General features: G+C 40.1%; 1 protein-coding gene across 1 annotated transcript; it reads right to left on the minus strand.

Annotated features, from left to right (window-relative positions):
- Positions 1-20,337: 20,337 nt before the first annotated feature.
- LOC122649000 (quinone oxidoreductase PIG3-like) lies at positions 20,338-52,218 on the minus strand. Its single transcript, XM_043842342.1, has 6 exons — positions 51,867-52,218; positions 51,159-51,338; positions 21,538-21,619; positions 21,343-21,450; positions 21,015-21,173; positions 20,338-20,742 (listed from the first exon to the last, which is right to left on the minus strand). Exons 1-6 carry the CDS (start codon positions 52,116-52,118, stop codon positions 20,546-20,548), a joined length of 978 nt encoding a protein of 325 aa, XP_043698277.1. The 5' UTR covers positions 52,119-52,218; the 3' UTR covers positions 20,338-20,545.
- Between the last annotated feature and the right edge of the window lie 19,871 nt (positions 52,219-72,089).

Raw genomic sequence — 72,089 nt, forward strand, 5'->3', positions numbered from 1 at the left:
TCTAGAAAAATCTATTTTCTGGTTTTGCAAGTTATGATTTCAACCAATCAATTCGATAAAGATTTTTCTATTTAGGAGAGAGAAGTTCTGGCGATTTTGAGAGGGGGATTTTTTGTGTTTACTTGTGGGAATGGCCGGCTGGCCATTAGCTCCGGCTAATGGTCTCCCTCCTGATCTCAGTCCGGGAAGGGGTGGAGAGGGAGTTTTTGTTTGTTGGAATGGGGGTGATGCACGTGGAGATGGGAGTACTGGTAAGGAATCTCCAAGTGGTGGTGCTGCATGTGCTACAACTTCTCCTTTGGAGGCTTCGGTTGTAGTGGGATCCCTTTTGGGGGATGGAGTTCAAGGCTTGGATGGATCTGCTGTAGGAGACCGTCCACAACCTACTGGTGGGGTTGTGAATGATGCTGGAGGAACGACTAAGAAGGGTCTTGGGGTGCCTTAGTCAGCCTTATTTTCATCTTCTTCTTCGTTGGTTAGTGATGGATTGCAACTCACTTTTGTTGAACCTGTGAAGATTGATGGGGCATTGGCTGCTAAGTGCCCATCTTCCATGATTAAGAATGGTCTGGAAAAATGGAAGAATACCCTTATGGGTCATTTTATTGGGGGCAGGCCCAGCTTCAACTTTGCTCGAGAAATGTTAGTGAAGCAATGGAAGATTTTGGGTCATGTTGATGTGAATTTGCTTGACAGTGGGATTTTCATTTTCAGGTTTAATCTTGAAGATGATAAGATTAAAGTTCTTGAAGGGGGGCCATGGTATGTCCAAAGAAGGCCGTTGATTCTTCATCCTTGGAGCCCGGGAGCATGCATGGAAAGGGTCAATTTATGTTCCGTACCAGTTTGGGTTTCTTTGCCCAATCTTCCTTTTCACTTTTGGTCGGCTGAAGCTCTTAGTTCGATCGGGAGTGTGATTGGAAAGCCGACTGTCACTGATAAGATGACAAGGTCTATGGAGCGATTGTCCTATGCTCGGATGTGTGTGGAGGTGTCTGCATTTTCTGACCTTCCATCCTCTATTCCTGTCTATGGAGATGATGGTCTTTCTTTTCACCAAAGGGTAGTCTATGATTGGAAACCACCATCTTGTAAACACTGTAGGGTATTCAGGCATTCAGATGCGACTTGCAATTTTGGTATTCGTAGTTCCAACAAAAATTCAGGTCCGAAAAAAGAATGGAGAGTGAAGGATCCGGCTGCAGGTGTAACTCGGCAGGGTTCGACCGGGAATGGTGGTGAAGATTTGGCCGGAGACGAAGGTGGTGCTTCGGCCGTAGCTGGAGGACGAGAGCTGGTGATTTCAAATTCGAATTCAAATTCTATTTCCTTTAATTCTCGCATGAATAAAGGGAAAGAAGTTAGTCGGCCCTTGAGGCAAGGCGCCAGGTTGGGTAAGAAGATATTGAGTATGGGATCTTCTTTTGAAGAAGGAAATAAAGATTTAGAAGTGACCCACTCTAATGCTTTTGCTTTGCTGGAGAATCTAACGGAGGAGGTGAGGTATGACCCACAAGAAATGATGTTGGACCTGGGTTCTTGTGCATTACTCTTAGGGAATGAGCTATTTGATGAGGTGGACAAAGAGGAGGGAGAAATTAGTGCTCAACCATTGAAGATTCTTCCATGCTTAGGGGAGGAAAGGGTGGATTTAATTGGCCAGGAAATCTGGAAGGAGGGCAGATTCGGTGGTGAGAATATTGAAGGCAATCCAAATTCATATTCTGTCCAAATGGAGCAGCCGATGGAGACTTCTTCTAATCTTGGAAAGGTAAATTTACCTTCTACTAAAGATGGTCTAGAGGAGGAAAGCAGATTTGGTGGGGAGCAGTTGGGAGAGATTCCTTCCAATTTAAATGATCTCTCAAATCCCGGTCATAGTAAGAATGAGGGAGCTATTGCCGTGGGAGGGGGAATGACATTTGAAGTGAATGTTACCAATAGATATGATGAGGTGGCATCCAGTAATTCGGTGAAGGTTATTGATCCTAATCTGGTGGTAGATATGAAGGGGGCAGATTTAGAAGGCGACAAGACATTAGATGAAGTTCGGAGTTTGAGGGAAAAAGAGACTTTAACTTCTAAGCCGTCAGCCAATATTGAAAGATTGAAAAAGCATGCTGCAGAGTTGTGGGCCACCCAAGGGTCTTCTGGGAAAGGTATGGGCCAATTAAATACTACTTCTTTTTCTATTTTGGGCCGACCCACAGGGAGGGGGTCTAAATTTCAGGCCCAATGGGTTCTCTTAAACCCGAAAGATTCTTTTGGACCTAAAGGAGATGGACCTAGTAAAGGGGGGGGTGACACTTCTAACTTTGGTGCCAAATGAAATGCCTATCTTGGAACGTTAGAGGTTTGAATGCCTCTACTAGAGAAGGCTGGGGATTAAGAAGGTTATAAAGGACCATCAGGTTAAATTGGCTCGTATGCTTGAGACTAAAGTTAAGGTGGAAAACTGTGGTGCAATTTTTGACCATTTTATTTCAGATTGGAAATATGTGCATAATGGTGAAGCTGATTCTCCAATTCGGATCTAGTTGGGCTAGGATCCTACAGTGTTTAATGTTGAAGAGATCCAAAAATCCAAGCAGTTTATTCATGTTAAGGTGTCGATTGTTGGAACCTCTGTTACCTTTCTTTGTACTGCTGTGTATGCCTTTAATTCTGTGGAAGGCCGAAGGGAATTGTGGAGGGATGTCGGCTCAATTGCTAACTCTATTCTTGATCCTTGGACAGTCCTTGGGGATTTTAATGTGGTTCGTCACCAGCATGAGAAAATTGGTGGGGACTCTATTCGGCAAGAGGCTGTAGATGAGTTTAACTCTTTTATTGATGACTCTGGGCTAGTTGATCTGAAATGGAAGGGGGAATTTTTGACCTAGAATAATAGACAAGATGGGGATGCTCGGATTTGTTGCAAGTTGGATAGAGTTATGGTGAACTTGGCTTGGATTGATGTGCTCAGGTCTTCAGAAGTTGCCTTTCTTCCTCTGGGTCTCTCTGATCATCCCCCTATGGTGTTGACCATCTTAGATGATGCTAATTTCGGTCCTAAACCTTTTAGATTCTTTGAGGCTTGGATTGGGAGGAATGGGTTTGATGATACTATTCTCAAGGGTTGGGAACAGCCGGTTAGCATGACTCTTAATCCCATTCTTCGGTTCGCTGCTCGGCTAAGGAATGTCAAGAAGGAGCTAAGGAAATGGAATAAAGAGTGTGTTGGTGATGTTTTTGCTGCGGTGAAGGCTGCAAGTGCTGATTTGAATCAGATTCAATGTAACCTTGGTGCACACCCTGATGACCCAAATTTGGTTTCCTTGGAGACTCAAGCTAAGGTGAAATTGTGGGAAGCTTTGACCGTTGAAGAAAAATTTTTAAAAGAGAAATCCAGGGTAAAACACATTCAGTTGGGTGATGGCAACAACAGTTTCTTCCATAAATCTATGATGTGTAGGCAGAATAGAAATCATATTCTGGAGATACAAGGGGAAGGGGGGCCATTGTTAAGGTTCCTAATCTCATCAAGGAAGAAGCTATCTCCTTTTATAAGAGGTTGTTTGGGGCTGATTCTGATGATAGGGGGTTCTTTCCTAGTTCAGTTTCCTTACAAGGTGGCTTGTCACTAGCTCAGCAGGAAGATCTTATTGGAAATGTGTCTAATAAGGAGATTATGGAAGTGGTGTTTGCTATGAAGAATTCCAAAGCTCTAGGGCCTAATGGGTTTGGAGCTGCCTTTTTCAAACACTTTTGGGATGATGTTGGTGAAGACTTGACTTTGGCTGTAAAGTGGTTCTTCTCTAAGTCTTGCCTTCCCGACTCGATTAACGCCACTTTCATTAGTTTGATCCCTAAGACAAGTGATGTGTCTTCTTTTGTAGGGTATAGGCCCATAGCCCTCTGTAATCTTTTTTATAAGATTATCACTAAGATCTTATCTAATAGATTGCAGAGAGTTGTTGGGCACGTGGTTAGTGATTCCCAATCTGCCTTTATAAAGGGAAGGTCCATTGTGGATAATATCCTTGTCTGTCATGATGTGGTTAGAGGAATTGAGCAGAAAGGAACAAGTCCTATAGCTGTGTTGAAGATTGATCTCCATAAGGCTTATGACTCTCTCAATAGGAAGTTTCTGTTTGACATTATGGAAAGAATGGGCTTCCCACAGAAGTTTATTGGTTGGGTGAAGGCTTGTGTTGGCTCCACTTATTTCTCCATTTTGATTAATGGAAGCCCAGCTGGTTATTTCAAAGGGGGCAGGGGTATCAGGCAAGGGGATCCCATCTCTCCCTATCTCTTTACTATTGCTATGGAGGGGTTTTCAGCCTTGATGAGGAAGTTGGAAGCAGAGGGCAGGATTAGTCTTCTCCCCAGATGCAAAAGCTCCCACCTCTCTCATCTTATTTTTGCAGATGATCTGATGATTTTTGTGAAGGCCTGCCATGATTCTATTTCGGCCTGTCTGGGGGTCCTGGATGATTTTCATACCTTTTCTGGGTTGAAACTCAATAGGGCTTAGTCCTCTATTATTTTAGGGGCCTTACCCATACGGCCAGACTGCAACTTTTGGAATTAACGAATTTTGTGGACACCAAGCTCCCTATCAGGTACCTTGGTGTTCCTCTTATCTCTCGTAAGATGGGCTTTGCAGACTGCTCTTCTATCGTGGATTGAGTGCGGAGCAGGCTTGATGGCTGGAAGGCCCAATTTCTGTCATTTCCAGGGCGTGTACAACTGTTGAGCTCCATCCTTCAAGCCTGCTATATTTATTGGTCAGGGATCTTTGCTCTTCCAGGTGCTGTCAAGAAGAAGCTGGAATCCATCTTCTCCAATTTTCTTTGGTCTGGCCCATCTCTTAAACGAAAGGTACATTATATTTCTTGGGATAATATTTGTAAGCCTAAGACAGAAGGGGGCCTTGGCATAAGGAGAATTACTGATATGAATACTGTTGGTATTCTTAAGCAAGTTTGGTGGATTGCCTCTAAGAAGGACAGTCTTTGGGTTAGGTGGGTTAATACCCGTTACCTAAAAAATGACTCTATTTGGACTGCTAAAGTCCCACAAAATTGTTCTTGGGTTTGGCAGAAAATTCTCAAGTATAGAGATTTGGTTGAGTCTCATATCCATCATATCATTGGGGATGGCCAATCGACTAGACTTTGGCTTGATAATTGGCATCCCAAAGGAGTTTTGATTAAAAGATTTGGGGACCGTATTCGATATGATGCTGGTTCTCATCGCCTTGCTTTGGTCTCGGATGTTATTAGGAATGGTAATTGGTATTCTCCCCCTCAGGGCTCTTTTGATTTGATTACTGTCTAGAGAGATCTCCCTACTATTCCCCTTGTTAATGGGGGGAAGGACCTTATTGTTTGGAAGAAAACTCCTAATGGCCTATTCAGTACCAAATCGGCCTGGGATCTGATAAGAAGGAGTGCTGCAAAGGTGCATTGGTTCAAACTTGTTTGGTTCCCTGGGTATCTTCCTAGACATTCTTGTACTACCTCAAGGTGTCTTAAGGGGGGTCTCCCAACCAAGGACCAACTTATCAAAAGAAATATCTTGGTTGGGCAGAATTGTGTTCTTTGTTGGGGGGGAATTGGAGAGTCACTCCCACCTGTTCTTTGATTGTCCCTTTTCCAATTCTATTTGGAATAGGGTTGCTCTCTTTGTTCTCCAAGTGGGAAGGGGCCTTCTGCCCTAACTGATGTGGTTAATTGGCTCTCCTTTGTGGTGTGCACCAATGACAAGTTAGATGTCATTCCTAAGCTGGTTTTTTGTGCTTCAGTTTACCATATTTGGTGGGAAAGAAATCAGCGTCTCTTTAGCAATACTTCAAGGACCTTTGACAGAATTTTCCAAGATATAAAGTTCGATGTTGTCACTAAAGGTTCTTACCCTCCTGTTGTCACTAAAGGTATCTTCCTAGACATTCTTGTGCTACCTGAAGGTGTCTTAAGGGGGGTCTCCCAACCAAGGACCAACTTATCAAAAGAAATATCTTGGTTGGGCAGAATTGTGTTCTTTGTTGGGGGGGAATTGGAGAGTCACTCCCACCTGTTCTTTGATTGTCCCTTTTCCAATTCTATTTGGAATAGGGTTAGCTCTCTTTGTTCTCCAAGTGGGAAGGGGCCTTCTGCCCTAACTGATGTGGTTAATTGGCTCTCCTTTGTGGTGTGCACCAATGACAAGTTAGATGTCATTCCTAAGCTGGTTTTTTGTGCTTCAGTTTACCATATTTGGTGGGAAAGAAATCAGCGTCTCTTTAGCAATACTTCAAGGACCTTTGACAGAATTTTCCAAGATATAAAGTTCGATGTTGTCACTAAAGGTTCTTACCCTCCTGTTGTGGCTGCCAGTAACTCAAGGAATCAGTTCTTGGTTGAGAAGTGGGGGGTTCAAGTTAATTGGACTATTTCGATTCCTAAAGCTTGTTCTTGGTTTACTCCTTCAGCCCATATGGTAGCGCTCCATTGTGATGGGTCTTTGAGCGCGGACAGAGCTGCATATGGAGGAATTATTCGTCATGCCACTGGAGATCCTATTCTGGCCTATGTGGGTAAAGGGGTGGAGACTTCAGTGCTTAGCATGGAGTTATTAGCTATTAACAGACGGGTGGCCTTGTGCTTGGAGAGGGATCTTCAAAGTGTTTCGATTAGAACTGATTCGAAGTTGGCAGTGGCTATCATTACTCGTGCTATCAGCTGCCCTTGGAGCGTGTATGTTTTGAAGTGCCAGATTAGCTCTCTCCTGACCTAGTTGACTCACCTTGAAGTGAGACATGTTTGGAGGGAACTGAACCAGCCGGCAGATTTTGTTGCCTCCATCGACAGTGGGGATGGGGAAACTATTATTTATCCCCCGGACTTTCCTGAAGACCTAATGAGGCTGATTCACAATGATACTGATAAGAAGACCTACTTTAGGATTCCATGATTGGGGTGGGTCTTGCCTTTTCTTTGTTTTTTCGAGGGGTCTGTCCTCGGGGGGTGTGGGGCCTCTTCCTCTCCCTTAGGTCTGTCTAAGGGGTGGTGATTGTCTGCCTTCTTTTGTATCTTCTTTTTTCGTTCTATACACTCACATATTACCTATCAAAAAAAAAAAGTTATGATTTCAACCCTTGGATTGTAACGGTATGATTTTATTTTTATGTGCTTTGTAAGCCCTATAAATAGTGATCAATTCTCAAGTAATTGATAGTGGAGTAGAATTTTGTTGAATGAAAATTGCTTTGAGCATTTTGTTAAGAACCATGATGAGTTCTCATTTGTGAACCTTAAAGAGTTCAACTAAGAAACCTTTGAAGAAGTTTCTTTCCTTCCTAGAAGAGTAGGAGTTTTGTTCTTCACCTACATCCTAGAAGAGTTGTAGGCCACCAATAGAGTTGATTTACATTCTAGAAGAGAAGTAAGTTACTCTACCTTCACTCCATCCAAGATACTTTTATGTCCTTACAATTTCTATCACTTATAACACAATTTCGGATATTTTCTATTGAGAATCTGAAGAAACTTTCTTCATAAAGGTTGTAGCCCATTCTATTAGCTTTCATACCCAACTTGAATCACCCCAGACCACATTGTGAGTTGAGAGTTATAACCAATTTTCTGACAGAGTGCGAATATATCTTGTTCAGCCTTTTATAATTATTTATTCTATCACTCTCTCAATCCGTTTATTCAAGTAACCTAGTTGAGATTGCATCATTTGGTATTAGAGCTTTGGAGGATAGGAGACCTTATGATGGCCCCTAAGTATAGAGGTAGTCGTATGACCTTCTTAAAGGACATTAATGCAGTTAACACACAATTAGCCGCCTTATCTCTTGATGTGCACCTAGTTGAAAAGTTACTTGATAAGATTGAGAGATTGCAAGCAGCGTCACACCGTCTATGTCCAATAATTTGTGAGATCAAGAGATTAAAAATTGTGTCACGCCATACACGACCATTAGAGATGGTAAAGGATTTATGTGCTTCTTCTTCTTCAACAGAAGATGAGTCGACCATTCATGTCGTCACCAAGAAACTTGAGTTGAACCCTCATCCTATTTTTTATGACTACCTAGATATGCATATTGACACTCATGGTTTTATTGAGGAACATGAATCAGTCATTGATTTGAGTAAACCATCGGTGTTCGATGAATATCCAAAAAAAAAACCCCATGAACATGGTGATTTCAACTTTCTTGAATCAACCTTTGATTTGAAAAATGAGGTTGATGGTGACAATCCTCAAGACATACTTGTAAGGGACCCTATTCTCAACATCCCACCCTCATCACTTGAAGTTGCAAAGCATGTTCCCCTACCACTATCTTTGGCTGAATTCATCTATGGTGAGATGAGCAATAAATTTCTTAATTTTGTTTGTGCATCGAATGAAAACTATCCAAATCATGATTATGACACCTATGATGCGTATATTGATCCGTTCGCAACAATGCTTTCACTTTCATCTCGTTCTAAATTGGCCCAAGCCTTTAGAGACTCAACGGTGAGCATAGGCGTTGTTGCATGGAAGAAATCATGGCGAACCCATCAAGGGCTGAAATGGCATGTCACCATTACTTTTATTGCAGCCCATCCCCTTTTTGCGAGTCACTTTATGTTTGATAAAAGTCCAAATTTTTCATTTGATCCCGATGGTGCTTGAGTACATCTCGGGTAGAACAAGAATTCGAGGATGAATTCTTTTGAAGAAGGGGAGAATAATGCAGGCTCGGACCAAAGCCACTTGGACCATCGAATATTTGTTAGAAGATCAGCTTGCATCAAAGCCCAAGCCCAAGCCCATGACTAATATTTCTTAGTCTTTATATGCAAAGTAATGGTTTAATCTCAATCATTGAAATTCAATTGGAATCGACGGTTGAGATATCGTAGGAGATTTTAGGGTTTGATGTATGGAAAGATTCACAGTGGAAGATGATGTGGCATCCTCCTTGATGATGATTTCAACTATCCTAATGGAAAGATGAAGTGGCAGCCCTTTTCCCAAAAGTTTTCTTGGTCCAGGCTCCTTCAACTATTTCTCCCAAGAGTCTTCCTTTGAAAACTACAAAGTTTACATTAGTCCAAGAAAGTCTTCTTTAAAGACTACAAAAGCTAGAAGCATCTAATACAAAGTGCAGCCCCCTATGTTATGCTTTGGGTTTTGTTTTCTTCTTTTAATCTCAACCATTGGTACATCATTAAGATCAAGGGTTGAGATATTGTAGTCACTTTTAGGGTTTTCTTTATTTGCCTATAAAAGGCCTATCTATGTTGCTTGACATTCCATGCTAGTTTCTGAATGAAATTTCAAGTTGCCTAGTTGCATCTTATGAGAGCCTAGAAGAGTTCTAAAGAAACCTTAAAGAATTTCCCTTGCCTAGAAGAGTAAGGTCTTCTTTGTGCAGCCTTGAAGAGCTTGCAACCTCGACCTTGAAGAGTTGAGGGGTTTCACTTCAAAGATCCACCTAGAGGAGTAGATCTCTTGAAGCTTCTTGCATCCCTACTTTCTCTTCTCTATATTTCTTTTTATATTTTAATCTAAACCTTTTCCAACCCCATACCAAACCCATAACATTTTCCCTTTCATTGCCTTATGCACACCGAATTTTGAAACTTTCTCTTTTAGTTTCTTAGATTCGGATCTGTGCAGTGACCCTCACTTCATGGTCCCTTATCACCTCTTTCTGTTCTTATTTTGGAAAAACTTAAAGGACCAAAGTCATAGCCTTTTTTGTCTTCTTCAAAACCCATTTTGAATCACCTTAAACCCATATTCCAGTACAAAGTTACCCCTAAAATACTATCCAGGGGTCAATCTGGCAGAATTTTTGGTTGATATTTAAGAAGAGAAGTACTCTCCCCATTCGTCCTCAAGCAATCCCATAGTGGTGATTGCATCACAGAACCACCACGCTATATAGGATTCATAGGCTTTAAGGAGAAAATGTATAGGAATATGCTATGTAGTCAGATCCGGGAGAACCGGACTATGGATAGGATAACGGGGCCAAAGGATTTGAAGCTAGGGATGGAATGGATCTTGGGACAAGCAAAATAAGGATCCGGACATGAAAACATGAGAAACTAGGGTCTACGGCGTGCATCTCAAGAAAAATTCAGTTCTATTCAAATGACGGAGGAACCCTCATTTATAGGGCTGCCTGGGAGCTCCACAGCGTTGTAGTAGTTCTTGTACTACAGAGGCACCGTAGACCACAACACCCTGGCCATGGGCTCCTACAACTAGTCTCAAGGCTGGGGTGATTTTGGCTCTTTGAAGAGGTTTCAAGGTCTCGCATGATGTCTTCAAAGGACATCTTCGATCATCCGTGTCCAGTTGTCGCTATTTCCAGGGTGACAAAATTCAGTGTCTACAGTCACTAGCATGGTTAGACATGTTCTCAAAGCGGGGAGCTTGTAAGTAGGTATTTTGATTAAATATGGGCCAAACTACGTCTTCTTTGCGCAAAAATCTAGTTCTGAGCTTAAAATGGTATATCCTAAAAGTTTTGGCCAATTCTCATAATGTTTGAGCACTTGTCACCCCAGGGGAAAAACAATCATTTTTTTCATGCAACCTTTAAGAGTATTGTCGGACCCAATTCATCATTGTGTGAAAGTTCCTCAAGGGTGACAAAATTCAGTATCTATAGAATTCCCCCCTTTAATTAAGGGCACGTAGTTGATGAAAGAGAAGGGTAATGACTCTAAATTTTATTACAAAAAGAGTAGAAAAACTTCCTACACATGCTCACGGATGTGAGGGTTTGAAACCATCGATGAAATACAACATACATGTCATTCATGTATGATAAAACAAAGTAGAAATCATGGCGATTTACCACATGACTACCTGCATCAAAAAGATGTAAACCTTACAGTGCATAATGGTGGATGTGGTTTGACAGGGCTTGATCAATTGATAGACAACACATACGGGACCGACACTTGCAAGAGATACATGTATGCAATAGACTAATCATGATTTAAGACTGATCCATGGGGGAAATGATTTGATAGTTTTAAATGCACAAAACATGATGACTTGTAGGTGATCAGGGATACAATAACTATCCATTGAGGAGAAGTTCATGCAACTAATATAGATGACTAATTCGGACTAAAAAATGAAAACATGAGGATTCACTGGAATGAGTATATGCAACTAGCACCAATACAAATAATTGATTCTGACTAGATATGGCAAACACGATGATTTACTAGGGATAGGTGTATGCAATTAGTACCAGCACTCATGACCGATTAATACTAGATATCACAAACACAATGATTTTAATGGGATAGGTGTATGCAACTAGAACTGGCACACATGACCGATTCTGACTAAATAAGGTAGATAACTTACTAGGAATAGGAAATGTGTTAAATCCCACTCCCTAGACTTGGGCAATGTGACTGGAATACCCCTAGTATTCCACACCAAACTGCAAGGATCCATACCTTGCAGTGCCATACTCAATAACTCACGATACAAAAATTAGAGTGCGAGAAGAATCTATAAATATCAATACAAGTAGGTGACATATTATTCCATCATTGCATAGTTGTCAAAAGGTACTAGTATCATATAAGCATAAAAGAGTATGTAAACATTCAAGAATCAAAATGTAATTAATTACATCAATACTCAAACAATGTTCTCAAAACTCAAACTGGCCTCCTACCCCACACTATTGTGCCTCATAGGCACACGCCTCATAGCTGCAATTGGGTCCATGCTCTTCCTCACCAGGAACACCCCAACCCTCACAGCCATCTCCATGCTGGTATGCCAGATTAACCTCGACCAGGTCCACAATACCTGCATCTATATCTTAAAAAAAAAAAGGAACCCTCGAGGGATGAGCTTCACCAAGCCCAGTGAGCGATTAAACCATACAAGCAAGCACAGGTATATAAATAATGCATGAATGCATTTGTTACTTTTTCCCCTAGCAACACATCTAAGTCTGGTCAAGTACTACAATGACACATAGGTAGCATCCTCAGCATCGATGCCATAATACGGATGGCAGTCCAATGATGACAAACCCATGCCACTATGGAAGCCTGTGGTACTGAACTCCTCCCTGAGTTGTCCGCAAACCCCTGATACATACCCCGTCCTAGTGTTCAGCCCAAAATACTATCAAAGCCTGAACTTCACGATGGGCTACCCTGAAATACGGTCAGGACCCATGGGCATGCCCGACACCTAAACCCATGTCGATAAGGGTCGTAGTACTGGGTAAGTCATAATGTAACTAGAAATCAACTAATGCAATGCAAGGATAGGCATGTGTGTAGACTAGGAGTCAAGTCCATAGTACCATAATACGGATGGCCCAGCAATCCTCTTGGCCCCTACCTTATACACACACAAACTACATCAAAGGCGAGTGTGATACCAAAATAATGGTTGGCCCATCACAAGCTCATTCTCACCCTGAAACAATGGACATTTCAAATACACAATGATTACCACACAGTCACTCCCATAGTTTTCACACAGCGATCCCAAGTCTGGCGCCCACTCACTATACTTGGATCCCATCACTAACACTTGTTACATAATCACATGTTCATCTCATTATCGACTCATAAATGTTAACCATAATCATCATTCATCACATATCCAATAATCATATCAATTCCATATAAGCATCAAACCTTAAACGTATAGCATTAAATATTACAGTATATTAGTACGTCTACCCTCTATCTAGCAATGATATAACATGCATAGTAAATAACACATCGATACCCAAAGCATACATCATGCATGAACGGCATTCAAGAAAATTATCTGAGAAACAATCCTAAATTAAGTTCAAGTGTTCAATCCACTCACCAACATCTTAGTAATAGAAGTATCTAGGTTTTTGTGCCCATACATGTCCTTACAGCGGATGGTAAATACCCTAACAGGTCCATTACATGTGAACATTAGCTTGGGAGAGGACCCAGTCAAAACCCTAGGTCAAACAATCCAAATAGTGTAGTTTATACCCTGCAGTCAATCACTGCATTCGATCATCCCATCGATCGCAGGGCCTACAGTCTGTGGAATCAGACTAGAGTTAATTTGAGTTTTATTCCTTGCGGTTGGTCTCTGCGGTCGATGCTGCATAGACCGCAGCCATTGACTGTAGTGGCTTTTTGTGTTATTTTTCAACAATTGCCAATGTCAATGGTGGGTCTTCGAGCTTGGGAGCTCAAGGGCTCCAATTGGGGATGTGTCCAAGTCCCCTAGGGTTGCCATAGACTATTGGTACATGGTCCATTTGGGATTTGATCCTAGATTGAAGTTTTTAATCAAAAACCCCCTAATTCAAGGTGTTCTAATGGGGTTTCAATGGTGGTTAGGTCAAGGGATTGGGAATCCATCAATTGGGGTCATCATTTGGTGTCATTAGCATTCAATAGAAGGTTTAAGTACAATATTAGAGCAAGAAGACCTATGGTAGGTCAAGGATTAGATGGATCCTAACTAGGTTTTAATGGAAATTGCTTAGAATTCATATAGAATAGATGGCTTACAGTGGGGGTTAGCTTAGAGCAGCAAGAGAGGAGTCTTCTACGCTGAAATTAGGTCACTCTTCACTACTCCCACAAGCTCTAGGTCCAAGGTGGTATTCAATCAGCTAGACTGAGGGAGATGAGCTCAAGAGTAGCTCCAATGGAGGTTGGGGCCTTCTCCTTTCTCTTGTTCTTCTTCCTTTCTTATTCTTCTTCCTCCATCCTTCTTCCTTTCTTGCTTCCCACGTTCTCTCTCTTCTCTTAGGTGTTGGAGATGTGAGAAATGAGAGGAGGCTAGGTCTTTTCCTAATTTAGATAAGGATTCAAGGGTTTGATTGGTTAGGTCTTAGTTGAGGGTTTAGAAAGTATTTAAAACACCATAGAATCCAAATAGGTCCTAGGTTAAGTGTCTCATGTGTTAGGATAGGCCAAGTAGGGTATAAGTAGCTGAGAAACGCTTGGGGTTGGACCCCAAGCTCGAGCATTATCACACCAAGAGCCAAAGTCTCATTTTTGGGCTGTTTTATTCTCTGCAGTCGATGTTGTGGTTGTTGTTCTACATCGACCACGTGGTGCTCAGACATCATCAGCATAGAGCACTTTCTGCAGGTTTGGACTCCAATTCAATGGGGATCTTCTCAAGGGTGTTTGTGCATGAAGGGGAGTATCATTCCGTGTAGTTTAAGGACTTAATTACAAGTGTTATGAAGTCCAAGTCCTCCAATTAAGTGAGGGATGATCTTACCATCAAGTCTCCTAGTATGGACCGGGTTGTGAAGCCTAGTCATCATATAGTTGGTCCTACATGCAAGGGTTCAAGAGTAGGTTAGTTAGGGTGTGGATGTAAGAGAATGACAAGGAAAGTTGGGAACACATATTGAGTTTGTTGAAAATGCTTTAGGGAGAAATAATCCTATGCAATGGTTTTAGATGTTAAGGAGAATACGATCCAAGGCAAATGATCTTTGGGATACTATAGGGAAACACAATCTTATGCAATGGTTTCAGAATCTGAGGGATAAATGATTCTAGGCAAATGATTTTTGGGGTGCTATAGGGAAACACAATACTATGCAATGAGTTCAGATGCTAAGGGGAACAAGATCCTAGGCAAATGATCCTTTGGGATGTTAAGGGAAGCACAATCATATACAATGATTTAAAATGCTAAGGGAAATACGATCCTAGGAAAATAATTTTTGGGGTGCTATAGGGAAACACAATCCTATGCAATTGATGCTAAGGGAAATACGATCTTAAAAAATGATTTTTGGGGTACTATAGGAAAATACAATCCTAGGCAAATGATCTTGGGATGCTACTTTTTTTCTTGCTAAAAGTAGCAATGTATTGATAAGAAATAAAAGAGGATGTACAAAAGTTAACATCTAGGCATACCTAGATGGGAAAAATACAAGATTGTCAAGATAGTACATCTTCGGCATTGCCAACAACAGCACTATTGACAACCATTAAGTTGACTCAAGGGCCCCACCTTCGGCATGGCCATCAGCTAGACCCAAGAGACAACACAACAAGTAAGTAGTTCCCAGCTGCCAAATTAGGAAAACTTATATTTAGGTCTTTCTTTAAAATCAAAATTTATAATATCAAATATAAAAGGGAGACAGGTTTCCCAAGAAGAGTTTGTTTGCTGGAAAGCACATTTTTTAGCCAATGAGCCCGCCACAGCATTTCCTTCCTAGTAGCAATGAGAGAGTTTCCACATTATGGTATCTAGGTAAGGTTTGTGATACCTCCATTTCTGGAGAAACATTCATGGAATCTTCTTATTGATCACACAAACCACCACTACATGAGAGTCGCTTTCAATCCACTGATCTGTAAGATCTTTTCTTTTGGCCATTTCCAATCCCGACAATGATCTTTGGGATGTGATAGCGGATTACAATCCTACGCAATTGATTTCAAATGCTAAGGGAAATATTCTATGAAAATAATTTTGGGGTGCTATAGGGAAACACAATCATATACAACTTATTTTGAATACCAAGGGAAATATGATTAATCGAGCGAAGGAAGCAGATGGCTAAGGAGAGAGAAGCTCTGGCGAGTGGGATGGTGTTGGGGGATGCCCAAGACCCTGACAGACTAAGAGGTGGTGCGCCTCCACCTCGTGGTCAAAGATCAATAACTGATTTTTTTTCACGGTTGCCTTCTCAGGTGCCGTGGAGAATACCGTCGAAGGCATGGCAATGGAAGGAGGGTCTGGTTCAAGGTTTCCTCCTGTCGTGGTGTTAGGGGATGCTCAAGACCCTGACGGACTAAGAGGTGGTGCTCCTCCACCTCGCGGTTAAAGATCAATAACTTATTTTTTTTCACGGTTGCCTTCTTAGGCGGCCGTGGAGTATGCCGTCGAAGGCGTGGCGATGGAAGGAGGGTCTAGTTCAAGGTTTCCTCATGTCATGGAGCACAAGGCAACCCAGGTTAGGGTGTCTGCGGCTGTGGTGCACCCAGCCAAAGGGGGGGAAATCTTTTGCGGATGTAGGGAAGAGTGTTCTCCCGGACGTGGCTGCTCTTCCAAGCCCTATTCATGAAGGGGGGTCACTCGGGTTAAGATCCCTCAGGGGACTTATGAAGCTCAAGTTCAAAGGTTTAGGTTTGCTTTGATCGGCAGGCTTAATCTGCAACAAGTGCCTTTTTCACAATTACATTCTGTGATCAGGGATTCATGGACACTGAAGGAGCTAGTGGACACGTTCCCGATTGGCAAAGGGTTCATCATCTTCAGATTTTCCTCTGAGTCAGATATGAGTTTGATTTGGTGAAGGAGTCTAATTAAGGTTGGTTCTCAGATTGTTCACTTCCAAAGATGGTGGCCAGACTTTAATGTCAATGGCAATCACCAGTCCCGCAAACTGGTTTGGATTAGGTTCCCAGATTTGCCTATAAATACTGGCACCCAGACATTCTCTTGTCTCTGGCTAAAGCTTTAGGCACTCCGGTAGCCTTGGATCGACGTACTAGAGAAGGGAGGCAGGTCAATTTGCCAAACTTCTGGTTGATATAGAACTCTCTGCTGATCGGTTAGAGGAAGTGATGGAGCGCCAACGTATGGGGTCTTCAGAGCGCTTCTAGTTCAAGAAAGTCGTCATCTGTGAAGACAATTTGGTTCACTATGGTTTCTGTAGAAGGGTTGGCCACGCCTTTAGTAGCTGCAAGGAGAGGCTGAAGGCAGAGAAGAACAAGGCTGCTCATCAGGCTGAGAAGGAGAGTATCGTTGGTGGGGGCATTGATGGGGAAGGTGATGTGTCCAGGCCAGTCTCGCCCCAAGAGGGCCACGAAGGACGGTCAAGAAGTGCTCCATTAGATGTTTCTTTGGTGCCAGAATCTCAGTTTTTCGGCGTTGGCGATGGTGGTGGTGCAATTCTAGTTGAGGACGATGCTCAGGCCGATATTGTAGGGGATGTTGCTAATCACGCCCTGATTGTGTGCTCTCCTTTGGAAAGATTCGCTGAGCAATCTTCGATTGAAAATCGAATTGTGAGTTGTGATGAGGTGGCACCCCAATCTAGGATTGCACTCGAGTCTCCTACTGGGAGACTTCCTTTTCAAACTATGGTTGTTGGTGTGGTTTCAGCCCATGGCTCAGGGCATGGGTTGGGTCAAGAAGGACGGACAATGGGTCATGGTCGTGTCGTGGCATGTAGAGGAGTCCATTCGGTGGGGGGTGGTATCTCTCTGCATGGGGGTTCCCTGGGAGGACATTCTAGAGGTGGAAATCTTGAAGTTTGGCTGCCGATAGGGGAAGATCATGTGGTGGATTCTTTTGCCCCCATGACTATACGATGGTATGGGGTGGTGCAATCTGATGTTGTTGCTCAAACTGATTTGGCCATAGTTACTGAGGAACAAGCAAGAGAGAAGGCCCATCCTAAGCCCAAAGGGAAGAAGGCGGTTGAGGTGAAGGAGTCCAGTGTCAAACGGTCTCTCCGTTTGGCTTCTAAATCTGCAGTTGCCCAATGAAAGTCCTTTTTTGGAATATAAGAGGAGTAAAGAAGAACGCTGCTTGTGTGGCATTGGCATCTATCTTGACTGATCTTTGTCCGGATGTGGTGTGTATTACCGAACCGAAATTGGAGGTGAATCGTTTTCCTTCCCTCTTTTTTTAATAAGATTGGCTATGTAGCTGATTTTATTCATAATGAGAGGGTTGGTATGATTCTGAATTTGTGGGTGGTGTGGAGGTTGGGTCTTGATAAACCGGCGGTGATTCCTTCCTCAGACCAGCTACTTTCTATTTCAGTCCTATGGAATGGTGGTATTGTGTTTTTCTTGTTTGTGCATGCAAGTTGCTTTAGAGCTAGACTCAAGGAGTTGTGGCTTGAGCTGGGTGGCATGAATGTGGTTTCTGATCCTTGGATGGTGGTTAGGGATTTCAATACGACTCTTTCGTCAAATGAGAAGAGGGGTCCTAGTGCCTTTTCCTTGGGTTCGGCTCTGGAGTTTGGGGCTATGGTTGATTTGTGTGATCTATTGAAAATTTATTCCCAAGGGGATCTTTTCACCTGGTCAAATAATAGAAAGCATGGTCGAGTGGATGCTATTCTAGACAGAGGTTTCTGTAATGTGAAATGGCTGGAGTTTTTTAAATCTTGCAGCCAGATTGTTCTTCCTAGTGTGGTGTCTGACCACTCTCCAATTTTCTTGGCTTCAGGGGCGATGGCTAGGCCTAAGAATGTTCCTTTTCGCTTCGACAAATTTTGGATGGACAACCAGGGCTCTTTGGAGGTGGTGAAAAATTCTTGGTCCCAACAGCTAAGGGGGTCGCCCCTTTTTATTTTGAACCAGAAACTAAAAAGGTTAAAGCCAATGTTGAGGTCTTGGGCTCACGAGGTTTTTCCTCATTTTGATGTGGCTCTTAGGGATACTAAGGTGGCTTTGGGTGACATGCACGAAACTATGGAGGTTGTTGGGGTGAATGACTTTATGTTTGGTTTGGAGGCTGATGTGAAAACCAATCTCCTGAATGCACTGAAAAACAGTGAAAAGTTGTGGAGAGAAAAGTCTAGGAATAAATGGTTGAAAGAGGGTGACAGAAACTCTAAGTTCTTCTATCTTTCCACTATGATTAGGAGGGCCGAGGGCCAAATTCGTTGCCTCAAGAAAGCTAATGGTGACATGGTCTCAAACCCCGTGGAGTTGGCTGATTATGTGGTTGATTTTTCAAAAATTTCCATTCTTTGATGTTTTGGATGTTATTCCATCGGTGCTTGAAGCTGCAAATCTGGTAAAGTTGGAACTATCCTTCCTCTAGAAGAGATTAGGAGGGTTGTTTGGGATCTTGACCAAGACAACTCGCCTGGGCCAGATAGGTTTAGTGGTGCTTTTTACCGGCAATGGGACGACATTATTGCGTATGATGTTTGCAGGGCAGTACCAAATTTTTTCAGGGAGAGCACTGTACTGAAAGGTATGAATCATTGCTTCATGTCTCTAATTCTGAAGCTGGATGGGGCTATTTCCCTGGACCGGTTCCGTCCAATTTGTATGGGTAATTTTTCTTGCAAGATTATTTCTAAAATCTTGACAAATAGATTGGGGAAGTTTCTGCCTAGATTATTTCAGAGGAGCAAGGGACGTTTCAGAAGGGGAAGGTGATTTTTGAAAACATTGGCCTTGCTTTAGAGCTGGCTAATGTAATGCATAAGGCTGTTAGAGGTGGGGGCATCGGTCTGAAACTGGATGTTCAGAAAGCTTATGATTCCCTTTATTGGGATTTTTTTTTTAAAGTGTTGCACAAATTTGGTTTCAGTGATAGATGGGTGATGTGGCTGAAACAATTACTCTCTTCAACGAGAATCTCGGTTCTCTTGAATGGAGGTCCGGTTGGTTTTTTTGGTGTTGAGAGAGGGTTGTGCCAAGGGGACCCTCTGTCGCCAGTGTAGTTTATTATTGCAAAAGAGGCTGTATGCAAAGGGTTGAAGAGGTTGATTATGAGGCAAGTGTCTTTTATGCAAGGGAATGACATGGGATGAGCATGTGTGCACGTGAAATTTTTCTGAGACTTTGCTTTATTATCCATTAGGAATATTATATCCGGGTTATCAGAACGGGGGGATGATGAAAGGTCCCCCAAACCCTTGACAGCTCCAGGCCATGATTTTCATGATGTCCCATGGGACTGTTGTCCCCCAGCTGCCATGGGGCCTTGCAGTAAAATAGAAACATCTTCCTCAAGCTTTGGTTGGGCCATTTATGTGTTGGAAGGATTTGATTCTTCATCAGTCATTCTGAGACGCTTCAGTTTGCTTTGAGAAGGTAGGTTGTTGATGGTTGAGGAACAACGGTGATGGGAGGTATTGGTAAGAAGGGATGAGGGGTTGGCCTAATTGAGAGGGACCCGAGATGGGAGGGTGGTGGGCTAGAATGGGTTGTCACCCATTGCTTAAGCATTTCATATCTCTGTCTAGATCCAGAATACAGATTTCAATCCCAAGGTCGTCTATAAGTATTGAATTATCTTAATTAGGTATGAACTAAAATAAAATTCATTCTTACTCAAGGGTGGTATCAAAAGCAAGTTACTTTTCCTACTGGCAAAAAGATTCCAGGTTTGGCCCACACAACCAAGATTACGTGGGTGGCACCATGTCATAACTTTCATAACAACAGCAAAACGATTCTCATGTATTTCTAATTTTGCCACTAATTCTTAAATAAACTGCAAGTATACCTCATGAATCATGATGTAGCAAACTAAGGTGTATGAGCCTGTTGGTGTTTCTAGCTTTGCTTGGGTGTGACTGATACTGCAAACTGCAATCATGCAATACAGCACCATCTGTTGGGCTTCAGATACAGAAACAAGAAAAGGTAAACCTTTACATAGATCAACACCTTAAGGAGGTTGGATTATGTCTACACGGCCATCCTGATCAAGGCTGCTTTTATTTCTCAAATGATAGAAACTAGAAAATAAGATAAAATTGCTCATAGATCAACAATTCACACATTGGTTTTGTAGGTACATATACTCACAAGAGGTTGGCCTAATCTAAAAATGCTCATGGAACCAGCAGTATCTTCCCAATATGCTTGCTGCTTTCCATTAGCTGATGAGCCTCTGCTGCTTCAGACAATGGAAAGGACTTGTAAACCACCGGTTTTACCTTGCCTGCGGCAATTGCTGGCCAAACATTCTTCTCCACCTCGCACACAATTATTGCTTTGTTTTCAGGGCTTCTGCTCCTCAAGCCCGCAGCTGCATGAATATAACTTCCATTAGCACGTGAGCAATATACTATCTAAAACACAAGCTCAAAATACTTCAAATGAATTGGTTAAACGGTCCCACTAATGCTCATGCATGAACAGGGAAGACACATATTTATTCATATCTAATGATCAGGAATAGACAGGTCGTTGCTTGCCCAAAATTAGTCACCTTGGGATTCTGATTGATTACCTTCAGATATACACTACATCAAACCACATTAACAAGGAACAGGCCAAACAAAGTAAAATCTGAAATACCTTGCACTGTAAGGCGTCTTCCAAGCATGCCTGCAAGATTCGCTTCCGTAGCTGCACCACCTTGAAAGCCAATGATAAAAAGCCTGCCATCAACATTCAAGCTGTCGAGGTTTCGCTGGAAGTAGGGACCTCCAACATTGTCAAGAATAACATCAACACCTGCCATCAAACGTTTTGAGGCCTAAGCTCCACTACCAGCAAGCAGGAAGTGAGACAGAAAAGACTGTCCCAAATCTTGTAATCATCCAGGAATTGCAAGGTTTTGAAGCAAGATTACTATTAGTAACAAAAGTTTCAATTAGCCCGTAATATCGGGCAAGAAATAGACCTTTTCCTCCTGTTTCTTCCTTCACCCGTGCAACAAAATCTTGAGTCTTATAATTGATGCAGACATCAGCTCCAAGATCCTTGCAAAAAGCCAATTTCTCCTCACTCCCTAATAGACAAAAGCACTTTACAATATGAGAATCCTGGATAATATAGACATTGTAAACATGAGTTCTAGGGTTCAGTGCCATTGGACCTGCAGTGACAAATACCCTCACTCCTAGGTGTTTAGCTATCTGAATTGCAAATGTGCCGATTCCACTAGACCCGCCGTGAACCTGAAATTTTTTTAATTATCCGAAGGACACAATTTTTTCTGGGTAAAATGGTTTTCAGTATATGCATCAATAATTCAATATTAGGGGAACGAAAGATGTTTCATCAGATACACATCCATTGGTAAAAGTAAACTCAACTCCAACTGCTGTACTACTACTATTAATTCATTTACTCAATGGGGACCCTCCTTTTCTGTTTCTCCTTTCCTTTAAATTGGAGGGGGGAAGAAATTACAAACAGTCTTCTTAATAGCAAGGCATTTATTGAAGTAGATGTTATGAGAAACATAAGGAAGTACAAAATACAGTTGAATAGCAGAAATGTGAGTCAGTTATTCTAGACCTCCTAATAGTTGTCTGGTGCATGTATGCATATGCATAGGTAATGTACATGAGTATCTTAAAATCCTGGCCATTTTATGAAAAGTTGGTAACCTTCACTTAAAACTTTTTCCCTCGATGCATTGAAACAAATATTACAAACATTTAACCTAGGGTCTTCCACATCTGCTCGTCAGAGAATTGCCTCTCTCTCTCTCTCTGATACATACATGGCTGATATGCCAAACAGATTCATGTGACTAATGTGCCACATCAAAGTCTTTTTTAGTTTCTATAACTGCAGAAGCAGGGGTGGTGGATACCAGTCTTGAATGTAATCTAAAAACACAACGAAGTGCTGGAACCACACTATTAACCAGAATCAATAGGGATGAATGAAGAAGACTGATAAATTAAATCAAATCCAGAAATTTAATGCACTTTTTCAGAAAAATGAATTATTCTGGATTTACCAAATAGTACCCAGAGAATGTATTTATGGGTAAATGGTTTATTAATTTCAGAAATTAGAAAGAGGAAGAAGACATTAAACAGGGACAAGGAAAGATGACTGTAACTTCCCAAAGCAAGTCAACAGAACTGTAACTCATTGAAATCGCACAGCTCTAGTGATTGTCCTAAAACCACAAAATAATATTTTAAAGGAACTTTAAATGGCGTGATGGTTCTCTTGTAGAGAATTTCTAGAAACAGGGCATAGTTTTGAACTTGCAATCTATAGAAGATCAACCTCAAGTCTGAAACCGGAATTCAGCAGATCTTAACTACAGAACTTCAACTACCAAGTTAGAATGCAAACTAGGGACTATTGAGAGAGATCTGAGAGAATCTAATGAACAGAAAATTGGTTCAAAGAGGGTACAACCAGGTAGAAAAAAAGAAGAAATAAGAAGGAACAGTAAAGGAGAATAGGGGAGAGAAGTTGGAAAGAACACAACAGAAAGGAGAGAACCAGATCAGAATCGACAGTGAGTGAAGAAGAAGAAGAAGAGCCAACCGGCCAGCAGTTGTGCAACAGCAGCAACTTTAAAAAAAAATCTATTCTACTCATTCAATTATGTTGGATCATGTTGAGATATGATATTGATATTATTGCCATAGCTTTAGAGATATTGCCATAGCTTTAGAGAGATTACAAGATTGTGAATATATAGGTGAAGGTGAGAGGAATCCACCAGTTGGAAACTCAATCACCATTACCATATAGAGAGAGATATGATTGAGAGAGATTACAGAGATTACAAGGATTGCATGCTTGATACTCAAGCAATGATAATAATGGAAAGATAAGGATTGCATGCTTGATACTCAAGCAATGATAAAGATGGAAGGCTGTATAACTGTTAGATCAACGGGGTTACATATATGTATATATATATATATTGTAAAGGCAGACTTGAACTAAACTCCTTATCACAATCTAAAACTGAAATAGAGTTTGAACTAAACTGGACTCCAATACCTATCACCAGCCGCTAAAGACCCCATAATAATAAATTTGTTTACAAAAATACCCCCAATAAAAAGTAAAATACCTTAACTACCCTACTGGAACTAGAGGCCAAACGTGGATCTGGGTCTTCTTGGTCTCGCCTTCCTAATGGGGTCTTGTTTATCTAGCCAGGTCAGGGCCTATTTATATGATTTATCTGCATCAACAAGGGTATCTTGGCATGAATATTTATTTTAGATGCGACTTAGAAGGGTGCAAGTTAGCAAGCAGGAGCTCTGGAGGTGCATGTTAGCAGGTTTTCCCAAAACCCTAATAGTCTTTCATCTCTGATCCTTCCCCTGTTAGGTGCATGGAACTAGGCAAAATTCTGTTTCGAGTTTATTTACTTCATTGAGTGTGTGAGTGTGTTTAGGAGTCCTTTTATGAGTCCATTTAGTAAATTTAGAAGGTCTTTACATATGTTAGAATAATTAGTTCTACCCAATAGGGATATACTTGTCCTTTTTTATGTTTATGTTTATTCTCCCTTAGCTGATTCTTATTTAGGTATTCCTAGTCTGAATTGGCAAGGGTAGTTTTCCTATTCCTAGTAGGCTTTCCTATTCCTAGTAGGATTATTGTAACTCTTTGAATATAAATAAAGGGGCTTGGTGATCCATATTGATCACTCAAGCATTCAGTTCTACAGGGCTTCTAACATGGTATCAGAGCAAAATCTGATCTAGGAAGGAGTTCTCAAAGTTCTTTTTCTTTTTTTCTTCTTCCCCCCTCCCGCGGTTTCTGGTTTCTCCCTTCTCCACCACTCTCGGCTCCTCTCTTTCACTCAGGGCAGCACCTATGAGGTGATCTAATGGAGATTTAGATGCTGCCCTCAACTTCAACTCATTGAAGACTGAAGATTACAGGTGTGACCTACTGTCGGCAGATTCCCTCCACCATTGGAGAACGTGTTCTTACCCCAAAAGCTGAAGATCGATTTCTGTTTTTTCCTGGAGATTGGTTCCTGCTATTCCTGGTACATACCCCTTCCTGTTTGAAGACTGCAGCATTGGATCAAGTCAAAGACAGATTCAGCTCTGCGATTTCTCTCCAAATAGTTTTTTGGCCCAATTTGCTGAAATTAGGGCTTCTTATTGGCTCATCAGAATCAGCTCATATTTTGAGGACTTGTTCTCTACTACAAGAGGGAACCTCGACCTCAGTTTCAACCTAGTCTGACTACTGGAATTTCTGGACATTCAAAACCCATTTCTCTACTCGATTCTGACAACTGCCCTGCTAGGGTTTTTTATTTACTCATCAGAGGTTGCTGATTTTTTGAGGACTTAATCCATACTACCTGCAGAGAATTCGATCCAAGTTTGAGAATATTCTGACGGTTCAATTTGTGGGAATTTTAAAACCCGTGTCTTCTACACTTTCAACATCATGTCTGATCTTACTTCAGCTGACTCAGATGGATTTGCTCGTCCAGAGTACCTTCCTTTTGCTTATCCCACTAAACTAGATGGGACTAATTATTTGATGTGGTCAAGGTCTACCTACCTTTCTATTGCTGGCCGTGGCTATACAAGACACCTTATAGGCAGTCTTCCCAAACCTGTTGAAGAAGGACTTGCCCTGACTCGATGGTTATCTAATGAATCTATAGTAATGTCCTATCATATACATTCTATGCATTCTTCCATTGCACCCAGTTATCTTCTCCTTGACACTGCTGCCCAAATATGGAAGGCCGCAAAGGATACCTATTCCGAGGTTGGGAATGATGCTCAGGTATATGAGTTAAGAAAAAAAATTCATGACACTAAACAAAATAAGTTGACTATCTCTCAATATTATACTGAACTTCGCAAGTGCCGGCAAGAACTTGATCATTACTCTGATTATGAGCCCACTACTACCAATGACATTGCTGCGTACAGGAAGCATGTCGATAAATTTAGGGTTTATGATATTTTGGCTAGCCTTAATGTTGAATAGGATCCAGTTCAGATTCTCAGCAAGAATCCCTTCCCTACATTGGAACAGTCCTATGCATTGGTTCATATTGCAGATCGACGACGTGCAACTATGCTTAATACTACACCTCCGGATCGATCAGCTCCACACACTGGGACTGGTTCTACTCCTCCTATTGCTGGAAATTCTAAGTCTGAAAAGGCAGCAGTCAAATGTGATCATTGCGGTAAGTTGTGGCACGCTAAGGCCACATGTTGGAAGATACATGGAAAACCAGCCGACTTTGAAGCTAAGTGTGCTGCCCAGAAATCGAAAAACAAAGCTAATCATACTAAGGCTATCACTACTACTTCTCCTACTGACACTGGACTATCTAAGGATGAACTTCAGGCTTTCCGTCGTATGTTACAAGCTTCCGCTACTTCTACTACATTGACTCCTACCAGTTCTTCCAACCCTCCAAGTTCAAATTTAGCCCACTCAGGCATTTCTTTTGTTGGTCATTGTGCATCGATAGTCTCTTCTCCCTGGATCATAGACTCCGGTGCCACTAATCATATGACTAGATCCTCTAGCCTATTTTATCGTTATTCTCCTACTTCTGGTAAAGATAAAGTCCAAGTGGCTGATGGTTCTCTCTTCTGTCTCTGGGAAAGGATCTATCAATTGCTCTCCTTCTCTAAATTTATCATCTATTTTACATATCCCTAAATTTACCACTAATCTTCTTTCCATCAGTAGTCTTACCCGTGATTTAAATTACAAAGAAACTTTTTTCCCTTCACATTGTGTTTTTCAGGATCTGGCAATGGGGGCGACGATTGGATGTGGTAAGATGCATGGTGGATTGTACCTGCTTGATAATGGGAGTCCTACTTCACCACCACTACTTCCTTCTCCTCTTCATCAAAGCTCATTAGTCTCTTCTGAACTTCAACAATGGCTAAAAGACTAGGTCATCCCCCTTTAGGCACATTGTCTTTTTTATTTCCAGCTTTAGTTAAAGAGTGTAATAAGGACAATTTTTTTTGTGAGGCCTGTGTTTTGGCCAAACAACATCGTTCCACTTATTCTATTTCTACTAAAAGAAATTATTCTCCTCTTAATCTTGTTCATTCTGATGTTTGGGGACCTAGCCGAAAACCTTCCCTCAAAGGCCATCGTTGGTTGTTTCTTTTATTGATTGTTATTCTAAGAGTACATGGGTTTATTTAATGCATAACAAAAGTGACATCTTCTCCTGTTTTCAAAATTTTCATAAGATAGTTCAGACCCAATACAATGCCACTCTCAAGATATTACGGAGTGACAATGACAAAGAATATATGGTTGGTCGGTTCCACCACTATCTTGCTGCCCATGGAAACCTCCATTAGACCAGTTGTGTCGATACCCCAGCCTAAAATGCTGTGGTTGAAAGGAAGAACCGCCACCACCTTGAGGTGTCTCGGGCTATTAAGTATGCCCATTCTATTCCTTCCCAATATTGGGGAGATGTTGTCCTTACTGCAACCTATCTCATTAATAGGCTGCCCACCCGAGCCCTTGACTCACAAACCCCTGCTACTTTATTACAGGGATATTCCTCCTTTGTCGTTCCACCTAAGGTTTTTGGTTGTGTCTGTTATGCTAGGGATACCAGATCCCCAGGCAAACTTGAACCCCGTGGCGTCCGTTGTATTTTCTTGGGATATTCTTCATCCCAAAAGGGTTATAAATGTTACCACCCCCCCCCCCCCCCTCCCCCACCTGTCGTACCTTGGTCAGTATAGATGTTATCTGTCATGAAGCTCTCTCCTATTATCCATCTACACCTCTTCAGGGGGAGACTTTCAGGGAAGATGTGTTGGTTGAGCAACCTATACAGAACCAGCCGAATATTGACCCCACCCCTCTTGAGCCTTCTGCTCCTCCCCTCCCTCCTACTGAAGACAGAGAGGATTTTCCCCAGGGGGAGAACTTAGATGATGCTGAAAATCCCCTTCAGAGGGAGTTGACTCCAGTCCAACAAATCATTAGGGAATTTCAGAAGAAAATTAATGATTCTAATCTCAAAACCTACCACAGGGGACATTCCAAAAACACGCATCTACCATCCATTGCAGCACCAGTACCAATCCTATTGCCGGCCCTGGAACCAGATCGTTCTCTGGGTAACATCTCTTCTCCTGACTTGCCTATTGCTCATCGTAAAGATATTCGGGCTTGTACTCGGCATCCTATTTCTCATGTAGTCTCTTATGATTCCCTTTCTCCATCCTTCTGTACGTTAGTCTCTTCTCTTTCTTCTGTTCATGTTCCCCAAAATAGGCAGGAAGCTTTTACAGATGGAAAGTGGAAGGCAACAATGATGGAAGAAATGAAAGCCTTACAAAAGAATGATACATGGGAGCTTGTGGTTCTTCCTCCAGGAAAGAAACCAGTTGGATGTAAGTGGGTGTTTGTGGTGAAACAGAAGGTAGAAGGCACTGTGGATCGATACAAAGCACGATTGGTGACAAAGGGATTTACTGAGAATTATGGGATCGACTATCAAGAGACCTTTGCACCAGTTGCAAAGTTGAACACTGTCAGAGTACTACTATCTTGTGCAGTAAATCTGAGATGGAATTGCAACAATTAGATGTGAAGAATGTCTTCCTCCATGGAGAGCTTGAGGAGGAAGTATACAAAGTGTGTAAATTGAAGTGTGCTTTATATGGGCTGAAGCAGTTACCCCGTGCATGGTTTGGACGGTTCACAAGGCTATGGTTTTTATGGGTTATACCCTGTTTATAAAAAGGAATGGTGAAAAAATAACAATTCTCATAGTCTATGTGGATGACATTGTGGTCATCGGGAATAATAATAATGAGACCAGCAAATTGAAGACTTTCCTTGGCCAAGAATTTGAAATAAAAGATCTGGGAAACCTTAAATACTTTCTAGGGATAGAAGTTGCTCGATCTTCTAAGGGCATCGTTCTTTCTCAAAGGAAGTACATCCTAGATTTGCTGACCGAGACTGAAATGCTAGGGTGTCATCCTTCTGATACACCTATGGAAGCTACACATGGATGCGGTTCTTTGAATTCTCCGTTACTTGAAGTCAGTCCCGAGAAAAGGAATTCTTCTGTCTCCGAATGGCCATCTTCGTATCAAAGCATATACCGAAGCTGATTGGGCTGGATCCTCTGATAGAAATTCCATCTCTGGCTATTGCTCGTTTGTTGGTGAAAACCTTGTTACATGGCGTAGTAAAAAGTAGAACGTAGTTGCAAGGTCTAGTGTCGAGGCAGAATTTCGTGCTATGCCACAAGGTATTTGTGAATTGCTATAGCTCAAAGGCTTATTGCAAGATCTTGGTGTTTCTGTTCGTCTTCCCATGATGTTGTATTGTGACAACAAGGCTGTCACTAGTATTGCTCACAATCTTGTTCAGCATGATCGTACAAAGCATGTGGAGATTGATAGGTACTTTATCAAAGAAAAGTTGGAAGAAGGGTTGATCTGTGTTCCTTTTGTGCAGTCTGCTAACCAACTAGCTGATATGTTCACTAAAGGATTAGGTGGAAAAGTTTTTCATCCTATTCTTGTCAAGTTGGGCATGTTTGATATTTATGCTCCAACTTGAGGGGGAATATTAGAATAATTACTACCTAATAGGGGTATACTTGCCCGTTTTTATGTTTATGTTTACTCTCCCTTAGCTGATTCTTATTTAGGTATTCCTAGTTCCTATTCCTAGTAGGATTAGGAAAGCTTTCCTAGTCCTAGTAGGCTTTCCTATTCCTAGTAGGATTATTGTAACTCTTTGAATATAAATAAAGGGGCTCGGTGATCCATATTGATCACCCAAGCATTCAGTTCTACAGGGCTTCTAACAACATGTTCTACAGCCCCATCAATTAGAGATGATTTGAGTATAGAATGAGTTTTTTTTTTAAAGAGTTTTGATGTTGTCGAGCAATGCATTCGGGATTCATATTCCATACTTGATTTCTTCTCTTCTCTTCTCTTCTCTCTTCTTTTACACGTTTTCTTTCTTCTTCCTCCTAAGAAGACCAATCTCATCTCCCTTCCCTCCCCTCCCCTCCCCTCCCCTCCCCTCCCTAATGCAATAGTAGACCTCGAACCAAGGAGAAACCAACGGGAGATCGATTGCAGCCAGGATCAATACAATAAGGAACAAATTAAATAACTGAAACTCTTTTTTTTTTATTGCTGCTTTTTCTATTATATAGGAATGGAGAACATAAAGGATACGAAGAAAGGAGAAGAAGATAAAGAAGAGAAGGGGGGTAGGGGAATGGCTCTCTGCGCCTGGGCCTCTCACCCATAGCTATCCCAGCTATTGAAATATGGAATTTCTCCCATAACCAATGGCAAGCTTGGCCACATATTCTATTCTCCAATTCTGATTCAAGTACAACCGATGGGGCCTATTTATAGCTTGGCCTAAGTTTCACAAAGTAGAAAGTTGAAAATTTGAAAATAACGAAAAAGAAAACTACTATAAGCCTCTTACAAGAGAATATTGAGACTTGTACACCAAGTAATCTAAGACTTGACTTAACTAAGTAAACTGAAATAAAATTAGAAAGTAAACAAAAAATAGAAACTTAAGTATAAACAAAAAATAGAAACTTAAGTAAATAGTAACTAAATCAGCAATAAAATCTGCCTTGTCTTGCTATCTTCAGTGGGGCCCACAGAATATCAAATATTTGCTTGGATCTCCTTCTCCATACAAGGCTTATTGATCCATAACACTGTTCACGTGAACAGTAGTTCAGGTACAGTTCATGTGAACAGTATTTTTTTTTTTTTTTTTAAAAGTCTGTTTTGTCTTGTTCTTCATGCTTCTCTCTGGGCTGGGGCTGGCCTTGGGTGATGCTCCATCGAACCAACAGAAACTTGTCACATCATCAGACCAGCCTGCCTCTCACAGTAGTTGAATCCACAACCTTGCTAGGCTGGTTTTGGGGCTTGTTCCTGCGGGTACATATGGACTTGTGATCTACATCACTCCCCTACCCTCCCCTCCACTCCCATCCCATCGATTCTGATTGCTTCCCTTAACAACTTAGTTACTCCCTTTATCTCAGTCTAATAACATATTTGATCATTGGGCATGCTTGGATCTGAGATCAATAATCTGGATTTTCAAATTGCATTATTCGGTATCAGAGCAAACCTGGGCATGGATTTATTTGTGTTCAAGACTAGAATATGCTTGCCCAATGGAAAACTTGCTATTTTATTCATTGACAAAGGGCAAAGCGACAATTTCGTCTTGCGATCTGTGGTGGAGATGTTATCAAAGACCAATGAAATCATCATTGAATCTGAAGATGATATTTTTATTGAATTTTGATGGTGCTTATTGCGAGGTGTTTGATTCTTCAAAACACATCATCAGAGTTGGTTAACAACGGTTGGAAGCTCAACAGGGTTGCAACATGATAATTCCTTAAAGCTGGTTGAAGTGGCACCAACAGCGCAGCCTTAGGATGATCTAAAACAAGAAGGCAGTGCAATCCCTCAACCTACTGAAGCAGAAAAGCCAAGAATTTTGGGGGACTCCCTAAACACACCATTCACGATTGATAGGGCTCGTGAAGATGAAAAGATGGAGTTTGTGATTCCGCCACAGTTATTTGAAGAGAAAGCTCCACGACTTGAAGACTACATTCCTAACATTCTAGAGTTCCCAGAGTTTTGTTATGGTTTGGAGCTGGATGTGCATCACACAGCTAATTCTTCAACTTTACAAAACTCGAGGGCGAGTTTTTCTCAACACCGGGGGAATTGATGCAATTGCATAGAATTAATCCTGTATGGAGGACAAAGCTTACAAGGTGTTAGTGGCAGTCTAATGATCTGAAATTGACCTTTGGGTTAACTATATTATATATTAGGCCTTTTTTTTTCTTGGATCTCATTGTAATTAAACCTAATTTATAAGCCAGAGTGAGGATAAAGTTAGTACACGGGATTAGTAGTTCAGTTGAATGTTTGAGTTAGATTAGAATACTTAATAGCTAGGTAAAGTTCTATTTTGAGTTTATTTACTTCATTGAGTATGTGAATGTGATTAGGAGTTCTTTTATGAGTCCATTTAAGATATTTAGGTCTTTACATATGTTGTACACCCCCATCATTTAGAGATGATTTGAATAAAAAATATGAGTTTTTTTAAAGAGATTTGGTGCTATTGAGAAATGCATTCGGGATTGGAATCTCCATGCGTGATTTCTTCTCTTCTCCTCTCTTCTTTTACACGTTTTCTTTCTTCTTCCTCCAAAGAAGACCAATCTCATCTCTCTTCCCTCCCCTTCCATCAATCTGATTTCTTCCCTTAACATATTTACTCCCCTTATCTCGGACCTGATCACATATTTGATCATTGGGCATGCTTGCATCTGAGATCCATAATCTAGATTTTTAGATTGCATTAACCACATAAGGATGGGGAAAAGGCTATTTTTAAGATAGCTAAAGTGAGAGAAAGGATGACCAGAGATTTAGACCATGTTCAATGTATTAAAAGTGAGGATGGCAGATTACTAATAAAGGATGAGGACATCGAAGAGAGATGGAAACAATACTTCTACGGGCTCCTTAACGAAGACTCCACGAGTGACAAGGCTACAGACAGCGTCATTCATAGGGACGTCTCTTCGCGTAGATATATACTCAAACTTATGATGCCTAGAGTAAAAGAAGAGATAACAAAGAAGAAAGTAGGCAAAGCTCCAGGCCCAGACGAGATCCCAATTGAGCTGTGGAACAATGTAGGACTTTGTGGTTTATCCTGGCTAACCAAGTTGTTTATCAAGATTATGACCACTAGGAAAATGCCAGATGAATGGAGGAGAAGCATTGTGGTCCCAATTTATAAAAACAAAGGAGATATTCAGAATTGTAATCATTATAGAGGCATAAAGTTAATAAGTCATACGATGAATTATGGGAGAGGGTTCTTGAAACTCACCTGAGAAAGGAGACTACTATTTTGGAAAGCCAATTCGGATTTATGCCAAGAAGATCCTCAATGGAGGCAATTTTCTTAGTGAGGAGACTCATAGAAAGATATAGAGAGGGCAAGAAAGACCTTCATATGGTCTTTATTGATCTAGAAAGCCTACGACAGAGTCCCCAGAGAGCTTATCTAGAATATTCTAGAGAAGAGAAGGGTGTCATGTAAATACGTAGACAAAATTGAAGATATGTATGCTGATGTGGTAACTAACTTGAGAATAGCGGGGGGGAGGGTGGGGAGGCAAGGTAGTGAATTCCCATTCTCAATTGGGTTACACCAAGGATCAGCCTTAAGCCCTTATTTGTTTGTGCTTATCATGGACGACTTAACCAGAGACATACAGGATGAGGTCCCATGATGTATAATCTTTGCAAATGACGTAGTTTTGGTAGATGAGACAAAAGCACGGATTAACGCCAAAGTGGTACTATGGAGAACAACCTTGGAATCAAAAGGTCTGAAGATAAGTAGAGCTAAGACCGAATATATGGTGTGTAACTTTAGTAGCTCTGGGACGGATAGTGAGGTGGTGCATATTGATAAGAGAAAGATCCCGCAAAGTGATCACTTTAGATATCTGGGATCAATCGTAAACAAGGAGAGTGACGTAGATGACGACATTGCCCAAAGGATTAAAATAGGGTTGATGAAGTGGAGATTTACGTTTGAAGTTCTGTGTGATCCGCATACCCCCCCCCCCCCTTTACTTCTTTATTATTAATTTGCTGTCTCTTCTAGGATCCTGTAGCCGACCCCATTTAGTTGGGATAAGGCTATGATGTTGTTGTTGTTGTTGTATTAACTACATAAGCAATTACCAAGGAAACTAATCCATTCCAATCAGTCCAAATCGCAGAGGGTGTTGGTTACATTACTTTTTATAGTAACAGAAAAATAAAATCTCCTAGATTGATTCATCTACTACTTTCCCAACTAGATGATGTGGATCAAAATATGAAGAAAAAAAGACCAAACATTGTTCACAGTACTATTCACCCTGTGTGGGGATGCTTTTAAGAAGATCTTGTGGGCCCATCAAGTTGAGAAAGCTTCTATCCTAAGGCTGCCAAAGTTTCTATTTCCTAATGTTCCTAATTTCAATTTGTTACTATTTTTATTTTGTTGTCTAAAATAGAAGTTTCTATTTTGATGTATGGCAGCTAGATTTTATAGGAAGTTCTATTTTATAGGTTTTATGAATTAGTAGTTTCCTTATCTAGATTTATTTAGTTTCTTAATTAGATTGGGACGGGGTTGCTTCGTAATTGGGTTATTATAAATCAGAGTACAAGGCTGAGCAGAGGACAGAGATTGAACAGAAAAGAGTTATGGTTGAAGCTGTCAAACGCGGCAACTGTTAGAGACTGCGAGTGAGAGGCCCTGGGTGAGAGGATGGTGGGCTAAGAGACCCTGGTTGAGAGAGCTGATCCTATCCCTCCTATATCCCCTTCTTCTTCTTCTTATCCTTTTGTGTTTCTTCTTTCATGTATAAACAAAAAAAAAAGCAATGAAGTTTCGGTTATATAACTTATATTCAATTTCTTCTTCCTTATTGTGTTGATCCGGGCTGCAATTGATCTCTCACTGGTTCTTCCCTGGTTCGAGGTTGAGTTTGCATTATTTGGTATCAGAGCTTATCACCTCCAAGGGTTGATGTTAATACAAAGAAGATGAAGTCAGAAGTTCCTTACTTTACTGGACAGAGGGATCTATTATTCTTCCTTGATTGGTTAGATTCTCTAAAGGAATAATTTGACTGGTACAACCCAACAGAGGAGCGGAAGCTTAGGTTTGTTCACTCCTGATTAATTGGTCATGCTAGACAATGGTGGAAACTCCATGAAGAGAGACTCAGAACTAGAAGATGTGAACCTAGGACTTGGGAAGAGATGAGTACAAGTTGAAGAACAAATACCTACTGGAACATATGCGAAGAAAGCTCTCCCTTCGACAAGATTACCCCCAAAAGGCACTTACACTTAAAGAGAGCGTAAAGGAACTAATAGACCGAATGACCTCTTTTGAGTAAACGTTTAAAACCACATCTGGTCTCCACCGCCCTCCACCTCCAACAGATGCTACCATGGAAGTCGTCGAAGTTTTGGAGATGGAAGAGCAACAAGAGAAGAACCTCCAATCAGTGAACTAGAACATGAAGTTGAGGTTAATGTTGGAAGACATTCCAGAAATTTCAGACGTCAAGGAAGAGTCAGCCCTTGATGTTTTGAATGCCGAGGCTTACATTGAAGAATTTGAAGCAAGCAAAGTTGAGGCAATTGACGATGTGGAACTTGACACTACAATCGACAAGCTGGTTGAAGAATCAACTGAACTGATTGAGAACCACCAGGAAGACGAACCAAAAGAGCTCTACGTTGCATCAGAGTTTGAAGTGGTCGAAGACACAATTGTGGAAGACCACATGGACATGACAGATGATATTGAAGTTGATCACATGGAGTTCGTGATCCCACCTGAATATTTTGAAGACAAAGCTCCCCGTCTCGAAGATTACATTCCAAACTCCCGTTAGCAGCCGGAGTATTGTTTTGGGTTGAAACTAGACGTGCACCACACCAAGCTCATCCCTAAATTTTATAAAACTCGAGGACGAATTTTTTAAGTGGGGGGGAGTTGATATAGATCGAAATATGAAGAAAAAAAGGCCAAACACTGTTCACAGTACTGTTCATGTGAACAGTATCACTGTCCATATTTACCTTGTGTAGGGATGCTTTTTAGAAGATCTTGTGGACCCATCAAGTGGAGAAACCTTCTATCCTAATGCTACCAAAGTATAGTTTCTATTTTCATATTTAGAAAGTAGGCTTAAGTTTCTATTTCCTTGAGTTTCTAATTCCAGTTTGTTACTATTTTTATTTTGTTCACTAAAATAGAAGTTTCTATTTTGATGAATGGTAGCTAGATTTTATAGGAAGTTCCTATTTTATAGCTATTATGAATTATTAGTTTCCTTTTCTAGATTTATTTAGTTTCTTAATTAGATTGGGTGATGTAGATCAAAACATGAAGAAGGAAAGACCAAAACACTGTTCATGTTACTGTTTAGGTGAACAGTGTTACAGCCCCATCGAACCAAGTTTATTGGTCCGTCATTGGACCAGGTCAAGCCAACCCAGTAGGGCTTCTAGAAGACCCAAGATAGAGAGCTCCACGATTTTGACAAAGGTGGTCTTTGACCAGTCAAATCCTAGCTGCCTAGTTTCTAATTTTTTTAGTTACTAATTTGATTATTCCTGCATGTTTAGAAGGCTGGACTATAAAGCCTTTAGTAGTTTCTAATTTCAGCTAGTTTCTATTTGGGAAAATTGCCTAGATTTACTAGATAATAAAAAGATTTACAAAATTGGTAGATGTAAATTATGTTTTACCCTTACAAGTTACAACGTTGAAAAGATTTACCAAATTCTCACATAAGAAAAAAAACTAAATGAATATCCTAAACTACCCCTAACATCCTTCTCTTTCAATTTTTTCCTTTATTTAACCTTTTAATTTTTTAGTTTTTTATTGATCCTACCCTTCGTTCTTTTTCTCCTTCCTCCGGTGAACATTTCTGTAACCACTCCCTCCTTCCTCCGCTACAACTCCACACCACCACTGCCATTCACCTCCTCCCTCCCTCCCGTTCTTGACCCTTCTCTTCCCTGCAACCCCATCCCCGCCCAGCCCTGTGAAACCATTTCTTGCTGTCTGCGGAGATGCTTCTCCTTCCTTGCTGTTGAGGGTGCAAGTCTGTCTAAGATGATAGGCTGCAAATACTGCATATTGAACTACATGCTTTTTTGGGGAAAAAAACTACATTTTTAACCTTCTTTAGTTCTTCCCGACATGTGCCCCTCACAATGCCCTATGGAAAAACAATAGAATAAACTAATCGATGCTGAATCACCCTACCTGGAAAAAAAAAAAAAAAAAAAAAGATAAACAGAAACTTTGGAGAAGTAATAAAGTCCTTCTCAAAAGCTTATAAAGAGAGATTTTGGATATTTCCAAGCAAATTGGGAAAATTCAGAACAAATTGGGGATTAGATGCGAAACCGACAGGAAACGTCTAAATTAGAAGAATAATTTCAATGAATCTAAGCATGCGTTGATGAATGATGGCGAAGGGTTCACTCAGGCGAAGCAGAACATAAGAACATTACGGTTTTGAGTGTGAGAGAAGGATGAAGGGGTGGATGGAAGTAGCCATGGCGGTAGTAGAGGTACTGCGGACCGATTTGCATGGAAGAGGGTGGGGTGGGGGTTGCAGGGGACGGCGGAGGGAGAAGGGGGGGGGGACTAGTGGGGGAGGTGTTCTTCCATCGGAGGCGGAGGAGAAAGAAGGAGAAGAAGAAATAAAAAATAAAAAACAAAAAATAGAAAAGTCAAATGAAAATACAGAGGGAAACATAGCATGCTAAGGGTATTTTAGGTTATTCCTCAAGCTTCTTTTACTCATATGGGGATTTGGAAAATCTTTTCAACATTACAACTTATGATTGTAAAACATTATTAACATCTACCCTTTCTGTAAATCTTTTTTATATTTAGTAGATCTAGGCAATTTTCCCTTTCTATTTTCAGCTAGTTTCTATTTTTAGTAGTTTCTAATTTCAGCTAGTTTCTATTCTCGGTACCGGTGGGTGTCGATACGATACATACCGATACTTATCTATTTTTTAAAAAAATAAAATGTCTCGACTGTATTGATATGTATCGACCAATACATGTCGATACGATACGAAACGGTCGATACGTATCAATACAGTAGAGATGTACTTTTTGTATTATTTATTATTTTTTTAACGTATCGGTACGTATCAATATGTATCGTTATGTATCGCCCGATACATATCGATACGTCTCGATACTTAAAAGAACACGTGTTTTTTTTACTGTTTCCAGCATTACACGAACCAGAGACGACTCCAGCGGAAAAAACTCCTGCCCAACCAAGGGAAAAACCCCCAAATCAAGCTTCAAATCCTTTTTTTCGCCCAAATCACTTGAGGGCTTCCATTCCTTGGTGAAAAACGACCCTAAAGAGGTGGAATCACTTCAGTTGCTGCATCCAACTTCCCAAAATCGAAGGTTGAAGGTGTTCTTGAAGGGAAAGGTAGGTTTTTTGAAAAAAAACTTGGTTTTTTGTTTCAAACCTTTGATTTTAGTTCTTTTTTTTTTTTTGCTATGATCCAAACTTCAAAGAGATAGGTTAAACTAAGTTAGTGATGCATTCTTTGTATACATTTGCAAAGCTTTGACTTCAAATGTTTGCATTTTTCACCCAAAACCGAAAATTGTTTCTTAAAAATGATTTTTTTTTTTCTTCCAAAAATTAGACCCTATGCTAATGTATATAATATATGTACTACATTATGTACAGATCTATGATATTCCATGAAGATTATATTTTTACCCTAAAATCTGTATTTTTTTTTATTTTTTTGCTATTTTATAAAATTATAAAATACTTATAAAAATGAAAAAATCATGCATCTTTACTCTTTCATTATAGTTCGATAAAATGTCTCAATTGCTGAAACACATAAGAAGACTTAGATTCATATTATTTGTATGCTAATGTACTATATTATATTTGGATGTCATTTTTTTAATTTTTGAAAAATTAAATAATGTGAAACTAATTGTGGAAAAATAGATAAATATTTAAAGTTTGCGTAATATACTTTGCTAAGTAGATGCAATGCATGAAATGCATCATATAGACATGTACTTTACTTGTATAAATTATTGATGTGTGGATTTTTATATAGTTTAATACTTATATAGTTATCGAATTTTGTTTGGTGTTTAGGACGATGCCACGACAACAAGATATTGGGTGGTCTTATTGTACCTAGTTAAACAACAACAGATTGCATACACAGTGCAACTTCTGTGACACACAACATCTTGGAAGTGGGATAACTCGGCAAAAAGAACACATGACAGGAGGATATGGAAATGTTGCCAAGTATACAAAGTGCCATGTAGAGTTAAGCAGGGCAATGCAAAAACACCTTAGAGATTTTAAAAAAAAAAAAATCCACCCAAGCACATGAGGATGAGGATGTTTTGGTGGAAAATTTGATGGAAGATTTTGAAGCTTATGAAGGATTGAATATGAGTTGGCATATGGACAATCAAGACATGAAGCAAGAGAGGAATAATGGGAGCTCGGCGAGATCTGATCTCGGAGTTTCTCTTGAAATCGAGCGAGACGCACGAGTCCCAAAATGTCAATATCTCGCCGAGATCTCTAAGGTTTGACATAGAAAATGTCCATATAGGTCATTTATATGATTGGATCTCGAGATCTTGCTAGAATTCTTGGTATCGACCGAGATCTCTCGAGATCTCATAGGAAAATGCCATATAGGTCATTTTATGAATTGGAAATTCTTGGTATCACACCTATCTATGCAGGAACCAAGCGACCTTATTTATGCAATATCATTTAAGTAAATGATATCGTATTTCATGTACTTAGATATTATTCATAAATAAGCAAATACCCCTATTTGAATCAATAAAAATAGTTAAAATAAAATTTCAAAGGAAAAAAGTCAATCCCCAATTCAAGAACAAAACTGGAAAGGTGCATTTTCAACTTTCTATCTGTTTTCTCAAATCTAAATTCCATAAATCTTTATGTAAACATTGCTAAAACAAAAGTCTAAATATTTATTTGTTTGATGTCTCGAATGTCAATAAAATATACTTTGTTTTTTGGACATCAAAACTAAAATGAATGAAATATTGACATCAACAAATGTATTTACCGCACTTTTGGTTATTAGCAATGTTTTACCATATTAAGATTTATGGAATTTTTAGATTTGAGAAAAACCCAAGATTAGAAAGTTGGGGGTTGACTTTTTTCCTTTTGGAATTTGATTTTTTAACTATTTTTATTGGATTCAAATAGGGGGTAGTTGCTTATTTATGAATAATATCTTAAATAAATGAAATACAAATACAAAAGCATTTACTTAAATGATATTAGGCATAAATAAGTGTGTTTATCCTGTGTCTGTCCTGGTTTCTAGCATTAGTGTCTGTCCTGCTTTCCTACTAACTGAAACTCCTATTTGGACTTTGTTTTTGCAAAATCTGATAGTATCATTGTGTTTAAATGGCCTAAAATAGGCTGAATACCAAGTTTCAGACCCAAACTAGGTCTAAAACCCACCGAGATGAGGCTTCGAGTCAAGAAAAAAAAAAGTGCACCAACTCGGACAGATCTCGGCCAGATCTCGACTCGACTCGGTTTTTCAAGGGTCTGAGTTGGCACCGAGACCCGAGTTTTCGAACCTTGGCTCGACCCTAACGCCAGGGCCTTGTAGATATTGGTGTTGGCTCCTCTTGTCGTCCATTTGTAGGTAAGGGTAAGGGTAAGGGTAAGGAGCCTCCTGGCCTTAGTAGAGCAACCAGTGTCAAGGAAATATTTGACCGGTACACTAATAGTAGTAAGGGTAAGAGAAAGAAGAACCAAGATATCAGAGACATGGATCCTAACGTCTACAGACCAAGGGATGTTGACCAACAGAGGATTGAAGAAAGCTTTCAACCCAAAACACTTAGTAAGAGGATAGGCAGAGCAATCTCTAGATGGTTCCACAGTTCCATGATTCCACCACATACGACTAAAGATCCCTACTTCAAGGCCATGGTAAAGGAGATTCAAAGGTGTAGGAAAAATGTTAAGCCACCCACACCTTATGAGATTGTTGGGCCTTACTTGGATGATATTGTCCAAGAGGTGCATGAGTATGTTAAGAGGTTCAAGGAGAAGTGGCTATTATATGGAGTGACCATCATGTGTGATGGATGGAGTGGACCAACAAGATTATCCATCATCAATATCCCTATCTATCGTAATGGAAAGACGATCTTCCACAAGTCAGTCAATGCATCTAGTGAAATCAAAGATGCCCATTACTTGTATAACTTAATGGATGAAGTTGTAGAGGAGGTAGGAGAAGAAAATGTTGTCCAGATAGTAGCTAACAATGCAGCAAATTTCAACAACGCTGGTCAGTTGCTTATGTTGAAGAGGCAACATCTATTTTGGACACCATGTGCGGCTCATTGTATAGATTTGATGTTCAAGGATATAGGTGAATTGCCAAAGGTCCAATAGTTGGTTAGTAATGCTAAGAAGATCACCAACTTTATTTATAACCGTAGTTGGGTTTCAGATTGATGAGGAGTCACACAAGAGGGGATTTAGTGAGGCCTACAACCATAAGATTTGTAACAAATTACATTGCAATTGATATCCTGCAAGGTCTGAAATTGGGAGATATGTTCAAGACCTTGTCACCTCCTCAAAGTTCTGGGATCAGATGCGCCGACTTGATATGATTATGCACCCACTCTTTTGTCTGCTTCGAGAGGTTGGTGGGGATAAAGTGCAAACCATGGGTAAGATGATAGGGCTCATGCAAATGGTTAAGAAGAAGATACATGATGATAACCCAACATCAAGCAAGAAGTATTTAAAGATTATAACCGATCGATGGGAAAAGATACTGGTTCAAGATGTTCATTGGGCAGGTAATCTTATAACTCATCCTTATATAGATGACTTTGGTTTCATTTTACACTCTTACTAAGTTACTATTTATTTATTAGTATTCTAGGTTTCTAACCATCAATTACAAACCATGTGTAGCACATTATTTGAATCCGGATATTCAATACAACAATGATTTAGGGTGCAAATCGGATCTATTGAGTGCCCTAAGGAATGTTGTCAACAGCTTGGAGCCAAATGTGGCCAAGGCCACCCTTGCCATGGATGAGGTTAGTAATGCATTAGTTGTATAAAAGATTAAAACCAATAATATGTCAAATAACAGTTTCAGTAGTGATTGGTGAACTAATATTTTAATTTTTAATACCTCTCTAGGTTAAGTATTTTCGGGAGGCTACTCGTGGTTTTGCTGATAGAATGGCTATCCATGTGAGGGGCACACAACGCCCAAGTAAGTTAGGTTTACCTAATTTATTATATTATTTAAAATTTGTTTCAAGGTTTTATCTTTTAATATTTCATTTATTATTGTGCAGCTGATTAGTAGCTCAATTATGGAGATACTAGTGCTCCACACTTAACTTGAATTGCAATTCGAGTGTTATCCCTGACAGCATCCTCTAGTGACTGCGAACATAACTGGAGTACATTCGGGTTGATGCACACCAAACCCCACAATCGGCTCAATTATTCAAAGTTGGAGAAGTTAGTGTATGTCCATTACAACATGAAGCTGAAGCTTAAACATTTAGAGTTGGAAAGAGAAGGGGATGATGTAGATGTCAACCCAATCGACATCAACCACCTACTTGACGATGAAGATCCAGTTAGAGCATGGATAGAGGATATCGATAAGGTATTGGTGATGGATCAATTAAGTGAGGATCCAAACAACCAAACCTGCTCCAGTCATAGAGAACATCATTCGACAGATGGATGATGATGAAACACAGGCACCATCAGAAGATCTTTAATGTTGAAGAGGATGACAATAGCCCTGAAGATGGTTTAATTAGGAGTACGAGGTCAGGTCATCCGTATGAAGGAACTCAACAAGATGTTGATGATGATGATGAAGGCGACGATGGTGATGGTGATGGTGATGGTGATGGGGATGGTGATGATGATGATGGTGGAGGTGGAGGTGGTGGTGTTGCTGCTGCTGCTGCTGCTGCTGATGATGATGTTGATGATGATGATGATGATGAGGATAGTGGTAGTGGTGGTGGCCATAGTGGTAATGATGGTGGTGCTAAAGGTAGTGGTGGTGCTGGTGGTGGTGGCCATGAGGCTTCACAACATTATACTGGGATGCAGTTCACATGTGAGGCAGGATACACACATGCTACCCAAGATACTCATCATGGTGGTCACCATCAGACTTACACTCGGAAGGGCAAGGGAAAGGGCAACGCTGGCGCATTCCCATAAAGGCCACAATCCATATGATAGTGATGTGCTTATGAGTGGCATGGAGTCACTTAGCATTAGTTCTGATCATGCTGGTGCTTCATTAGGCCATGGGCGTTATGCATCAGGTTCTTCTTCGAGCTATGGACATGGGGCTTCTGTAGGGTATGGAAATTATGGATACGGAGAGGCACAACTACAACCTCGTGCTTTCACGACATTAGCCACTCCAGAGCACTACACACAATTCTACTATGAGTGGGAGAGTCACTACCATCAGTATTTCGATTGGGCTCAGTATTGTGCTTATATTCGGTCAGTATACAACATCATCCTAGTCGCTCCTATTCTTGAAGACCCTTATAAACATGACTTTGCTCCACCCCGACATTCTTCATGGCAATGGAGTGACTCTACATGTAAGAAATCTCATCTTTTAATCTCTTATAACAATTTCAAAGTGTCGCACTTGTCTGGTTATTGATTATTCACAATTCTTAATGTATATGCATGATATATGACATAAATTGCTTGTTTATATTGTTTTTTGTATCCAAAAGTGTATTTCCATGTGTATTTTGATCATTTTCATGCGTTTCTGCACCGATCGATATGTATCTCCGATATGATACGATACATCTCTGAAAATCGCCCGGCCGATACGATACCCGATACTGATACTTTAAATCTTGGTTTTGACTGCTGATTGGTTCTATCGTATTGTGGGTATTTGGGGTTGGTTGCTGCTGATCTGAGAGTCAAATCACTCCTGCTGCTAGGCTTTGTTTTTATTTACTACTGCAACATCAGACCACCATATCTCTACAACCAGCCACTAGGATTGTGAGATGTTTGGAGCACAGCATCCCCTTATTGTGGCCTACAATCAATCCAAGTTTGGAGCAATTCTGCCAGCTGAATTTGAAAATATACTCTAAGTTTCTAATTTTGAACTTAGTTTCTATTTCTGTTATCCTGTCCCTAGTTAGTAAACTCGGATTCGGGAATCATTCGGATGAAGAATTATTCGCAATAACGCATTTGGTAAATTTAAAGATTTGGTCAAAAAAGCGGACAAAATAAAATTCGGGTTCGGATTCGGATTCGAGAATTATTCGTTTATAAAAATCAAATTCGGACATTATTTTTAATATTTGTAGTAACTGCCACCTAAGCTGCCACTTGTCAAAAACTCAATAGATCCCAAAAGACCAATAATCTTGTTCTTTTTTAAAAACAGCAAGCTACACTACTTTTGTTATTTAACTTTCCTTTTGATAAGGCTATTTCTGTTAAGAAAATGAGAACAGATGTGTAACCTGTTTATCATAATATATAATTATTGGATCCATGAAGCAGGTAAAGCAAGGCTCATATTAGATATTGCTGGACACTGGACAAGATATTAATGTAGTCCTAGAATAGGAAATAATCCTACTAGGAGCCAGGTAGAATCAAGCTCTGGTTAAGCCTACTGTTTAGGGCTGATTAGGGGCTGTTTTAGGGCAAAATTAGAGTTTAGGATGGGAATTTGGGAATGGGGTTTATAGGGTTTTAATCTGCAGGTTTAGAGGGTCATTATGATATAAAACTATTTGGATTTGGTTAGGTTTCAAAATTCTGCAGATTTAGGGTTAGGGTTTCGGGTTTTGTAATCAAGAAAAACAACTAGAACTAGGGTTAACAGTAGGATTCAGGGGCTGGGGTTTAGGTCGAGTGTTAGGGGGACTTGGGGGAAGGTTCGATCCAATTATGAAGGTAATCTGTCGGCTGAGACAGTCTAGACAGAATTTGGGCCAATTAGGGTTTTAATGGGGAAGAAGAATTTAGGGTTTGTGATGGATGGATGGGATCCAAAGCTGGATCGAGTGGAGGGGACATAGGAAGGGGGCTGTAGCCTGATTTTGATTGTAATCTAATGAGGGAACAGGTCTGGGCAGAGTTCTGACTGGCTAGGGTTTATGGAATACAAATAGAAATAAAAAGAGGATCGAATGGGGAAGGGGAAAGAAGGATAAAACAGAAATTAATAGGTAAACTTACAGCAGATATCCACGGCAGTAAATCTAGCATTGAAGGATAGAACCACCTTCACAAAGAGCCTCCCAGCCGTCACGGCGTAAGAAGTCGCAGGATTCCACCCACCCTTCCACCTTGATGTACCCACAAGGATGCAAACACTCTTGAAGAGCAAGGAGCAAGAGCGTAATGCCAACAGAGAAAACAGGGTTTTTTTCAAATTTCAATTGTGGGGAGCCTCCCACGATCTCTTATATTTATAATAAGGCCATAGGCCAATTCCTACTACAAATTAAATACCTCTCCTTCACAAAAACGTGGAAGGGAGAGGTTGAAGTCTAACTAATTACTTAAAACAGTATAATGACTTAACTACCCCTACTAACTTAAAAATAAAAGAATCTAACTTAGAACAATTAACTTAAGTGAAGATTCCGTACTAGCCAATAGGATATAAGAACCTATTAGCCAATAGGAACATTTCACTTAAATTAGACCCATTGAACCAATTGGATGCAACCAAATCTAAACCGGTTCAATCTAAAAACATAAAAATAACTAAGTATTGGGCTAATCCCGTATGCAACCTAAGTACCCCTAGTTTAGGCTCATTAAAGAGGCCTATTACATAAAAAAACCCTTGGGAACAAAAGCCCAACATGGATATAACCCAACCCTAGGCCTATTTCTAAAGAAATAAGCCATATTTGGTGATCATTCTGCATCAACTCTCCCCAACTTGAAAAAATTCGTCCACGAATTTTGTAGTGATGAGGGGGAATCAACAGGTGACCAGCAGCTTTGACCATCCCCAAACAGAATTCCGGTGAAGCAGAAACATTGGGGATAAAATCTCCAAGGCGTGGAGCTTTCTCTTCGAAGAACCATGGTGGCAGAACAAACTCTATGTGTTCGCTTTCTGAAGCAACAGCAACTCTCAATGTTTCGTCCATAGAGCCTTCAGCGTTAGCAACCTTCGCATCTAATGCATGAGACACAAGCTTCACCTCTTCAAGAACAGCATCTTGAAGGTCATTGCCTTCCTGTGGAGTGTTCCCAACCACCTCTTCATCTTCTGCTGTTTCCACCTTGTCTTCTTTGATTTCTTCGTCATTGACCACTTCAGTAGGGTCTTCTACATGTCGACTGTCCATCTTTGAAGCTATAGGTGTTGTCTCTTTCTTTTCATCACAATTCACTGCCACTTCAGCTTTATCTTCAACTTGTTCTCTCTCAATTTCCTTTGGCAATGTAAATTTGTATTCTCTGTACATGTCTTCTTTGTAATCCTTGTGCCTATCCCTGTCTTCCCTATGCCTTCTATGAGGTTGGTGAACTTGAGACTAGACCTGATATCTGTCCTCATCTAGGGGAATGTTGATGCCCCTATGAGGAGTAACCTGTCGTTGCTCAATCAGGTGCAACCTTGCAGTGATAGTCCTCTGTGTAGCTCTAAAGTCTTCAAACAACGCCTTCTGGTCAGCAGTAAATTTCTGAAACATCTCTACTATTGCTGCCATAGGGTCGAGTGGTTGTGGCAGCATTGGATTGCCATGTTCAGCCATGGCTCTGATACCAAAATAATGTAGTCCTAGAATAGGAAATAATCCTACTAGGTGCCAGGTAGAATCAAGCTCTGGTTAAGCCTGCTGTTTAGGGCTGATTAGGGGCTGTTTTAGGGCAAAATTAGGGTTTATGATGGGAATTTGGGAATGGGGTTTAGAGGGTTTTAATCTGCAGGTTTAGAGGGTCATTATGATATAAAAATATCTGGATTTGGTTAGGTTTCAAAATTCTGCAGATTTAGGGTTAGGGTTTTGGGTTTTGTAATCAAGAAAAACAACTAGAACTAGGGTTAACAGTAGGATTCAGGGGCTGGGGTTTAGGTCGAGTGTTAGGGGGACTTGGGGGAAGGTTCGATCCAATTATGAAGGTAATCTGTCAGCTGAGACAGTCTAGACAGAATTTGGGCCAATTAGGGTTTGAATGGGGAAGAAGAATTTAGGGTTTGTGATGGATGGATGGGATCCAAAGCTGGATCGAGTGGAGGGGACATAGGAAGGGGGTTGTAGCCTGATTTTGATGGTAATCGAATGAGGGAACAAGTCTGGGCAGAGTTCAGACTGGCTAGGGTTTATGGAATACAAATAGAAATAAAAAGAGGATCGAATGGGGAAGGGGAAAGAAGGATAAAACAGAAATTAATTGGTAGCCTTACAGCAGATATCCACGGCAGTAAATCTAGCATTGAAGGATTGAAGGATAGAACCACCTTCACAAAGAGCCTCCCAGCCGTCACGGCGTAAGGAGTCGCAGGATTCCACCCACCCTTCCACCTTGATGTACCCACAAGGATGCAAACACTCTTGAAGAGCAAGGAGCAGCAGCAGCAGTCGGCCAGCAGCAGAAAACAGGGTTTTTTTTCAAATTTCAATTGTGGGGGAGCCTCCCACAATCTCTTATATTTATAATAAGGCCATAGGCCAATTCCTACTACAAATTAAATACCTCTTCTTCACAAAAACGTGGAAGGGAGAGGATGAAGTCTAACTAATTACTTAAAACAGTGTAATGACTTAACTACCCCTACTAACTTAAAAATAAAAGAATCTAACTTAGAACAATTAACTTAAGTGAAGATTCCATACTAGCTAATAGGATATAAGAACCTATTAGCCAATAGGAACATTTCACTTAAATTAGACCCATTGAACCAATTGGATGCAACCAAATCTAAACCAGTTCAATCTAAAAACATAAAAATAACTAAGTATTGGGCTAATCCCGTATGCAACCTAAGTACCCCTAGTTTAGGCTCATTAAAGAGGCCTATTACATAAAAAACCCTTGGGAACAAAAGCCCAACACGGATATAACCCAACCCTAGGCCTATTTCTAAAGAAATAAGCCCTATTTGGTGATCATTCTGCATCAGATATCTATGGATAGTTTAGTGTTGGTCAATGAAAGTAACAGGCTAGAAAAATCAGAGCCAGTATAGGTTGCTTGCTAATAGGTAGAAATTTTTTTTTCCATTTATTATTACTATTAAAGGGGGGGGGGGAAGATAACAGCCAGGAGGCTCGAACTCGAAACCCCCTGGTGAGCATGGACATGAAGCACACCACAGCTCACCAACTGTGCTAGGCAGTTGTTTATAAATATTTTTATTATGGATTTGCAAGGAATCAAACCTTAAACCCCACTGGTAATAGGTAAAAATTGTTAATGGATATTTCCGAAATAACATTTGTTGTATACCTGTGTTAAAGATGTGCCTATCGAGCTCCTAGAGTTAGTGTATCTCGGTTCGGGTACTCCTAGTCCTAATCAAGATACCTAGCTCCTAGGTGTCTCATAATATAGTTTTGTAATTGTTAGTCCTAGTCCTAGTTCTAGTTTGATTTCTGTTATTTTCTATTTCTTGTAATTCTTAGTAGGATTAGGAGTGATTCCTAATTAGATTAGGAGTCTTAAGCTGTAATCTGTTTTCATATATAAGTAAAGGGTTATGAGAGGGGACTGGACAATTCGATTACTTCAATTTCCAGTCCCTTTTTCTCTTCTCCTCTCTCTCGGTCTTGGTTTTCTCAGTGCTTCTACTGTTACAACTTGTATGTGAGAACCCTAACCCTCTTTAAAGAGAGAGAGAGGTTGCTACAATTATGAGGAACAAAGAAATCATCACCTCAATCCCATGATTCCCACCTCCAATTTCACTTTCCATGATTCCCACCTCCAATTTCACTTTCTCTCCTCCCTTCACTGTAAATTCAGAAGACCATTTGTGAATCGCTAGCTCCACTCAACCCTCTGACCCATGAATGCAACTCCAAACAATCAAAGGGCTATATAACTCGAGAGTTATCAAAACTGCAGGTTACTCCGATCCAGCTGCTGCAAACAGGTAGTTCACATTCCAGTTGAGCGGTACTTGAGCCTGCAAAGTGCAGGATATTGTTGATGAAATAGAGCAAAGCACGTTTATCCTCCACCAGACCGGCTATTGCTTGAGAGATAAGTGACCCAAACAAGACAATTAGCAGAGAAAACGGAATGGTTGAATGGTTGAAGACGAAGAGACTTGTTCTCTATTGAGGTCTTCAGTCTTTGACTCTTGAATACGAAGAGGTAAGTCCGTATGAAGTGTGAAAATCGGGAATGGGAAAAAGTATGAAACCTTACCGATTTTTACCCTTTGTATAAGCAAGCCGAATAATTCAGATTTAATTCGGATTCGGCCGAATTTAACGCGCCTCTAAAAATAAATCGAAATAAGCGCGAATTTTTCCGATTCTTTGACATTGATTCGGATTCGGCCGTTAAATTCGAAAAATTTAGTTCGGCCGAATTATTCACGAATAATTCGTTGAATATAACAACTATGATCCTGTCATATCTCAATTTATAGCAATCCATTGAAGCTGATCTTTGGAGGGATGATTCACACTATTGTTCCTTCCAATCGATGAGTTGATATTAATACAGGAAGATGGAAGTCAGAAGTTCCTTCCTTTGTTATTCAGAGGGATCTATTTGTCTCCCTTGATTGGTTGTATTCTCTAGACGAACATTTTGACTAGTATAACCCAACAGATCAGCAAAAGCTTAGGACTGTTTACTCCCAATTGACTAGTTATGCTAAACAATGATGGAAACTCCATGGAGAGAGACTTAGAGCTAGAAGTTGTGAACCTAGAACTTGGGAAGAGATGAAGTACAAGTTGAAGAACAAGTACCAACCGGAACATATTTGTAGAAAGCTCTCACTTCGACAAGATTACCCCCAAAAGCCACTTACACTTGAAGAGAGTGTGAAGCAACTAATGGACCGAATGGTCTCTTGTGAGCAACAGTTTAAAGCCACATTTTCTCTCCACCGCCCTCCACCTCCAACGGATACTACTATGGCAATCGTTGAAGTTTTGAAGATGGAAGAGCAACAAGAGAAGAAACCTCCAATCAATGAACCAGAACATGAAGTTGAGGTAGTGGACAATGTGGAACTTGACACTACAATTGACAAGGTGGTTAAAGAAACCATTGAGGAGTCTGTGAATGACAAGGAAGAACTTAAAGAACTCAAGTTTGAAATAGAGAAGGATGAAGCATCAACTGAACAGATTGAGAAACACCAGGAAGATGAACCAAAAGATCTCCATGTTGCATTGGAGTTTAAAGAGATCGAAGACACAACTGTAGAAGACCACATGGACACGACGGATGATATTGAAGTTGATCACATAGTGTCACATCCCCATCCCCACAAGGGATAAAATACTAATAAACTTGGGGTATGATTAGGACGACATGTGTCATCCTACAACATCACCAGGATCTCAAATGCAGTGGCTTGAATCACAATCAAACTAACATATAAAGCTCATAAATATCAGAGTGCGGAACAAAGAAATATTACTGTTGGAAACTAGGGGTACTTTAGTTCTAGTTTGTGGGTTTTTCCACTATAATTTATTTCTCCAGTCCTTATTTGTAATTCTATAACAAGTAAGGGGTTAGGAGTAATTTCATTAAACTCCTAACCACTCTTTGTTATAAAATTAGAAGGCACTAGGTTAGGTCAGCCCCCCATTTTATCAACGGTTTAACCTAACCCTTGCTTTAGCCGACACTGATGCTGCCATTTCGAAATCAAGGAATATGGTTACGACTACCTGCGAGAGAACTATTCTATTCTCTCGCAGGCTGCTCTTCCTCTTGCTTGCGGCATCTCTTCTTCTCTTCACTTGTTCTTCTTCTTCTCTCTTCTTCTCCTACTTTTGGTTTGATCAGTCAGATTCTGGTTTGCAACATGGTATCAGAGCTGTACTAATCAAACCAAGGGTTTATTCAATTCTCTCTGCTGAATACAACTATCGGTTTCTAGATTTGGGTGGTGTGCAGCCATCAGTTGCTGCTTCTTGTGTTTATGGATTAGAGACTCCTTCCTTCATGAATAGGAGTGCTGTTATTGATGGTGGTTGAATGCTGCTTGCTGGTGTGAAGATTTCCCTGGGAGATCAATTTTTTTTTTTGTGAAGATCAAAACTCTGGTGTGCTCTGTTTTTTTTTTTTTCAGAAATCAATGAAGACTGTGGATCTGCTTGCAGCCTTGGTTGTATGAAGACTTAATCAGATTGACTGATTGGTTTACAGTTTTTTTTTCTTGGTTGAAGGCCTGATAAATCAGACGATATTCTCCTTCCTTTTTCTCTCTTTTTGAAGAAGTCAATTTCACTCAGATTTTCTTAGTTCCTGGCTATCGAATTCTGTTACTGAAGCAAATCGATGGCTGCTGTTGAGGCTGTGCTCCTGGAATAATATTATACTGCTGCTGGAGCTTATTTTGTCTAGAATTTCTAGTGGAGTTTATGCAATCAACTTTCATCCAGGTGTTATCTTCTCTTAGTACAATTTATTTTTACTAAAAAAATTAAAAGAAATCAATTTTGTCTGGTTTTTTGGTTGCTGGTTCATTGTTCCTGCTACGCTTGGTTCCTTTTTGATATTGTTGCTACTGTATATGCCTTATGGGTGACAATAAGTCTGTCTCCTCTACTTCTACTGCCCCATCTCCCACTGACAATGTGAATATGAGAAAACATGAAGATAAAAATGCATTTTTATCCCCTGGACATGTTGGCATGTGAAGTGGAAGTGTGGAACTCACTATGGCCACCATCTTAGTTCCCACATGTAAAGCACATACCTACATATACATATCATAAAAGGGGGAGGAAAAAAAAAAAAGGAATGTAAAAAAGGATGTTGGTAAAAGGATGTACCAGGAAAGCTTCCCCTGCAGACAACCGACTCATCATAAAAACAGTCGACCAGACAGTACATGCCACCTCAGGAAAGGCAGCAGCATCGTTCAAAGAAATACCTGGTGGAACAGGAAGAACTTGCCCACAAGGTACAGCTACTTTTTCCGCATAGCCTCCTCCACTAAGAAGAGCACATACCTGAGCAATATATTTCATGAATCACCACAAAGCCAACATGATGAACGCAGTCCGCATTTTAATACAAGTTAAAAGTACCATAGACGTTCGAAACATAAGATGGGGCAAGACTGAGGACTTCAAGATTAATTTGGTTGATTGCTCATCGCATCCTCCGGGTTACAGGTAAAACATGAACAGACGTGAACTAAGTCTTATAAGTTGAACCATGAAAGACTCATGGTTCCTCTCTCTTATCCCTTTGGATATCACGTTCTTTTTTTCTTTATCTTTTTTTTTTTTGTTTGGTCAGAGGGAGATCACATCCAATTCTATTGAAAACTGACTAGATATTTGTGTGATACTGGAACTTTCTTTGGGATTCATAGGCAAATCCAACAACTGAATAACGCAGCTTCTCCAATGAACAAAATTAAGATAGAATTCAAAGAACGCCTCAACTCGCAAAGAGAACAAAAAAAAAATGAGAACAAGAATAGGGAACAAAAAATCCAAATGTGACAACAGTGCTGAACGAATTCAAAAAACCTGATCACCGATTTTCCACCGAGTAACGTTCTTCCCGACAGCTTCGACGATTCCGGAACACTCAAGACCGGGATAAAGACTTGCTCCTTTGGGAGGAGGATACGATCCTTTCCTTTGAAGGGTATCAGCTCTGTTAAGTGCGGTGGCCTCCATCTTTATCAACACCTCGTCATCTCCGATTTTAGGGGTTTCAACTTCTTGCAGCTTAAGAACTTCTGGACCGCCAAAGCTCGTTATTACTACGGCTTTCATCTTAACCAGAAATATCACCTGAGAACAGCACAAGGCTGCAATCTTTCTACCTGAAAACTTTTCCGGCAAATATCACCTTGGAAAAACAATAAGTGTTTTCCTTCCCAAACCGGGGGGGCGAGCAAAGTTTCTTAACTAAAGGGTACACTGATTCAATAAGAACGCGACTCAGGTTGGACCAATCATCACATCAGTAAGGTCGGGATCACTGAGGACATTTACGTCAATCGAGAAGGAGATGGAAATTGAATTTTATTTTTTGGTAAAGAGATGGAAATGGAATTGAGTTAAGTCTACACCAGACAATTGAGGCCGTGCCGTGACAGTTTTAAAATTTCGCAAGACTATGGATGGTATTTTCAAACTATTACTATATGTTTGGAAGCCAAAAACAGAAAAAAACAAAGTTAATTCATGATGATACCATAATTGGAAAATCAGGTTTTTTGATTCAACTTGCTTTTCTCAAAACCTGGTCAAGCCAAGTCATGTCAAAATACATAATGAGAATGACCTTGACTTCTTATATAGTTAATTATATGATAACTCATTTTAAATTTTAAATACTATCTAAAATCCAACGCTCCTCTACAAGTCTGCATTCAATTTTATCAATTCAAGTCTCACACATGAGAAATTGAAATAGGCTTAATCATTCTTTACCCAAAAAAAAAAAATAAGAGAACTAGCTTAACGTGCTATCTTTTGAAGTCCACGAATACTTCATAGCTTTAAATCAAATATATATTGAATATTTTAATTGTCCTTCATTTCATTTCCTAAAAATCTACTAGTCAAAAATCTGAAAACATGCAGTTCATGCTCTCAACCATAGATGCTCCCTCAATGTCTCTATTTGTCTATCTCACGATTCCTAATGGCCAACGCTAATGCTAGCAGATGCAAAGACTCATGGAGAGACTTAGAGAAAGGATTTAAGGAAGAAGATGATAGAGGGAGAAAGATGGACGGGAAGAGGGAGAGATTCACAAGATGACTGGAGAACGATTAGGTTGTTTTTCTATTATTCTTTATGGGTGCTTAGGTGAAGCAGGACTTGTGGCCAAAGATCAACAACGATGGCGTCTTCAATGACATATAAGATGATAAAATCAACCGCCATGAGAGCCATCAACAAGGCTTTGTACTTTGTAGCTGAAACACCCCCATTCTATTCTTTTATCTTACTTATTTTTGGTTTTGATTCTGAGACAGTGAGAGAGAAGAAAAAGAAGAAGAAGAACAGCAACGCTTCATAGAGCAATCTGAGCAAGTTAGGTTCAATGAGGATTTATGAACTAGTTTTTGTGAGAGAAGTTAAAGATTAACTAAGCTCGGTCGAGTTTATTGGACTCAATAAAAAACACCGAGTCACAAGCGATTCAAACAGACGCGAACCGAGTCTGGTCATTTTTTGGATTGAACGAGTCTACATGACTCATGACCAGGTTTTCCCATTTTTTGACTCGACTCGGATGACTTGCCCGAGTCAAAACCTGATTTTCTAACTATGGATGATACAATGATTGATTTATGTGTCTATCTCTTTCTTCAAGTTCAAAAATTTTTGAATTTTTTTTTCTTAGCATCCAAACATAGCCTAGTTAAGGGTGTTAAACTTGGCAAATGGTACGGTATAGTTCAATTCGGTTCATGGTGTCACACCCAAAAACCTATTATCATAAAAAAAAATATGACAAGTAATTATTTAATGTAAAGGTATAAACAATTATTTAATATTAATATATTTATCTTTTTTATTTTGAATGATTGCTTTTAGAAAAACATAAACAATTTCATCAATGTGAGATGAGCCCACGAGGATGTCAAAAATTTAATCCAGGAAAGTATTATTTATTTAATATGTAAATCAAAATGTAATCTAGTTTAAATGGTTAAAACCAAAATCGAATCGTTTATTAAATAATCTCATTTTTTAAACCAAAATCGAATAATTTATTAAATAGTTTCCACGGTTCTAATGTATAACAGCTCAGTTTGATTTCGATAAACAATTTCGATTTAGTTTTGAAACCCTTATCTTTAGTTATTACAAATAGGATGGGAATATTATTAGAGAGAGAGAGAGAGAGAGAGAGAGAGAGAGAGAGAGAGAGAAGGAAAATAAGATACAGAAAGACAACTTTGACCAACTGTAGATTGATGCTTACTGTGAGGACAACGACCACATTGGAGGGGGAACACCACGCGGGCTCCAGCTCATCACCCTCTTAGGTTTTGTGTTTGGGGGGAAAGATGATGGAATGTGATGTACGTCATGAAGTAACCACCTAGATGAGGGTCTAGGATCCAAAAATTACAATATAATGACTTCTATGCAACGCTCTTTTGAGGACAAATGGTCAGTTTGTCTGGGTATGGGTCAAGTTACAGTCCGAGGAAGGTATTAGGCACCCCAAGTCTACCCGGACTTGCCGGTCTTTCTATTGCTAGGCATAACATTAATGAATAACATGCTTTGGAGAAATGTAAAATACATGTAAAATTGTAAGAAAGTAAAATTCAAGAGAAGTAGAGAGACACATACCCGGAGGTTCGACTGCTAGGCAAAGGTTAGTATATGGGAATGTAAAAATAAAAAATCCTAAATGACTTGAGCATGATTAACACTAACCTAGGCATGACAGAATGAGGAAAATTCATAAATTCATAAGAAAGCATAAAAGTGCATATGCATGGCATGCGAGGAAATTAAGAACGAATGCATGAAGGAGTCTTGGACTACAAGGGATCGGGATCATGTGAAGAACTTCTGAACCGCCAAAGCTCGTTATTACTATGGCTTTCATCTTAACCAGAAATATCACCTGAGAACAGCACAAGGCTACAATCTTTCTACCTAAAAACTTTTCCGAAAATTATCACCTTGTTAAAAAAAAAAGTGTTTTCCTTCCCAAATCAGGGGCGAGCAAAGTTTCTTAACTAAAGGGTGCAGTGATTCAGTAAGAACGAGACTCAGGTGGGACCAACCATCACATCAGTAAGATAGGGATCACTAAGGACATTTACGTCAATCGAGAAGGAGATGGAAATGGAATTGGGTTAAGTCTAAACCAAACAGTTGAGGCCGTGCCGTGGTAGTTTTAAAATTTACTGAGAATATGGATGGTATTTTCAAACTATTAATAGGCTATGTTTGAAAGCGAAGAACAGAAAAAAAAAAAAAAAAAAAAAAAAAAAAAAAAAAAAAGTATATAATGAGATAAAATTCATGATGATACCATAGTTGAAAAATCAGGTTTTTTGACTCGACTTGCTTTTTTCAAAACTTGGTCAAATTGAGTCGTGTCAAAATACACAATGAGAATGACCTTGACTTCTTATATAGTTAATTATATGATAATCCATTTTAAATTTTAAATACTATCCAAAATCCAACGCTCCTCTACAAGTTTGCATTCAATTTTTTCAATTCAAGTCTCACACACGAGAAATTGAATAGGCTTAATCGTTCTTTACCAAAAAAAAATAAATAAATAAGAGAACTGGCTTAACGTGCTATCTTTTGAAGTCCACGAATACTTCATAGCTTTAAATCAAATATATATTGAATATTTTAATTGTCCTTCATTTCATTTCCCAAAAATCTACTAGCCAAAAATCTGAAAACATACAGTTCATGCTTTCAGCCATAGATGGTCCCTCAATGTCTCTATTTGTCTATCTCACGATTCCTAATGGCCAACGCTAACGCTAGCAGATGCAAAGACTCATGGAGAGACTCAGAGAAAGGATTTAAGGAAGAAGACAATAGAGGGAGAAAGATGGAGGGGAAGAGGGAGAGATTCACAAGATGACTGGAGAACCATTAGGTTGTTTTTCTGTTATTCTTTATGGGTGCTTAGGTGAAGCCGGACTTGGGGCCAAAGATCAACAACGATGGCGTCTTCAATGACATATAAGATGATAAAAACGACCGCTATGAGAGCCATCAACAAGGCTTTGTACTTTGTAGCTGAAACACCCCCATTCTATTCTTTCATCTTACTTATTTTTGGTTTTGATTCTGAGACAGTGAGAGAGTGAGAGAGAAGAAAAAGAAGAAGAACAACAACAACGGTTCACAGAGCAATCTGAGCAAGTTAGGTTCAATGAGGATCTATGAACTAGTTTTTGTGAGAGAAGTTAAAGATTAACTAAACTTGGTCGAGTTTATTTGACTCGGTAAAAAACACCGAGTCACAAGCGATTCAGACAGACGCGGACCGAGTTTGGTCATTTTTTAGATTGAACGAGTCTACATGACTCATGACCAGGTTTTCCCATTTTTTGACTCGACTCGGGTGACTTGCCCGAGTCAAAACCTGGTTTTCCAACTATGGATGATACAATGATTGATTTATGTGTCTATCTCTTTATTCAAGTTCAAAAATTTTTGAATTTTTTTTCTTAGCATCCAAACATAGCCTAGTTAAGGGTGTTGAACTTGGCAAATGGTTCGGTACAATTCAATTCGGTTCATGGTGTCACACCCAAAAACCTATTATCATAAAAAAAATATTACAAGTAATTATTTAATGTAAAGGTATAAACAATTATTTAATATTAATATATTTATCTTTTTTATTTTGAATGATTGCTTTCAGAAAAACATAAACAATTTCATCAATGTGAGATGAGCCCACAAGGATGTCGAAAATTTAATTCAGGAAAGTATTATTTATTTAATATGTAAATCAAAATGTAATCTAGTTTAAATGGTTAAAACCAAAATCGAATCGTTTATTAAATAATCTCATTTTTTAAACCAAAATCGATTAATTTATTAAATAGTTTCCACGGTTCTAACTCAGTTTGATTTTGATAAACAATTTCGATTTAGTTTTGAGACCCTTATCTTTAGTTATTACAAATAGGATGGGAATATTATTAGAGATAGAGAGAGAGAGAGAGAGAGAGAGAAGGAAAATAAGATACTGAAAGACAACTTTGACCAACTGTAGATTGATGCTTACTGTGAGGAAAATGACCAAATTGGCGGGGGACCACCACGTGGGCTCTAGCTCATCACCCTCTCCTGGGTTTTGTGTTTGAGGGGGAAGATGATGGAATGTGATGTACGTCATGAAGTCGCCGCCTAGATGAGGGTCTAAGATCCAAAAATTATAATGTAATGACTTCCATGCAACACTCTTTTGAGGACAAATGGTCTGTTGGTCTGGATACGGGTCCAGTTATAGTCCGGGGAAGGTATTAGGTACCCCAGTCTGCCTGGACTTGCCGGTCTTTCTATTGCTAGGAATAACATGAATGAATAACATGCTTTGGAGAAATGTATAATACATGTAAAATCGTAAGAAAGTAAATTTCAAGAGAAGTAGAGAGATACATACCAGAGGTTTGGTTGCTAGGCAAAGGTTAGTATATGGGAATGTAAAAATAAAGAGTCCTAAATGACTTGAGCATGATTAACACTAATCTAGGCATGACAGAATGATGACAATTCATATATTCATAAGAAAGCATGAAAGTACATATGCATGGCATGTAAGGAAATTAAGAACGAATGCATGAAGGAGTCTTGGACTACGGGGGATCGGGAACATTTGAAGATGCATCCATGGAAATGAGATCTTTGCCATGTGAAAGAAGAACAAAAATAAATATGAAGGGAAGGAAGAAGAAAAGCGTGGCCACCATCTACAGAGATGGGACCAAACCCCTTCAGGAGATACAAAACAACAATTATGAAGTTAAGTACAAGAATTAATTGAAGTGTAAGAGAAAGGGTCTCCTACCTAGTGAGAAGACAAACAAAATCGGAGATGTAGAGTTCTCTATTATAGCTCAAGAGATTTGTACGTCGCCACTTGAAAGGCTTCTCATCTCTTTGTACTTGAGTGCTTTGTTGTCAAGCCAAGATTTCCGGATTGGTGTCTCCAAGTTTCAAATGGGATTGTTGTACCAAGGGGTGAGGGGGGTGGTCGGAATGTAAGCTAAGTGTGGGTGTTAAGTATGGAGGCAAGGGGTGTCTTAATGCACTGAGGACCAAAGATTTGCCAAGTCACCCTCCTCAACGTGAGAGGGGGTATTTATAGATTTAGAGGTGTGTGTATACTCCTAAATTTGTGTAGGTATAGCTGGATTAATCCGGATCATCCGAAAGGAGGGTCTTAGCATCAACGATGGGTGTAAAGTCAAGGTAAGGACCAATGGATGGGTGGCCAGTATTTAATTACCTTAAGAAACATTTCTTAAGGCCTAAGGGAGCTAAGATTGGGATCCCATGTGCCAAAAATAGGTTGGGACGTGAAAGGAATCAGAATCGAAGCAAAATATGGCAAGTTTGGGTTTCTCGAGTTTGCATATATTCGACAGTGAAATTGTCCGATTCGACATCAAAATAAGGTACAATCGACATTGAGTGGCTATCGATGAACAGGACTCGACATCGAAGGTTGGTATTTGAGTGTCGATTGCTATTAACTGAATGTCGAAGTGAGATAGACAATAAAAATACACTATTCGACAGTGAGAGGGTATGGCTCGATGTTGATGGTTGGTGGGTTCAATGTCAACTAGGGGCCTTGAGTGTCGAACCATGTTCCAAGGTCGACAGACATGGTTTGGACTATTTAGGCCAAGTTTTGGACTGGGCCAGGCTGGTTCCAAGGGGTCTGGGTCAAGGCTAGCCTTTCCAGGGTTCTTGAAGGGCTTAGAGGCACTGGTTCTAGCTCTGACAAGGGGAAAGAGCGATTGGTGTATGGATTCGGGCAATGCACACTGACACTACATCCATAAATACACCGGCTCTAGGCCTTGGTGGATACTCATCATCATTACGGGAAACCTCTGGGGAAAAAAGACAAATTGAGGTGTCTACACTTACCTAACTATGTTTGGTTCACCTTCAACACCAAATTTGAGTAACAAACAGAGTTGCGAATTGGCTTGATTCTAATGCTTATGTATCTCGTCATTACCTAAATAAAAGTATGTCTCTTTTTTTTGCCCAAAAAGAAAAAATCATTTAAAATTAAATAGAACAAAATAGATGCATGTCTCGTGTAGTGGATGGCAATTGGCACGTGGCTTATTCACAAAACAAATCTGGACCCTTACAAAAAAAAAAAAAAAAACAAATTTGGACCATTAAACGGGAAGATACTATCATTTTATTGTTTAAGACTTTAAGTGTTAAATGAGGCCCGGTTTCTTGAACGCCCACGTAAGAAGGTATTTTTGAGTGGCCCAACTATACATAATGTGGTGATAAAGTTGGTTTTATAGATAGGTAGATTTTAAAGTCCTCTACTCACATATCAAATTTTAGCCAACATAGAATTTGTCAAGTAACAAAACAAAGCTTTGAAAAATCAAGACTATAGGACAAGGACAATTCATAACTTGTGTTGGCAAAGGTACAACCTATCCTATAACTCGTCTTGCACTCATTCCGTCGCGATTCATAGTGAAGGAGAAACTTATGTTGGATTCAGGACAACTTATCCTATAACCTATGCTGGATCCCTCACTCAAACAGGGGTCCCTCAATTCATGGCCCTCTCCATTGAGTGCAAGTTGTAGACTCAACCCTACTAATGCATAGTAATGGGGGGGAGTATATTAGATGAGCAATTCAAAGGTCATTATGCCACATTAAATTTGAGGCCCTAATTCAATTTTATGGCTTACCTTGTATAGTACATTTAGTTGTATTTATTATGATCCAGAATCATCCAAATATTTGTATTTTTTCATCATTTTTCTTTGATTTATTTTGGCCCTTCATAAAATAAGATTGGATTCAAACTTGATAAATAAGTAAGAGGCGCTGTTCTCTGTGCCCAGGCACATGGGTAGGCTGGTCATTGCGCCCACCCCCATGTGCCTGGGCGCAGCTTGCGCTATGGCACGGAGAACATTCTCCTAATAAGTAAAGTTCGAACTACTTCACTTTAAATTTGGGCCCCAACCCACCACATGGCATGTACGATTGGTGGAAGTCACTTTGTTGGACTTGCACCCGCTTACCATATCAAAGGGAAAATGAGGATAATGTGTCACGTCCCTATCCCACTAAGGAATATAATATAATAAAAAGGGTGTGACTAGGACGACACACGTCATCCTAATAAGCAACCAGGATCACAGATATAGTGTCCCAATCCACAGTCATAAATTAATATTACAACATAGTAATATCAGAGTACGGAGAAAAGGAAATAGGACATTTCACATTGATCAGAATATAAGCGGAAGCATTTGTAATAGTAGTTACAGTATGTTCAACTCCGAGGTCTGAACCTCGAGACCAACAAGATAAGAATCACCTGCAATAGCATCTAGAAGAGTCTGCACAAATCCACAGAGCTAGTGAGGAGATGGGGATACACATACACACAACAACAACAAATAGTCCATGGTGCATGAAATTATTAACATTTTGCCACCTATCACACAATCCTAAGTCAAAGAGTATATGCTATTGCAATAACTCGGGAGACACTGTGGGTCCTTCTATTCTCACCACAGGGAAACCTCAATTATTATCATGGGGCCCGCGTCGACTATAGCCTCATACCACCCAGAGGCAGATCCCGATAACCAATGACTACCCCTAGCCTAGCCTCTTACACTCTCCACAGGCGACAAGTGCCCTAGTTACCCAATACCTAAACCCCTGTTGGTAAGGGTCGTAGCATAGGGAATGAAACCTAACCACAGATATACTACATGAATCCTATCGTGTCGAGAGGTATTGTGGGTGTCTCAATGTCTCATACCATCTAACACCTGGGTTCCAGCACAACACAGCGCATACAGACAAGAATGACATGCAATTACAATTTCACATAATCCTCGGGTTCTGATACCGGTATTTCCCGACACCGTAACCCAATGCAATCCATGACATCATCTCATCAATCAAGTAAGAATAAAATGCAAATATGCAATCATGCTTGTAATGATTCACGTAGCATGATACATGTATAAATAATAATAAGTAAACCCAAACAGCCACCTTAACCACTCACCAATAATCAGTGTATAATTTATTGTGTTTGATAAGGGTCGCCTTAGTACACGTTCCCCCGTACTAGTTAGATAGCCTAGGGATGCATGAACATAGTGTTAGAAGAGGTAGATGGGTCCCACAAAGAGCCCCCAAGTGTTACTGGTCAGTAAAGCCTAAAAGAGTTCAAACGGATTCTCAAATGTAACCCACCTCTGTGAATCCGTTGGTGAATCCGTTCTCAGTTAAGAAGCAGAAGTTGCCATTTTTTGAACGAAACCTCGAACGAAGACAGACTAGTGGGACATCGTGGATCTGTTCAAGCTAAATATCCAATTTTAACCCATTTAAACTGAACGAATTCTTGAACGGAGGCCCGATACTTGGGTCCGATCGTGAATCCGTTCGAGGCAGAATAGGTATTCCTTAAGTTATCGATTTCCAACCTAATCCCTTATGTGTCTTATGGTTTTAGGACTTAAAGAGGGTCATCACCAAGTCCATTAAGGTCACAAGGACCTAACCTAAGTTTTGGTCTTAGGGATTCAAGAGTTGGATCCTTCTAGGATCAATTGCATAGGGTTAGGTTATGAGGTTTTAGAACAACAATTAAGATTATTTAATGAGAGTCTTTAGGTTGTAATAAGGGGAGGGTAAAGTCCATTAGTGAACTCATAAACCTCCAAGGTCAAACCTTAGGTTCAAGTGGAACCCTGACCTATAACCGGTCCATGGGAGGGTTCCTAAAATGGTTTAGGAAGAGGGGAGAGAGAAACAATAGATTGTACTTTGTTAGGAAGAGGGGAGAGAGAGAGAGAGAGAGAGAGAATAGGTTGTACTTAGTAGGTCAATTGGCCCTCCAATGGATGAGCTCCACCACAAGCCCTCCACTAGCACCTTTATTCCCTTTCCTTCTCTTCTTCTCATGTCCATCTTGCTTCCATAGTCCTTGGGTTGGTTGGAGCATTGAATGAGCCAATAAATGGCTAAGGGGTGTTATTTATAGTAAATGGCCCACCTAGGGCCTGTTTGGATTGAGTCCTAAGTCCATAACTCATTTTAGATACAAAGTAAGCCTTGTGGGCCCACATACAAGGTCCAACAATAAAGGGAGGTTAAGGATGGGGTCCACCATGTCTGGGGACATAGCAATCAGGTCCGAGACACGGGTACGTAGGTCCCACATAAGCAAACAACATACAAACATAGAATAGTACGAACGGATTCTCGAATGGACTCACTAGCAGTGGGTCCTTTTAGCTAAAAAGGCTGAAGAATCAAAGAAAGGTCTCCGAGCCTTGGCCTGTACTTCAAGGCAAGGTTCTAAAACTCGCATTTTGACTAGGTTTCGACTAGCCAGAAAAATGAGTTCGTCTCGGTTTCGACCATATAACGGTCGAAACTTGGGACTTTCTCGAGGCTAACTTGGACCTTGGTTTTGAGGCCCAGAAGTTATGTTTTTTGCCCTGATTCTTATTGTGCTGCCTATTTTTGACATTTTAAACTCAATCTATGCATTAGTTTCACATAGAGAACACTAAAAATATTACTTGTGGTTTTGATCCAAGTTTGATACTATATATTGTTCTTGGACATGGTATCAAATGAGGTTTGACTGAAACATAATTCTTCAATATAAATGAGATTTAAGCAATTTTGGATTTGTTAGAAAGCTTTGTTTAGTTAGTTTTCCAATAAGTCCAAGATTGCTTAAATATGATTTATATTGAAGGAGTTATGTACCGATCAAACTTAATTTCGCGAATACTTTCAAAATCGCTTTGAATGAAAAAAAAAAATTTGGACACCAAAACAAATGAATATTTTACCGCAAGTTTGGTTTTTAGCAATGTTTTACTTTATTAAGATTTACAGAACTTTTAGATTTGAGAAAAACCCCGGCATTAGAAAGTTGAAAATTGCACCTATCGTCGAAAGTCCAGTTTTTGTTCTTGAACTAGGGGGTTTACTTTTTTTCCTTTTGGAATTTGATTTTTTAATTATTTTTATTGGATTCAAATAGGGAGGTATTTGCTTATTTGTGAATAATATCTTAACTAAATGAAATATTTACTTAAATGATATTAGGCATAACTAAGTGTCTGTCCTGGTTTCTTGCAGTTTCTGGCATAAATGCTAAGTATCGGTCCTAGTTTCTGACCTGGTTTCTGGCATAAATACTTGTTTATCCTAGTTTCGAGCCATGTTCCCCCTAGTTTCGATGGGCATATGTGTCGAAACCACCGAAATATGATCGAAACCTGATCGAATCTAGGGATTGTATAGAATCCTGCTTCAACTCGTCTCGAAAACCTAGGAAATCGAGTTAACTCGGTGATCTTGATATTTTTTGGTTGAGTTTTTGTTCCATGCTTAAAGGTCATGGAGGGGAGGATGTACAAGTATAAATAAGGTTGGTAACTTACCCCTCGACCGTCACGGTGTGTCCTACGTGATCCCGAAGAGTTTGCTCATTTCTACACTGACTTCACTAGGGCACGAAGTGTCTAGGTGGTATGACACAGAGTGTGCCTTCTGATACTCCTCGCTCTTGGGACTCGTTCTAGGAGGAAAGTTCGTGAAGTCATCCTCAATGAATTTTCCCCACTCTCGATTGAGGAATCTGTCCTCGACAGTCAGCTCCGTAAACTGGTCAATGATCTTATGGGTTGGCTTGATGACCAAGGAGAACCGTTCATCGACAAAGAACTCCGCTCCATCTACGTGGCATAGAATAAGATTATAATATTAATATATGGGGTGCGGGTATAACATAATGTCTATTGGTCGATAGACTAGGTAAGGGACTCATTGGACGATCACTTGGTTTTGCCACGAGGTAGGTCAAATGGGACTGAAATTTTGTAGATAGGTTGACTCCAAAGTCCCCAACTCATTTGCTAATTTTAACTTAAATGGAGTTTGCCAAGTGGAAAAACAAGACTTAATTTGAAAAATGTAGGACTATGGCGTGGGTATATAGGATGCATTTTTTTTTTTTGGTAACCGTATGTAGGATGCATTGACTTCATGCATGGAAATGATATATGATTGAATTTGAGTCAAGAATTTGCCACGTGATCAATCTAGAGCATCTACTAGACATCCAACAATTGGAATTTCCTTCATCACTTTTCCACATGGCAAAATTAGTAGACCGACCGAAAGATTCCCTTATCTATATAGATGACAAAGAAAACTTTTGCCAAAAAGAGAGGAACCATAATTTAGGTAGTACATACTCATATAGTTGTTAGTATCTAATGTTGTCTAATAGTATTTATATGGCTCCACTACTAGTAAGGTTCATATTAGAAAATCAAAATAACAATTGCTTTTTATGAAAAATGAAGAAAAAATTTTAATAAAATAAAAATCTGTTGTGTATATTTAAAGTGCCACCATATTTGTGGGACTGCCATTAGTCTATTACATTGAAATGGTATTCTTTTTAAGTTTACCTTGTGACAAGATTAAACATCATTTTTTAATGTTAAAAAAATTCATTACCGAAGAATCGAGGTAGGGTACTCCCACATTTGAAGGGTCGACAACTGGAGCAATAGGCAGAGAAAGAATAGTCGTAGAGGAGGGAGCCATCAGAAGCCCAGAAGGAAATAGCAGGGGATGGTGACCCAACAACTGGCAAGGGAAAGGAGGATTGACGACAAGGAGGGTTAGCTCCTTGGGGGAAGGGATAGCAGGGGAATTATCGAGGGAGATTGAAGGCGAGCCAAAATTCGAGGCAGAGAGAGAAGGATTTCCAGAAGGATAAGGCAACAGATCGATGATGGAAGGTCTGATGGAGGAAAGTGAAAGATGAAGAGAAGTGAAGGTAAGAGAGGTAGCAGGCTCGGCAAGGATAGAAGAGTCGCCTACAAAGCCCAAGGCGCTAAAGAGGTTGTGACTGGAGGTCGCAAGACTAGTGGTCACTAAGGGGAGAAGTGTTGGAAAAGAATTCGATTATGAATCGGATTCTGATTTCCACTAGGAAAACCCAGGGGTAATTTGGTAATTACCCATCACTTAGGATTAGGGTTGTGCATTACATAAAGATATGATGTGAAAACCCTGGGATACACTCTTATAATAGTACTGACGCTTTCCATCTTCTCCAGTTTTCTTCTCTACCAGTTTGTGATTAGGGTTTTGACAAAATCCCAATTGATTGTGGAGGAGCTCACATTCAAGGGAACACACAGCTGTACGTGTGAGTGGGACTCATTGCAAAAGGGCTAAGATTGCGTGGAGGCTTTGTGCTTGTGAAGCTTAAGGTAATGATCGAAACCCTAAGTTTCATTATGAGATTAGAATGGTTTATCCCATCGGTTGCAACGATTCCAATTTGCTTCCGCCGAATCGTACCCACGATTCTAACAAGAAGGACTGGAGTATCTTACACAATTGTAAGGGGGAAAGGATTTGCATGATCATGACTGCAGGGACAATTAGATGTAGAGGCGCGACACTGGTATTTCTTGGGCAATTGACTGCAGTAGTGACCACGGGAAGGGGAGGGGGTTGCAGTGGAAGAAGAGACGATTGGGAGAAGGAGGGGGTAGAGAGAAGTGATGGAAAAATGGCCACCAAAGTCTGGATTACCAACAGTTTTAGGGCGGACGGATGGGAGAAAAGAAAGATGAGAAAGGAGAGATTAGAAACCAAGGAGAGAGGCGGGTGATGGGAATGAGAAGGCTGGGGCTGGGAGAGGTCAGAGGCAGTCTCAAGGTTGTTCGTGCAGTTCCCCGATGAGTGGACAAAGACTTTGCAAGTATTGCATTGAGAGGGAAGCCAATCAAAGCATATCGGTTGCTTGAAGGAGTAACCTTCGTCATCCACAACCAAAATGGTGGATGACAAGGGGGAGTCAGCAGAGGTTCACACAATGCACACAAGGATTTTTGTGATTCGGCAAGATTGCTAACGTCCATGGTAAGATGAGATCTGCTTCACTATATATTAATGTAGAATAGGGTTACAACAATTCGTCCTCACACCTCTCTTAGATTGATTATAGACAAAGAACCCTCTTTACAAATTTAGACAGTTTTACAAGTCTGTTGGCATGGGGTTCCACCATCGGTCAAGTTTAGATAATTTCCCTTCACCATTGCAGTTGTGGCCTCGACATGAAACACAACTGGCAGAAATATTTCAAATCACATCTAAAGTGTACTTGATCCAGATGTTTAGAAAATAGGTGGGCTAGGTGATGCAAGAATATGATCGTTGTATAGGGTTATTTTTGTTTTATGTTGAATGGAACATCTAGATTTAGTAGGGAAATCAAAATGCTGGATAGTTCCAGCAATTCCCCCCCCACCCCATCTGGAGATTTTGCTTAATATTAATGCACAAGGGTGATGCAATATCTTTACTCATGCTTTTTGTAAAGGAAGAATATAGAACAATTGATCTTTCATATTGTTGAATTTCTTTTTGATTGATCAATGAAGTCCAACTCTCATTACGGACTAATCTGGTATGATGTTTTCTTCATCAGAAGTTCTTTTTTAATTTACTAGATTCAATTACTTAGATGTCTTGAGTGGAAATAGACACTACGTCATCATATATAGTATTTGAAAATACATTTTGTGCCTCCTGAAACTGTTCCTAGTGGCTCTAGAACCCCAGTTTTGAAAATCAAGTTGAAAAAACCAATGTGGGAGAGGGAAGGGGGAGCATAAGGTAGACATGAAATCAGGTGTATCAAGTAAGCTCAAGGTTTCCTGACGAGGAGTAGAAGGATGGATGTTAATGATCTCATTTGGAGATTGGTCCTTTGAGTTCGTCCAAGACTAATTAAGAGATCTTAAAGTTCTCTCTCGAACATTGCAAATAATCATTACTAATGGAATTGAAGTAATCTATGGATTGATCATAAGATCCTTACAATTTACTAGAACTCATTAATTGAATAAAAGTAGACATCATTAAATGGTGTCACTCATCTTGATTGCAAAACCTCTTCCATAGCATAATAATTCACCCTACTAACCATCTTCTAATGGCCTTTGTCCTTTTTTTTTTCTTCTGACTTTCAGATGGGAAAGTCATCGAAGAGGATGACACATTCGAAGTCTTCTACTTCCTCTACAAGATCCTTGGCTAGAACAATAGCTGCTAGAAGTTTTGGTTTTATGTTCATATACAACTTAATTAACCACTCCCTGTTTTCATCTCCAAAAGTCTCTTCCATGATATTTTGTATGAAACCGTATATTTGGAAGTGCTTCGCATATTTGCTTGTCATCACCATCACATTGACAAAAAAGAACGACTACCAACAGCACTACCAACAGACTCAACAGTCCCATACTTCTCATATGGTAATGCTACCATTACCATCACCACCACCTCCATTGCTGCTAGTCACTACTCCACAACTACTACCACTACCACTTTAATTTTGATCATAGATATGTAGGTCTGGTTCTGTTAAACTGATGATAATGAAATTTACTTTCTTTGGTACCCAGACAATTGGCTTCCATTTCACGCTGGGCTTTAGCGATTATCAACTTAGGAAATCAAAACAGTAGATTGGATTCTATTCACGATTCACTTAACCCAATTCTGGGAAACAAAGCTTTGTATAATCAACATATGCACAGGTTCAATGAATGTTGATCGATAAGATTGTAATGATTTATTTTTGGAATAGGCCATTCAAGTAGTAACCCAATAAATGAACTGTCCAGATCAATGGGCAAAAGCATTATTGCAAAGTGTGAGATGATCATCACGTGCATATGTTCTCATAAAAATGCCAAAAGAAAAACATTTCATAGATAAGCTTACTGCAATGTGGACACTGAATAACTGGACCTACCAAGCCTGAAGTTAACAGCCAGAAACACAAAACATACCAGAAAGTTGAAACTAGCCAAAAAAGAGTAGGCAATACAGTGAAGCAACATGTTAATGAAGATCATTATCTCATTTTCACAATGAATGGTTAAAAGTGCATTCGTATGACTGAAAATCTTAATATGGTGTACTCATATCCTGAGGATGTTCTTCGCTGGAGGTATTACTTTTTAAGTTGGTATACTCTGGTGAAATTTTGATTATAACAATCTTCATATTTCCTCTTGTTAAATTTCGTTGTTGATAAGCAAGACCATGTAAAGGAGAAAGCCACATCAGCGTCCCATGTGGACAGTTAGTTGTTTAGTTGCAACTGACCAAGTGGGTCAAGTGGGTTCTTGTATTCTAGATTATTCTATTTTGTTTCAGCTCCACTGTTGTATTATAAATATCACACAATTCATTAATGAAATTGACACAAGTTACTAGACTCTTCATGGTATCAGAGCACTTTCTGCTCAAATGAGTTCTTTACGTTTTGTCTTTCTTTCTTAGCCTTTTTTTTTCTCTGCTTTGACTCTCATCTTCCATGGCTTCAGAAGGTCAATCCGGGGTTCTCTCCTCTAGTTCTTCTCTCGCTCCACTTGTTTCAGTCTCTGCTCATCATTCTTTACCACTGAAGCTCTCTGCAACAAACTTCTTGCTCTGGCGAGCACAGTTCCTTCCTTTTCTCAAAGGCCATAACCTTCTTGGCTATGTCGACGGGACCTTCCCTCTACCTTCAGCTTCTGCTCTCTCTGTAGATTCATCGCCATCTACTGTTGATACTGCTTGCGATCTTTGGGATAGGCAGGATCAGTTGCTTCTCAGTTGGATGATTTCTTCTTTATCAGAAGAAACCTTGCCGCACATTATTGGTGCTCAAACTTCTTTTGAAGCTTGGCAAACCCTAAATAGGGTGTTTGCTCCGTCGTCTCATTCCAGAATTATGAACCTCAAAGATCGCCTTCTTCGTCTACAGTGAGGAACCGCAACAGTGACGGAGTATCTTCTTGAGGCGCGATCAATTGCAGATGCACTTGCTGCTGTTAATTGTCCTGTTTCGGATGAAGATCTCATCCTTGCTGTGCTTCGTGGTCTAGGCGATGAATATCGCGACTTCTCTACCTCTGTTCGTCTCCGATCTGAGACCATGTCATTCTTGGATCTCTCTGGACTTCTGCTTAATCAGGAATTTTATATGTTATCTTCTGCTTCGGCAGCCACTGCCGGAATCTTGACCGCCAATGTTGCGAGCCGTGGTTCCTCTGATCGATCACGACCTTCCCGTGGCTCTTCGTACCGTGGAAATCGCTCTTATCGCGGCAATCGGGGTTACCATAATAGTGGTTCTTGGTCTCAAGGTCGCAATCAGGACCGCAGACAGAATCATTCTGATAGGAGTTACAATAATGGTGGTTCTTCACAGTCCTATGCTGATTCCGGTGACTCTCAGCATCGAGGCTATAATATTGGTTATCGTAGGCAAAATCAAACTCAGGGAACAGCTGGTTATAATTCATCCCAGCAAGCTTCTCAGCCTGGGAATGGTTATAATTCTTCCACATTCTTGCAATCTCAGAGGGCCAGCTGCCAGATCTGTCGCCTAGATGGTCATCTTGCATCCCAATGTCCTTAGCGATTCAATCATGCTTACCTTGGTATTAATCTTGGTTCCTCTGCTTTCAGTCTTGCTTCTTCTTGTTCCTCATTTAATTCTGATTTTTGGCTTCTAGACAGTGGGTCTAACAATCACCTAACTGCAGATCTTTCTAACCTAGCTATTTCTGAACCATATACTGGTCATTGTAGGTAATGGACATTCACTTTCCATATCCCACTTTGGTTCTACTTTAGCTGAATATTCTGGGATTACCTTCTCTTTGTCTGGAGTTCTTTATGTTCCTAATATACATTGCAATTTGCTATCCATCTCTTGATTTTGTGCTGACAACCATGTGTTTTTTGAATTTTATTCACATTCTTTCTCTATCAAGGACCTCCAGACACGCAGGATGCTCTGCCAAGGCCAGAGTAGCAACGGTTTATTTGGTGTTCCACTCACAGTGTTGCATTCTGTTAGTACCCGTTCCACCATCTCTGCTGCAGCTGCCACCTTCACGGATTGGGACCGACGCCTTGGTCATCCATCTCCCAAACATATTTAGAAACTTCTTTCCTCTACTTCAGTTCCATTTACTGGTAAGGTGTCTCACTGTGAGGCCTGCCACTACTCTAGTAGTCATAAGCTACCATTCACTGTTTCTCCTACAATAAGTGCTGGTCCTTTGGACCTTATTCACAGTGATCTTTGGGGCCCTGCCCCTATTTCATCATTTGATGGTTTTAGATATTATGTTGTATTCATTGACAATTTTAGCAAATATTGTTGGTTGTTTCCTCTTCGACTCAAATCTGATATTCTTGCTGTTTTTACTCGATTCAAATCATTAGTAGAAACTTATTTTCAGCGTCCTATTAAAGCCTTTCAATCTGATGGAGGTGGAGAATTCTTAAAACTGGTCACTCTTTTTTCAACTCATGGAATTACCCATCGATTCTCCTGCCCACATACGCCTGAACAGAATGGCGTGGCAGAGAGAAAACACCGGCATATTGTAGAATCCGGTTTGGCCATGTTATTTCAGGCATCTATGCCTCAACTGTTTTGGACGGCTGCCTTCCAGGCTGCTGTTTACTTAATCAACAGGCTGCCATTAACCATTCTTGGTGGTAATTGTCCATATAAACACCTATTTCATATTACACCTGATTATGCTCTACTTCGGGTGTTTGGGTGCCTCTGCTACCCATGGCTTCGGCCATATGTTAAATCTAAACTTCAACCACGATCCACACCTTGCATCTTCATTGGGTACTCCACCACCCACCTTGGATACTGCTGCTTTGATCCATCCACCAAAAAAATATACATATCTCGTTATGTTAAATTTGTTGAAAACAATTTTCCTTTCTCCACTTTATCTTCTCCTACATCTTCTTCCTTTTCCATTTCTTCTTGGCTGCCTATGGTTCCACCAGTCCTATATCCCTGTTCTCAGCCTGCTGAAATCACTGCAAACTGGCCAGATTGTTCACGGCCTATTGATGTTGAAAATAGTGCGCAGAGACAGACTAATGAGCCATCTGGGCTGCAGCCTCATGCTCCAGGACATGTTTGTGATCCACCAAGTGTCAATACTATTGTTGAAAATGTATCCTTAATGGACTCTGTACCTGGACTTTTATTAAACAATGATGTAACTAATAATTTAGTGGATGGGCAACCTGAAATTTTAAATGGGTCGCACAATTCACTTGCTGGGCCCGCTGTTCCTATGGATCGTGTCACTATTTCCAGCCCAAAGGCTGCTGTTCATATGGATCGAATAGTTACCAGATCACGTACAGGCTCTTTGAAGCCTCCACCGGTTCGTCTTAATCTTGTCACCACTACGACTGACAATGAAGTTCCAACATGTTACACTCAGGCAGCCTGGTGCTCTCATTGGCGCAAAGCCATGGACGAAGAATTCAATGCCTTGCTTGGTAATGGAACTTGGGTGTTGGTTCCCCCTAGTGCAAATCACAATGTGATTGGGTGCAAATGGGTATTTCGGATTAAACGAAAGCCTGATGGCTCGATTGACCGTTACAAAGCCCGTTTGGTAGCAAAGGGGTTCCTTCAATGTCCTGGTTTCGATTATGAGGAAACATTTAGTCTGGTGGTCAAACCGGTAACGATACGCATTATTCTATCCTTGGCAATCACGCACAACTGGCCCATTAAACAACTAGATGTGTCTAATGCATTTCTCCACGGTGACATGGGTGAATCGGTCTATATGATTCAATCACAAGGATTTGTTGACCCTTCCTTTCCGGCTCATGTATGTCACCTACGCAAATCGTTGTATGGGCTCAAACAAGCACCTCGGGCTTGGTATACCAAGCTTAGCACATTCGTTATCTCTCAAGGCTTTGTTGCCTCACGGACAGACACGTCTCTTTTTATATATCGGGCTGGTGATATAGTCCTATATTTTCTGATCTATGTCGATGACTTACTCTTCACCGGCAACAATTTGGTCGCCATCACAGATTTTATTAAGGCATTATCCAGTGCATTTGCTCTTAAGGAT

This window comes from Telopea speciosissima, chromosome 1 (genome assembly GCF_018873765.1).
Source record: "Telopea speciosissima isolate NSW1024214 ecotype Mountain lineage chromosome 1, Tspe_v1, whole genome shotgun sequence".
NCBI classification, from domain to species: domain Eukaryota; kingdom Viridiplantae; phylum Streptophyta; class Magnoliopsida; order Proteales; family Proteaceae; genus Telopea; species Telopea speciosissima.

What these genes read in the sequence shown, in the direction of transcription:
- LOC122649000 (XM_043842342.1), bottom strand. Translation starts at nt 52,118, where the DNA reads ATGAAAGCCGTAGTAATAACGAGCTTTGGCGGTCCAGAAGTTCTTAAG. An exon ending in GGTGGAAAATCGGTGATCAG is followed by an intron (nt 51,339 to 51,866) that starts GTTTTTTGAATT and finishes TATATTGCTCAG; the next exon opens with GTATGTGCTCTTCTTAGTGG. An exon ending in AAGACGCCTTACAGTGCAAG is followed by an intron (nt 20,743 to 21,014) that starts GTATTTCAGATT and finishes ATATTCATGCAG; the next exon opens with CTGCGGGCTTGAGGAGCAGA.